Source organism: Humulus lupulus, chromosome 9 (genome assembly GCF_963169125.1).
Source record: "Humulus lupulus chromosome 9, drHumLupu1.1, whole genome shotgun sequence".
NCBI lineage: Eukaryota > Viridiplantae > Streptophyta > Magnoliopsida > Rosales > Cannabaceae > Humulus > Humulus lupulus.
In genome coordinates, this window is record NC_084801.1 from 41,166,897 (window position 1) to 41,238,985 (window position 72,089).

Consider the following 72,089-nt stretch of genomic DNA (forward strand, 5'->3'; position numbering starts at 1 on the left):
AGAAGGCTGTAGAATACTATCCCACATATTTTGGGTAGTTACTCGTTTGTGAATAAAATAAATGGCTTTAAACGCCTATAATCAAATATAAAAGGAAACGTCCCTGAAGACCAGGAAACGCATAACTGACCAAATAATATCCCACGATTCTTGGGGATTTACATTAATAAATGAGGATTACATCTCATATTTATAATACTTGTAGATATTCAAGGTGGTGATCGCGTATCTCTAAGGCTTTAGCATCCCAGGTTCACGTCATCGTGCGAGCTAATGACATCTCCCGAGATCACGTGTCTTTCGAGATCATACGTACATCGAGCTCGAGACCCCTGATCCGAGGTCGTCCCCGAAGATGAGTGTGTTCTCGGGGCTACCTTTCGAGATCGAGATGGTTTCGAGGTCACCATATTCGAGGTCATATATCGTACTTTGCAGGCTTGATATACAATCCTGGAGCATACTCTAATCCTTACGAGACCATTTGTTGCGAATCCAACTTTCGAGGTCACATTTACCATGGCTCGAAATCTGGGTATAACATCTTGCCCCCTCAAAAGTATTTGTTCGAATCCTAAGAGAAGGAAACTTTTGAACTACTTTCTTTGGGGACAGTACCGTCATACACTCTTGAAAATGGACACACGTCAGCTGGGTATTGCTCACTTTAGGTACTTGAGTACCTTGGAAACACGCCCACGATCGTCCGTCTGACAACTTTTCGGCGCCTTCTTGTCATTGATCCCCATCCGTTCGATCTAGTGAGGATTTCATTCGACGCTCCTGATTAATTCCTTTTTACCACCTATATGTACAAAACCCCACTCTTCATCTTCTTCTTCACTTTTACCTTCATTCGCCATAAGCAAGAAAAGAAGAAAAACAAACCCAGAGACCTCTTTGCAAAGTTTCTATTCTGTGCATGTTTTCTCGACCAAAGAAACAAAGGAATCCTGGTCTGTTCGAGTCAGTGAGTTCTTTCCTGCAACCTCTTCTTCAATCGACAATCTCTCTGCAATCGCCATTACTGTGTAAGTATGCCATTTTTGTTTTCCATTTTTCCAGTTTTTATTTAAACTGTTCTTGCTGTGCATACTAGTTCACGTTCTTAGCATAATACGATAGGAGGTTTTGATCCGATAGGCTTTTATGCTTTCTAGATTTTCATTCTGGATCTTCGTCTCTGGTTTATACCAAGTTTTGACGTTTGAGTGTGGTTCCCATTTTCTGGGTTTTGAAATTTTTAGGCAACGTTTCTTGTACACTAAGTTTTCGGGTAAAAACATGGGCCTTGACAAATGCACGAAACCCAAAGACGCCTTTCCTGGTTAACCGCCATTCTTCTTTCCCTTAAATTTTGGGATTTTCAAAAAATTATCCACGCTCCTTTTCTCTTTCGTGGAATACACGCCCCTGACTCTTCAATAAGGGTCTTAGTATTTAGTCTCGTTCCTAAATTTCCGAGCTCATTCCATCGAGCTCGTGATTCTTGCATGCATGGCCCTCACCATTTTTTCTTTCTCGTTAGATGTCACAAAATCTGGAAAGACGGTGGGGGTCATTGTGGGCAATCCCTTACGAGCCAAAATTTCCGAGCCCAGAATCGCTCTTCGCCCGGAACCAACGTCGGATAAGAGAATACGAGCTTGCACGCGAGCAGGAGGACATTCGAGCTCACTACCGCCGCCAGATAGACGAAGTCATAGAAAAGAAGAGAAGAGTTCTTCGGGAGGCCCTCTATCCGGAATCTAATTCAGGCCCTATGCCGATTCCTCTCGATCCTGCTTTAACGGTTACTGTCGCCTATCTTCCAGGGGAGCTCCAGTTTTCATTAATGGGGGAAACTTCATCCTCGCAGCCGAGGAAGGAGATGTTCGAGGCCGAGCTCTACTGGAGCACGGTTACCACAACCAGTCAAATATCTGAAATCCTGGCTTTCCATGGCCTTAGCTCGTCAGACGCCTTTAAGTGTCGAGTTTCGACCAGCCATGAACGGAGCTGTTTCGCCCCTGGCGGCTGCGAAGCCACAGTGAGATACGCGGCATGGAGCCAGGAGCACATGAGGGCAGGAGCTTTGCTGCCCTTGAAGTCTTTTTTCAAAGACTTTACTGATTTCGTTGGGTTGGCACCGTTCCAACTCAACACCAATTCGTACAGGGTGCTGTCTGCCCTGAGGTCCTTGTATCACGAGCTGCAGTGGAAAGGACCCTCACCTCAAGAGATTTTATATCTCTTTTGTTTGAAAAGTAACCCCTCCCGAGCTCGGGGAGGGGATGGTTTTTACTACCTCTCGAGCTACCCCAAGGAGACGAAGGTTTTTAGGGATCTTCCCAACCACCCGCCTGATTTCAAAAGGGCCTTCTTCTGGACAGATGGTCTGTCCCCGTCTCGGCATTATTCATTCAGGCGGATTCGTAAGTATTCTCGTTACTTTTATTCCTGAGCTCGAGACTTTAGTTCTTAAATCCATATTTAGTTGAAATGTGTCTCGCCTTTCAGCTAATTTCCAACGTCCCACCCCCGATGAGGAAATGAAGGGGCACAGAGAAGCCTTGCTCCGACTCCCTTATGGCAGGAGATCTCTCTCGTATCTGTTACACGAGGACAAGCTTCGAGCTTGCGGGTTGTTGGGAGAGGGCCAGTCAACCTCTGACTGGTCCAGTAAAAAATATGAACACTGGGAGGAGGTGCCACTGCCCACGGGTGCCCTTCCTCCGAGGAGAGAAAGGAAGACATCACTCCCAGTTCGCTTGAGAAGTCCGCATTCTAGGAATGAAGCCAACGATGAAGCCTCGAGCTCAGACTCAGATGAAGGTAAAACCCTTCCTACTTCGCGAATGTGGTCCCCCACTTTCCTAAAACACAGGCCCAATAGGTTAGTCTCGTGCCCACAGGATAGATACCACTTCTACATATGGAGTTGGGTAGATGACTGTATCCATAGGTTTGATAGTGGGCTTGGGAAATACGACACCATGTACACCACGGACGAGGTGTGGAATGGGATAGCTGTGCAGTATGGGACCAATGATTATAGGGACCTCTCGAGGTTATCACCTACTTATAGGGAAGGCACTCCCCCCGCCTCCTCTGAAGACGGGGGAATTTCATGGTCCCCAAGCTCAAGCTCGGGGGAGAGTTCCAGTTAGGTTTCTTCTATCATCACTCTATATGTCTGTGATACTGAAATAACTTGATGTACACTTCTCTTTTACTGACTCACTGTGTTGTGACTTGTGCAGGTGAGATGGACTCCGACCTTGACACCCTTATCGACAATGCAGGCGCCAAGAGGAGCAAACGCTCTAGGGCGGGGTCACTGAAGACCGGCCAGCCGGGCAAAGGCTCCAAGAGATCCAAGAAGACACCTCCCCTTGCCCCGCCGGTTTCGAGCTCTGTTGCTGCGTCGACTGTCCAGGCCAGCGCCTCCACGACAATGCCATCCTCGCAGGCCATCGTCTCCATGGTTGCACCGACTTCGCTGGTTGGTGCCCCTGCCATTGTTGAGTCCCAACCTCCTGTGGTGGGTGAAACGTCTTCTGCCCAAATTTCCAGAAGACCTTCTGCTTCTCGAGTTCAGAAGCTAACAATCTCCACCCATATGGACTCATATGTGGTGGACAATGCTGCTGGACCTCACGGATCTACGCTAATCTTGGATGTCATGTCCCGGATCGGCCAGAGCTATGGCAGTTTCGAATCTCCCCAGTGGCAGTGCTTAACCGGCACCCGAGACCGCACTGTTCTTTCCGAGAAGAGTATCGAGCACACTGCTGCGGTAAGTATTCTTCTATATTCCTTTTGCTTACATTCATACTGACCTGAGGCTAATGGTGGTTTTTTCCTTTTTTCAGGCTCTTGCCTTCACTGCCCAGCTCAATTACGAGCTAAACAACGAGATCCATTCGAGCAGGACTCATGCTCAAGAGGCGAAGGACCTCCACCTTAGAGCGAACGATGACCTGAAGGCGGCGAATGCTAAGCTCGAGGCAGTGGTTAAGGAGCGTGAGGACATGGCCAAGGAGCTCGGAAAGCTGAGAGCTGAACTCGAGGAGCAAAAGAAAGATAACACCCAGCTTCGGGAGACCAATAAGAAGCTCGAAGAGGACAAGGCTGCCACCTTCGACATCATAGAGGATGCCAAAACTCGCCTTCTTGCCGAGTACAAAGAAAAGAAGGAAAAGGCGGTTGACTCAACCATGTACCGGATGTGGGCTTATAATGAAGATCTGGACACCAGCTTCTTAGGTCCCCACGAGGCGCCGCTTCTTGAACGATGGAATGCTCGGCTCGAGAAGGAAGAGGCTGAACAGCTTGAGAAGGAGAAGGCTGAGCAGCTCGAGAAGGAAAAGGCTGCTCCGGGCACCGTTTCGGAGGAAGCTCCGGAGGATAGTCATGCTAGTCATCCTGGGGGGTCCGGTGCCACTGATGCTGAGAAGGCCAAGGAGACTCCTCTTCCTTGAATCTGACCTCGGGGAGATCAATTATTGGGGCTGCGTCCCCTTATTTCTGTAATTATTTTAATATATGCCCACGGGGCTGATACAATTTCTTTTACCATTCTTTTATATGCTGTACATTTCTTGGCTCGAAATATTTTGCATATTCTTTATATTGATGAACCGGTTATGTTTATTTATTCATACAAACATAGTTTGGATTTAGGCTCGAAATTCGATGCATTCATGCATAGTTTATTCGAATTATCCGCTTCCGACCTCGTTATTTATCAAGGTCGGATATTACTTTAACCATGAACTCAAAAGTACTTATATGGTATGTAATGTGAATGATCTGGTTATATCTTTTTTTGTTTAGTCACTTTTCCTCATCCTCAGTTTTTTGCTCCGAGGTTAAGAGTTTGAAACTATTTTTCTTTAAGATATTCCAGCCTCGATCTCGACTTATTTCGTGATAGGTTTAGGCTCCTACTTATCATCGATCAATTTTTTGGCTGGTTTGTTCCAGACCTGTTAAGTTTGCACATCTGGTTAACTCCAAATATTTTAGGTTTTTGATGATTCGGTTATGTCCGAACTATCTAAGGTCGTGTACTTGGTTACATCCAAATACTTTATATATATATATATATATTTTAAGCTGATGGTATGTATACCAATGATGCCCCCTTAATATCCTATGAGTGTGACCATAGGTTATTAAATTAAGAGAGATTGAAAAAATAAAAAGAAATTACATGTTGAACAAAATAGACCTTTTATTTGACGAAATTCAAAAACAAACAAAGTAATACAGATAGAAAATCATGGTTACAGGCAACACTTTTCCTACACTATTGATAGTAAGGTCTAAGGTGTTCGCCATTCCATGCTCGCGGTATCAGGCTCCCGTCTAATCTCGCAAGTTTGTATACGCCAGGTCGGATGACTGACTCTATCTGGTATGGTCCTTCCCAGTTCGGCCCGAGCACTCCAGCTACTGGATCTCGGGTTGCTAAGAATACGCGTCTCAAAATCAATTCTCCCACTCCGAACTTTCGATCTCGAATCCTCTTGTTGAAATATCTTGTGGTTCGTTGCTGGTAAGCAGCATTTCTCAGCTGAGCCTCTTCTCTTTTTTCTTCGATCAAGTCTAGGGTTTCTTCGAGCTGAGTATGATTTGAATCCTGATCGTAAATTTGAGTTCGGATCGTCGGGATTTCGACCTCGATGGGCAACATTGCCTCGCAGCCATACGCTAGAGAGAACGGGGTATGTCCTGTTGATGTCCGAGCTGTAGTCCTATATCCCCAAAGGACTTGAGGCAATTCCTCGGGCCATCGTCCCTTTGCCTCCTCCAACTTTTTCTTTAGAGAACTCTTGAGAGTTTTGTTAACGGCTTCGACCTGACCATTCGCTTGAGGGTGAGCCACTGATGAAAAACTCTTTATTATGCCGTTCTTTTCACAAAAGTTGGTGAATAAGTCGCAATCGAACTGGGTTCCGTTATCGGCATACGATGTTCTTTACCACGAAATCAAGGATCTTTTTCGAAGTTATGGTTGCCAATGGTTCAGCCTCCGTCCATTTCGTGAAGTAATCAACGGCGACTACAGCATATTTCACTCCGCCTTTTCCAGTTGGGAGAGAGCCTATGAGGTCGATGCCCCATACTGGGAAAGGCCATGGGGATGTCAACATGGTCAGTTCGGAAGGTGGAGCTCAGGGTATCATTGCGAATCTCTGGCATTTGTCGCACTTTTTCACATACTCGAAAGAATCTGTTTTAATGGTTGGCCAGAAATATCCTTGGCGTATGATCTTCTTGGACAGGCTATGCCCCCCGGTGTGGTCTCCGCAGAACCCTTCATGAATTTCTTCAATGATCTTCTTTGCCTCGGGAGGGGTTACACATCTAAGCAGCGGCATGGAATACCCTCTTCTGTATAGCTTTCCGTCCAGAATGGTGTAACGAGGAAGTTGATACATCAACTTTCGAGCTTGATTTCGATCTTTTGGAAGAATTCCATTTTCGAGATAGTCAACTATTGGAATCATCCAGGTCGGCTCTGTTTCAATCATACACACATCTTCCTCGTCTGGCTCAGTAATGCTGGGTGCTGATAGGTGTTCTACGGGTACAACATTCAGCTCTTCATTTTCGGCGAAAGTGGCGAGTCGAGCTAAGGCATCTGCATTGAGTTTTGTTCTCGGGGAACCTGTTCGATTGCGTAAAATTCGAAATACTCCAATGCGGATTTTGCCTTCTCCAGGTAAGCTGCCATTCTTGTGCCACGAGCCTGGTATTCTCCCAAGATTTGATTAACCATGAGCTGGGAGTCGCTGTAGCAATGTATAGCTTTGGCCTTGAGCTCTTTTGCTATTCGTAGTCCCACGAGTAGAGCCTCGTACTCAGCTTCATTATTAGATGCTTTAAAGCCAAATCTTAAAGTAGAGTGAAATTTGCTCCCTGCAGGAGTGATCAGAATAACTCCTGCCCCCGCTCCATTTTCATTTGACGAGCCGTCGACGTAAAGTTTCCACAGCTCGTGGGCTGTGGTTATTACCTCGTCGTCGGCTATACCAGTGCACTCCACTATAAAGTCTACCAATGCTTGTGCCTTAATGGTCGTTCTTGGATGGTAGGTGATCTCGAACTGTCCGAGCTCAACAGCCCATTTAAGGAGTCGACCTGACGCCTCTGGTTTAGACAGGACTTGCCTAAGTGGTTGATCTGTCAGTACATGGATGGGATGTGCCTGAAAGTAGGGGCGCAGGTTGCGAGATGAGTGGATTAGACTGAGGGCGAGTTTCTCCATCAATGGATATCTTGACTCTGCCCCCAGTAATCTTTTACTGATGTAGTAGACGGGTTTTTGCACTTTCTTTTCTTCTCGAACGAGCACCGCGCTTATCGCGTGTTCGGTAGTTGAGAGGTATAAGTACAATACTTCTCCCGTCTCAGGTTTCGATAGGATGGGCGGTTCAGCTAAGTTCTTTTTGAGCTCCTGAAAGGCCAGCTCGCACTCTTCTGTCCATTCAAACTTCTTACTTCCTCTCAATAAGTTGAAGAATGGAAGGCCACGATCCGTTGACTTCGAGATGAATCTGCTCAGGGCGGCCATCCTGCCAGTCAAGCTTTGGACATCTTTAGGGCCTTTATTTTGTCGGGATTAGCCTCGATCCCACGAGAGTTGACAATAAAGCCCAGAAATTTTCCCAAAGACACCCCAAAAGTGCACTTCTGAGGATTTAGCTTCATGTTGTACTTCCTGAGCACGCCAAAGCACTCTTCGAGGTCATCAACATGGTTCTTGTTAAGTTGAGACTTTACAAGCATGTCATCAACATAAACCTCCATGTTGTTCCCTATTTGCTCTGAAAACATCATGTTTACGAGCCGCTGATATGTAGCTCCAGCATTCTTGAGCCCAAACGGCATAACATTATAGCAGTATAGCCCTTTATCTGTGATGAAGCTCGTATGTTCTTGGTCGGGGGCATGCATGGGAATCTGGTTGTATCCAGAATACGCATCCATGAATGACATCAGGCCATGCCCCGCCGTGGCATCCACGAGCTGATCAATTCTTGGCAGCGGAAAACAGTCTTCTGGGCAAGTTTTGTTGAGATCCGAGTAGTCAATACAGGTTCTCCACGTCCCATTGGGCTTTGGGACCAACACTAGATTGGCTACCCAGTCAGGGTAAAAGGCATCCCTAATGAAATGGTTTGCTTTTAACCTGTCAACTTCCTCCTTTAATGCTTTCTTTCTGTCTTCGTCTAGCTGTCTTCGCTTTTGTTGCTTCGGGGGAAAGCTTTTGTCTATGTTCAATGCGTGGCTCGCTACATTCGGGCTTATCCCCACCATGTCTGAGTGTGACCATGCGAAGACATCCTGGTTTTTCTTCAGAAAGCTAATTAATTGCTATTTTGCTTCGTCTTGGAGGTGTTTTCCGACCTTCACCTTCTTCGAGGGATCAGCTTCCTCGAGCTGAACTTCTTCGAGCTCTTCCAATGGTTCGAGGTCAACTTTCTCCTCAATCCTTGGATCAATTTCCTCGTCAATTTCTAAAACCGTTCCATCTTTATTTTGTATGATAACGAGTGCTTGAGCGCTCGTTTGTTTCTTTCCCCTCAAAGAGATGCTATAGCACTCCCTCCCTGCCAATTGATCTCCTTTTAATGTTCCGACCCCGCTTAGAGTTGGGAACTTAAGGGCCAGATGCCTTAAAGATGAAACTGCCCCCAGCCCGACCAGGGCGGGTCTCCCGAGCAGTACATTCTAGGCAGATGGTAAATCTACTACCACGAACTCCATTATCTTGGTCACCGAGACTGGATAGTCTCCCAAGGTCATAGGGAGTTCAATGGATCCCATACAGGCAGTTCCTTCTCCTGAAAATCCGTACAAAGTAGTTGCACAAGCCTTCAGGTCGCGAAGGGAGAGTCCCATTTTCTCGAGTGTTGCTTTATAAAGAATGTTGACTGAGCTCCCATTATCTATGAGAACTCGGCGCACTCTTTTGTTGGAAAGCTGAAGAGTAATGACCAGCGAATCATGATGAGGGAACTAGACATGGGAGGCGTCTTCCTCGGTGAAGGTTATAGGGAACTAGACATGGGAGGCGTCTGTCCAGTACTCTGGTTTTTGACATACTGCCGGAAATAACCTCTCGAGATCAACCCTTCGATCTCGTCCTTCAGCTGTCGACATTCATCAGTTGTGTGTCTGGTGTCTCTGTGGAACCGGCAATACTTACTGGAATCCCTCTTGGATTTTTGATTTCTCATTGGGTCCGGACGCCTGAAGGGGACCTGGTTTTCATTAGCCAGGTATATGTTTTCCCTGTGGAGCTGCTGGGTCAGCCGAAGTTGAGGCGGAGTTGATGTTTATCGTTGTAGTTTCGGTCTGCGAGGTCGCCTTGAGCGTTGACCTCGCCTCCTCTACATTGACAAACCTCTGCGCTCATCTGTTAAACTTGATTATTGACCTCACCGGTTTCCCTTGCATGTCATCCCAAAGGACACTTCCGGGTAAAACACCAGCTCGGATAGCCATAAGGTGCCCACTGTCATCCACATCTCGAGCTCGGGCGACCTCTAGATTAAATCTTGTCAGGTAGCTTTTCAGTGTTTCGCCCGGCTGTTGTCGGACGTTAGTCAAAGTGGATGCCTCTGGTCTGACTCCCATCATAGCTCGGAACTGCTTCTTGAAGTCTCTAGACAACTGATCCCATGAAGTTATCGAGTGTCTCTTGTACTTTTCGAACCAACTCTTGGCAGGTCCTGCCAATGATGTTGGAAACAACATGCACCTGAGCTCGTAACCCACGTTACTAGCTCTCATAATAGTGTTGAATGTACTCAGGTGACTACATGGGTCGGTTTTTCCTTCAAACGCTGGGACGTGAGGAATCCGGAACCCTTGAGGAAATTGAGTGTTAGAAATATGTGGAGAAAACGGCTCGAGCTCCTCATCAGAGTCCTCATATCGACCATTCCCTCGTTCATTATTTAAAAGCCTAAAGGCTTTTTCGAGTTGATCGATCCTTTCTTGGACTGGGTCCGTAGGAGGTGTTGTCTGGAATTGACAGTCATTAATCATGATTCCAGGCTCGCGTCTCTGTGAGGGATCTCTACGCCCATTTAGGTGATTCCTCAGGTCCGGATTTGTCTGATCTCCCTTCCCCCTACTCTGATTCAGATGATTTCGCAGGTCAGGACGATTCTTGCGGCTTCCAGTATTTTTACGACCTCGGTCGTGTTTACTGACAGACCTGGTCTCTCCGGACTCGTCACTGGTGAAACTCATTGATCGGTCATTTCGTGATGGATTCTTCCCATGTCGCCTCGTCTCCGCAGTACGAGACCGGGACGTCTGACTTTTCTCAGATTGTGCGCCTCTCCGCTCCTGGAAAGTCTCCCTGTGTCCTTGTCTATCCCCCGTACGCCCTTGATCCTGATCTCGAACAGGTTGAACGTTTCTGCGGGGAGGTGAAGGATATCTTATGGGTGACGGAGGGAACCGTATAGGCGACGGTGGCTGCCGTCCTTGCCTCGGCCTAGAGGGTCCAGAATTTGCCCGAGATGGGTCAGTCGCGTTCGATGCACTACCAGGAACCTGAGTCCGAGCCTCGGCAGGAGTTCGGTTATTCTCAGTTCCTGCAGGCACTTCCATAGGTGGATTAGGCGGCACCCGAGCTCGGGTACTCCTCTGGGGCCTAGGAGGAGCAGATGGCTCTGCTGGTGCTGGAGGTTGAGTCGGCCTCCTTGTGGCAGCATCTTTTCGTGGACGTCCACGGGGCCTCCGGGGAGGAACATGCACGTCCCTTGGAGGAGGGACTTGGTTTTCGCGCAGAGGCGGGGGCTGAGCCACCTGCGCCTCTGCGGCCATCCTAGTCAACTCCTCATTCCCTTTGTTGGCCTCTGCCAACAACTGTTTCAGTTGCCGGTTTTCCAGTTCTACGATAGGAACGTAACGCTCAGGATTGTAGTACATATCCTCATCTCTCGGTGGAGGAAGTGGTCCCCGGGAATCAGTGGACCCACTCCTCTCTTCAACATCCAGGTTCTCCATTGGTTGCTTTCCAGGACGTCTTGGGTAATTTTCTTCAGGCGTGTTTTGATTGTTTGTGGCCATGAATCTCTCAGGGATGAATGCTTAAGGCTCTCAATGAAAGCACCAAACTGTTGACGCCGTTTTTCGTCAAACAATAAAAGAAGAGCACGTAAACAATGAATGACAATGGCCAAATGAAATAAAACAAATCAAACACACGATTTTTACGTGGTTCAGCAGTTAAATCTGTCTAGTCCACGAGTCTCTGTTATTAATCTTAAGATTATCTCTGAAAATTCTTTAGCATGAATTCTTCAGAGTTTTCTCTCAAGGATCAGAATTTCGGTCCCTTACAATGGTGCATGGCCTCTCTATTTATAGAGAAGGCTGTAGAATACTATCCCACATATTTTGGGTAGTTACTCGTTTGTGAATAAAATAAATGGCTTTAAACGCCTATAATCAGATATAAAAGGAAACGTCCCTGAAGACCAGGAAACGCATAACTGACCAAATAATATCCCACGATTCTTGGGGATTTACATTAATAAATGAGGATTACATCTCATATTTATAATACTTGTAGATATTCAAGGTGGTGATCGCGTATCTCTAAGGCTTTAGCATCCCAGGTTCACGTCATCGTGCGAGCTAATGACATCTCCCGAGATCACGTGTCTTTCGAGATCATACGTACATCGAGCTCGAGACCCCTGATCCGAGGTCGTCCCCGAAGATGAGTGTGTTCTCGGGGCTACCTTTCGAGATCAAGATGGTTTCGAGGTCACCATATTCGAGGTCATATATCGTACTTCGCAGGCTTGATATACAATCCTGGAGCATACTCTAATCCTTACGAGACCATTTGTTGCGAATCCAACTTTCGAAGTCACATTTACCATGGCTCGAAATCTGGGTATAATAGCAAGATTCATCGCGATCTGGTTATATCCAGAATACGCATCCATGAAGGACATGAGCTCGTGACTTGCCGTGGCATCTACCAACTGATCAATCCTTGGTAGTGGAAAGTAATCCTTGGGACAAGCCTTGTTCAGGTCGGAGAACTCGATGCAGGTCCTCCATTTACCATTTGGCTTTAGGACCAGCACGGGATCAGCGACCCAGATCGGGTATTTTTCTTCACAGATAAACCCACACTTTAGTAGTCGAGCTACTTCTTCCTCAAGAGCCTCAGCTCAGACTGTTCCCAAGCGTCTCCGTTTTTTAGATTTTGCAGGCACGTTCATGTCTAAATTTAAAGTGTGCATGATTACACTCGGGCTTATTCCCACCATATCTTCATGTGACCAGGCGAAAACGTCCAGATTCTCTTGTAAGAAATTGACCAACTCCTTCTTCCTTTTATCATTTAGATTCTTCCCAATCTTTACGACTCTTGAAGCTTCAGTGGTGTCAATGTTTACCTCCTCGAGCTCCTCTATAGCTTGGAGTTCTGACCTGTCTTCGCCTATCCGTGGGTCAATGTCATTGCGTTGGGCGTCATAACTATCCTATTTTTGTTGAGGTTCATTTGTCCCGCAAGTAACTTCTACTTCTCAGGACTCCTCACCTCCGTCATATTTTACCATAGATTTCTAACCGGGTTGTGATTTTCCCTTCGTAGAAATGCAATAGCATTCTCTGGCAGTGAGTTAATCACCTCTGACGGTGCATATTCCCGCAGCTGAGGGGAATTTTATTGCTAGGTGGTTGATAGAGGTTATGGATTCAAATGCCATCAGCGCAGGTCAGCCCAAAATCGCATTGTATGCAACTGGGCAGTCGATTACCACGAACTCAAGTAACTTGGAAACATTTTGTGAGTCATCTCCCAATGTTACCACTAATTCGATCGTCCTGATGGTTGCTGGCCCTTCACCAGAAAACCTGTATAAAGTCATTGAGGTCGCCTTCAATTCAGTTACTGACAAACCCATTTTTTCCAAGGTGGACTTGAAAAGTAGATTCACAGAACTCTTGTTATCTACTAGTGTCCTCCGGACCCTCCGGTTGGCGAGCTGAACAGTTATGACAAAGGGATCGTTAAGTGGGATTGGATGTGGTTAGCATCCTCTTCTGTAAAAATGATTGGTTGTTTTTCCAATCATTTTTGTTTCGATAATCGCTGTTTCGGGACAAACTCCACTCCGTTATGGGATTTCAGTTCATTAATGTACCTCTTCTAGGCCCCGCTGCTCGTGCCTACCAGATGAGGTCCTCCCGAAATGGTGGCTATATCTCCTCCTACTATCGGAGGAGGGTCGTTCTGATTCTCTTGAGATCTAGTTTGACTTACTAGAGCTTCATGGACTGACGGAGGGTTTTCTCCAGCGGGCTAATTAAGGACCTGATTTCGGACATACTGGGCCAAAGGTCCTGCTCTAATGAGAGTTTCGATCTCATCCTTTAGTTGTCGACAGTCATCAGTGTTATGACCGATATCATTATGGAATCGGCAGAACTTTGAATAATCTCTCTTCACCCTCTGGTTCTTCAATGGCTCTGGCTTCTTCCATGGAAGGCAAGTAGAATTTTCCACGAAGATGCGCTCCCTAGTATCTGTTAGGTCGGTGTAAGTGGTGTAAACAGACTTGAATTTCTCCACGGATTTATTTTTCTTCATCCTACTTTGGTTGCCCTCGCCATTTATCTTCCTTTTGTTATTTCCCCCTTGGTTATTCTGGGTAATGGTTTAAGCCGTAGCTGCAACGTCCGTTACCGCTCCAACGGGCTAGACAGGGGTCTGGCTGGTTCCCGTGACGGATGCTCGTGCCTCTTCTAGATTAATCCACTCTTGAGCTCGGGCCAAGAATTCATCCACACTCTTAACTCCTTTCCTTTGGATTTCTTGCCACAGATCGCCCCCGATGAGGATTCCTGTCCTTAGTTCCATGAGCTTGGAGATGTCATCAGCATCCCTAGCTCGTGCAGCAACATTGACAAACCAACTTAGATATGCCTTCAATGTCTCACCAGGTTGCTGCTTTACATTGGCCAATGAATCAGTATCAACCCGAGCTGCCTGTGAATCTTGGAATGCTTTTTTGAACTCGGAGGAAAACTTCTTCCACGAGCTTATGGAATGTCTCTTGTATTGCTTAAACCACTGCCTGGCTACCCCGACCAGATTTGCAGGGAATAAAATATACCTTAGATCAAGTCCGACATTGTGGGCCATCATCATGGTGTTAAACATTCTGAGGTGGTCTGACGGATCTCTATCTCCATCAAATTTTGACAAGTGTGCCCTTCTGAAGCCTAACGGATATGTGGTCGCCGCAATATTTGGAGCGAAAGGCTCGAGCTCATCCTCTGAGTCGCAATCATCTTTCTTTTCTAGATAAAATCATATTCATTTTCTCTTCCATCAGAGCTAGCCTCTCGAGGGTTTGGTCTCTAGTCCCTAGGTTACTTGGGGGCTGTTCGACAGCTCACATCCTATCGTATGCGTTTGATTGGTTTTTGTCCCTCCAAGCTCGAGCTTGGTTTGGTGGGGCATTCCCATTATCACGTACTATGGACGGACCTCCCTCTTGTCGAGTATAACTAACATCTTCATTCCAAGTTGGATTCTTTCTCTGCGAATTCAGGCGATCACACAAATCGGGTTGTGACTCGTACCGAGGGCTTTGTGCTGAACTCTACTGATTTCTTAGGTCGCCCTCAGACCTACCACTACGACGACTCTCAGTCCAGTAACTCCCATTTTCAAAGCTTACAGCTCGCGGTTGGGGCCGAGGATCTAGATTTTCAACACGTGTCCGTGGGATGGAAGTATTGGTAAATGGGGGAGGATTTCTCCTATTGTCTCCATAAGCTGGAATGTCCCGTGTAGGACGAGGTGGCGTCGGATGTCTTATAGGTGACGGGGGATGCCTTATTGGTGAGGCAATCCTTGTTCCATTAGGGCGGACTAAATTAGGTTGCCTATGTTCTACTCCATTGTCTCTAGTTCTCTGCGCCTGACGGTTCAATCGTGATGTAGGAGGGTTTGTTGGAACATTTTGTCTTTGTGAGCCTGTCCCAGTCTCTTCTCGTGGATTGCCAGGGGAATTTCTAGGGACTTGTGAAGGAGGCACCGAACTTGGGGTTGCGGTTCTAACTGACCGATTGACATGCTGATGACCCCTATGAGGGCCACTGGGTTGAGCATTATAGCGATCACACCTTGTAGGTATAGAACTTTGGGTGGCAGTCCTGACTAATCGACTTGGTTTGGATAAATTATTCCTGTGGGACTTGTGAGACCCACTTTGCCTCTTTCTGACATTAACGTCGTTTGCAAAAGGGGGTAACTGAGCCAAAACTTCCTCAATCTGCCTGTTTTCCTTAGCAAGATGGCTTCTAAATTGCATGTTTTCCAATTCAACGGCAATTAGGTAGACTAGATTTTGATTCAGTGGCAATGACGTCGAACTCCCAGTGTTGCCATGACCCGCCGGTTGTTTTCCCAGACGCTGCTGGATCTCAGGGCCATGTTCGTTCGAAACAGTGATATGATGGACCTCCTGCCCACCAGATTGTTCTATCTCATTATCGTGCATTGAGCGAGTGAGCACCATGATGAGAATCAACTGGGATCTTGATGAAGCACTAATTTCGCTCTCAATGAAAGCACCAAACTGTTGACACAGTTTTTCACCAACAGTGTATTAAGAAATAATAAGGTAGATTAGTTCTTAATAAACCGTAATGAATAATAAATGAATTCACTCAAGAACACAGAATTTTTACGTGGTTCAGTGGTTAAAATCCACCTAATCCACGAGTCTATATTATTGTTATTTCGGTATTAAAGAATAATGGTCCTTTACCTTGTCCAATATTCCCAGAATTTATAAGGGAATTTCATGGACTTGTTTGAGTAACCGCGTGAGTCAATCATGCATTTACATAATTATTACATTTAATACAAATAATTCTCATTTATATTGGGATATGATTTGATCACAGGATAACTGTACTCCTAATATCTCGGATATTAAATATGACAACCTAGTCATAAATATACGTATAAAGGGATCCCGAGTCTCTGGGGATCCGTGGGTATGCAATATACTAGAACCACCACGAGCTGGATATCTCCTCCAAGCTCGTGCTTTGACAGCTATTTTAATATTCTGAGCTCGCGCTTCACAGCTTTCGTATCCCTAGCTCGGGTTAAACCCATGATGCCTAACACCACGCGTGACCACATGAAACTCGAGTTGTCCACGCGGATAATAAGCATATATCATTCCCTTGGTTATTTCTTCGTATATTTATTTGCCAGCTGTACCCAAGCTGAGTGAATGAACTTGAGCTAAAATTAGGGTACAACAATATGAAATTCGAAATTTTATATATTTAAATTATTAAATATATTTTCAAAAATTAATAATTAATTCCAAATTAATTATTCAACCTCAATTATCATATAACTTCATACTTAACCCGAAGAATAAAATTCTTCTCAAATTCCCAAATTACAGTTATACCCTTGTATCAACTCTTACATTAATATGGTGTTGATAGAGTCACCCCGGGGAGCTATGGGCCTATAATATCAAGCTCCAATAAATATCACATTATTAATCAAATATCTTTGATTAAATAATAATATTTATTCATCTCATGATTACTCCATTAAAAATATGAGATTGAACTCTTGATAATTACAGACATATATTTACTGAGTACTTTATTAAGAATAAAGTGTCTGTTGATACAATCATTACATATAGATTTAATCCTCTATTAATGGCTCATAATTAAAAGGGAATAAAATTACCATTTTATCCCTTTAGCTATATCTTGTTCCTAGAGTACCATTGGCTTTACTAGTGAAGGTTGTGTCACAACAAGTTTGGGACGTGAGTGCTCATAACCTTTTCAGTTCCGAAAGTCAACCCAATAGGGAGCCATTATTCAATCTATAAGAATGTATAGATTCCATATCTGTTAAACTACATCCCCAGACATATACATCATTGAATCCCCAAACACAATTGTTCTTAGTCTGATCATTTGACAAACCTTTACGCATGAATCAAAGGATCAGATGACATATATAAGAGTTCATAGTAACCTCAGGATTAAGATCATCGTGTATATGATCATCGTTTGATGTGTTTGATTAATACTTTGAAACGGTGTTTAAACAAGTATTAAAAAATCAAATCTGGTCCAGTTCTACATACTCTCAGCATGCAAAGTACCTTCACTAAAATGTCCTACTACACTAGTAACCTGGATCTAGGTCACATGTATTCATAATACTAGTGGACCGTACTAGAAGTAATTAATCTAAAGGTTCTGTAACTTTTGTTTTACTACGAACTATTTAAGTTTATTTTCTTAATCTCGATCCTCCCATACCAATATGAGATTAAGACCACATAGATGTTGACCCTCGATTTGGCCAACGACACGAAGTCAAAATAACGACAAAGAAACAAAGAGGAAATCAAGAATGAAATCAAATGGGAAGAAGGTGACACAAATGATTTATAGTGGTTCGGCCCCAACTGTGTGGTAATAACCTACGTCCACTTATTGTTCTTATTGATGTTGAAGCCCAGTGCTGTGATCAAGGAACTAGGGTTCTTGAGTTTCACAAGCCTTAGGAGAATTACAACTTTCTGTGGATAATCACACTGCGCTCTCTCTCTGAGTATTCAAGTTCAAGGTTCAAAAGTCCCTTCCTTGAGCCCTCTCATTCATATTTATAGGCTCAAGGGGGTTACATGGGCCAATGGGCCTTAATTATCCTTAATATCAGCGTATCAAGGCAATAAAGAGAAAAGATAATAAATGTAGTTATTACAAGATTGTGTATCTTAAAGGAAATAAATCGAAGAATGCGACCAGACTGGTCGCATCTAAACACGAGATCTGATGAAGCAATAGATATCTGGTCGATAGGCGAATAGAACTTCTTCATTTTGACGTTTCCACGTGCCAACCACGTGTAATAAATTCTTGCCACATTATCAGGAGTCATTTTTGGGTAAACATTTTCCCCCCAAGTTTATTTTACTGCAACCAGCATAAAGTAAACTTAAGAGACTGATCCTTCACATACCCCACCAAATCTGTCAGAGTCACCCATGCCTTCTCGAAAAAGGCAACCAATCATGTCTTTTCAGTTCCCCAAAAGTTGTCTGACGGCTATTGCATTTCCCCATGCCTTGAAAAAGTAATTCCATGATTACCTCTTTTACAGTGCTACGATCAATATAAATAACCCATAATTTTCACTTTTTACCTTTTACCAAACCCTTTGCCTTCAAGAACTCTGTAGAATCAAGCACAACTAAACCCAGAAAAGTTTGCTGATCCACGGTGCGCCTGTCCGATTTTCTGAAATCTTCTCAGTCCTTCATCCAAGTAAGTCTTCTAATCGATTCTTTTCTGTCATGTTGTGCCGTGTAATGCTTGTTTTCCCTTCATTTTCGATTTTTGAGTTCTTGAATATCTCTGTTAGTTCTTGCAAAATGATCTTGGGATAAATGGGTACGCTGATCTGTGCTAAATATGGTAGGAAAATAACACCTTGCTGGGGTTAGGAATTAGTTTGGTAGTTAGGATCATGAATTTAGGGCGTAAAATTAAAGTAAAAATTCGATTTTTAAGCTTGTAGAAAACTGGGTTTTTCCCGCCCCTTCAGAGTTGAAAAAGTTTTTTCCTAAAAAACTTTTTACTTCTACTTTTTGATTCATTTTCCAAACTGCTCGTATGAAACATAGTGTTTTTGCTAGAATGTTGCTGGTCGTATAAAAGCTTAACTTTTATACGCGAGCAACGTTATTCCAACTTTTAACACAAGTTTTTAGGCCGTAGATTCTCATCTCCCCTTCTCTGTTCGCAGATTTTCATGCAAGATCTGTGGGGAGGTGAGAGGCCAATTGACAACGACCTACTTGCACAACTGCTCATGGATGAAGAATAGTTGTTGCTACTCATTCCAGAAATCCCTTTTTCTCGAATTCCCCCCAACAGACCTCTTTCCAGTACATCCAAAATGGGTAGAGTAAAATCCACTGCCTAGAAAAAGAAACCATCAAAACCTTCTGAAAATCAGCCTGCTTCTCGGGTTGAGATTCCTTCGACCAGTGGTAGAGCCGAAACCACTGATCCTGAAATCCAAACACAGGCCTGTCTCCGCCATGCCATTCGACCAAATGTCGAATGGTACCTTGCTCCCCTTAGCATGATCACTGCTGGGATGATAAATAATTTCCTCAGAAAGTACGGACTTTCTGGGGTTTCTTTATTCCTTCCTACCACTGACCAACGTGCAAACCTGCCTGGTGGCGCCTTCAGCGCTTGGTCGAGGTATCACATTGAGGCAGGAGAAATCCTGCCTCTTCATCCTTACTTCCAGGGAGTGTCCAATTACTTCGGGGTCGCTCCTTTCCAAATAACCCTGAAGGGGTATAGAATGCTTTCTGCACTCTATATCCTTTACAGCCATAAAAAATGGCATGTCCCTTCGCCTCATGAGATCAACTACCTGTTCGATCTCAAATCCAACCCCAAGCAAGACAGCACGGGGTTGTTTCATCTCTGCCACCAGGAAACGAACCGCACCTTCCTGAGTAAGACTACCTACAAGTCTAATGTCGGAACGTACCACCATGAGTACTTTTTGACTATTGACTTGGTCGCCAACAACCCAAGGAGGTAATGTAACGACCCAAAAATCACTAATATGGCTTAAGGGCCTTGATTAGTGTGCCGGAAGGGCGTAATTGGTTTATGTGTGAATTTATTGATTTAATGCATGATTACATGATAAGCATGCTTGTATGATTATATGAATGTTAATGCTATATTTGTGAGAACCACATTATTATGTGGGTAAGTCTGCAGTGTGCAACTTGAGGCGATCTTAGGGAGCCAGTTAGCGGGGCTTAATATTTGACTTGGGGCAAGTCAAGGGGTATTTCGGGAATTAGATGATTATTTGGGTTATCGGGTTATGGAAATAAATATATGGAGATATATTTGAGGTTAGGAAGCTTAGGCGGGAATATTGGGGAATTTTACCATTTTGCCCTCGGGAACGTTTTTGGCACCCCGAGCGTCAGGATTGATTTAATTAACCAAGGTTAGACTTAACAAAACAGAAACCAGTGGAACAAAAGAGATAAACCGACCCTTTAATAGTTCTTCTCCTCTTCTCTCTTCTCTCTTCTCTCTTCTCTCTCAAGAAAGCTATAGAAAACTAAGGTGAATTTAGCTGGAAATCTTGTGATTTGAGCTGAAGTTTGAGGAATTAGCTCAGCTCTAACCAAGGAGCACTCAACCAAGGCCAAGGTAAGAATTGACTTTTGTTTTTAGGTGTTAGAATTCTAAGTTTTGGCTGAATATTAAGGGTGTTTATGTTTTGAATATTTAAGGACTGAATTGGAGCTGAGAAGCTTGGGTTTTGGCTCAGAAGTTGTTAAGGAGGTGGTTCATCAAAGAAGGTAAAGTTCAATTCATAATTTAGAGGTTAAAATTTGAGTTTGCATGACTGGTTTTTGTGTTTTGAGCTGCTAGGTTTCGGAAATCAAAATGTGATTTTAAAGGGTTTTTAAGCTGGATTTCTGTTGGGTTATGCTGTTAGAATCATGTTCAAAGTCTTGTGATTAATGGGTTTTGGATTTAGGGTGCTTTGGGATGGTTTTGATTAAGTTTAGGATGTTAGAAATGGTGGATTTTCTGGTCATGAAGGGTTGGGCCACGGCTCTGTTCTAGAGCAATGCGACCCTTCGAAGCAAAGGAGCCAGGGAGGCTCTGCCGAAGGGGAGCGCCGTGGCGCCACAGGGCAGGGCCGCGGCTCAAATGGGCGTCAGAGAGGCTTAGCCTCTGTTTTTGGGGGCGAGCTGCGGCGCCAGTTCCTAGGGTCGCGGCTCAAAAGGGAAAATTTGGCTAAATGGAGGTTTTAAGTGCAGGAACCTAACCAAGGGTGCTCGGGATCGATCTCACCACCGTGTTTGGTGGAATTCGATGTCCCGGAAGCTAGAACTTTATCCGGGAACCTTTGTTTGAGTATTAATGGAATCTGTTATCTTGATTGTGACTAGGTGCTAAGCTAGGGCTCGGGGATCGAATCGTGCTTAGGAGGCATCGCTTGTAATCAGTACACTTGAGAACTAAAAGTAAGAAAATTACACCACGTTGTGGGTTTATAATGGGACTAAGGGTTCCCTATCTTGTATGCTCTGAAAGGATGGTATTATGCCATGAAAATAGTAAACCAATGGCCTAAGAGTGCTGAAGTTTACACTAGCGCACAGAGCGCGGCTAGGCCACTGGTAGCTGAGGACAGCTTATTATGCACTGAGCTCGGTTTAAGCAGGCCGGAGTTAGTGGGGTAAACATAGGGTGCGACCTAAGGTGTCGACCCAAGTTATTGTGTGATTTGTTGTTATATTGTGTAGCTGAGTGATGATTAGTTGTTGCCTTGACTGAGACTTTATGCTCTGTGATTATTGTGATATGATAAGTATATGATCATGCTTAAAGGGGTGTCCAAGTGTTATTATTGTTTGTTATGTAGTGTGATATGTTTTCTTGCTGGGCCTTGGCTCACGCATGCTGCGTGGTGCAGGTAAAGGCAAGGGAAAATTGATCAGCTCTGACTTGGAGAGCTCTGTGAGCTGAATGTACATGACCAACTGCTCAACTGCCACGGTTGAGGGAAGGATAGGAACAGGGGAAACCAGAAATGCTTGTTTTGCCTTAAAATGGCTAATGATTGTTTAAACTTTGGAAATGTTGTAAACTGATTTTCGATCGCTATTCCTTTTTGGGATCCCATGTGTAAAATGTTTCGTTATATAAGATGTACACTTTTGAGACCAAAACCTTTTAACCCTAGTTCATTAGTGGGTTCAGTATCACGTTTTAACTAAATGACTTGATTAGCAAGTCCTGCACCTTTATAAGTACACAGTGTAGCGGTCTTGACTATCTAGGGCATTACAGGTAACTTCTTCGTTTTTCTGGTCGTTTATTTTCCTTGTATTTTATATGCATTCCCCTTAGAAAATTATCATATTTTAGGTCCATGGCTGCGACTGGCTCCTACTCCAGAAATGGAGGTCCGAGCAGCACTACTAGCCAGCATGACTGACGTAGAAAAAAGCGTCAAACAGCTGGTTACTGAAGCCAACCTAAGGCTGGTCGGGCTTCTGGCACCTCACCAGGATGTGAGGGAATCAACAGCGGGGAGTGCCACTGGTGGAGAAATTCCCGAGCAGCACCCAGATGTGTCGCAACCTCCAAGAAGGAGACCAACTGGAGTGACAATTAGGGAACCCTCCAGCACCTCACGAGCAGCTGCTCCCCCTGCCCCTTTGGGAAAGGGAAAAAAGAAAGCTTTCGAACCCTCTGCACCTATCGACGAGTCTTCAGATGAGAACGGTACCGTCTTCTCATTCTTAGACAGGTTGCCCATTCCCTGTCATTTATTTGATGGGGACGACAACTTAAAGTATACTCTCAATTTAAATTCAGATTTCTTCCAGGCAGTGAGTGAGTGTAGCAGTAGTTCAGTAAATAATATAGCGACCAGTAGTTATAGCATGGGTACTTCACTTATAATTTCATTGTCTTTACTTTCAGTTCCATCTATGCTTATTGTCTAACTGCTCGCGATGCTTCCTTGCAGGTATGTCGTCTGGAGATATGTTCGATCACTACATCGTCGCTGCTACTCCCTCGAGCAGGAAGAAAGACAGCAAAAGGGTCCGTGGAGAAAGCAGCAAAGCTGCTTCAAAGAAGGCCCAGACTGATGGACCTTCAGCAGCTGCTCCTTCGAAGGAAACCACGCCACCTCCCACAAAGGAAACAACGCCACCTCCTTCTCCACTTGACCAGCCATCTCCAACTGCACCGGTTGACCAGCACTCTACTCCTCCAGTGCCTACTGACCAGCCACACCACACTCAACCCGAAGACACCCTAACCAGCACCGTGGTCAGTTCGGCCAGGGAGAGAATATACAAACTCTCCAAGCACAAATGTATCCAAGAGGCCATCGTTGGCACCAGCTTTATGGAGGCCGACCAAATAATAAACTGAGGGCTGAACGAGATAGCTAGTGTAAGTTGTTTTCTATTGCTGAGTCATTTTACTTTGTTAATTTCTGCCATCATCTTACCTCTTTTATTTGATTGCAGGGATTGCTGACTATCACTGCTGGTTGGCGCCGCACGGGGACTTTGGTCACCCAGATCAAAGACTTTGACACCAGGCACACTAAGGCGGTGAAGGTGCTCAAGGGGAAGAATTCTGAACTGCTCAAGAAAAATGCAAAACTGACCAACCAGAACAATGAACTACGCGAGCAGAAAGCTCAGCTGACTGAAGAGTTGTTGGAGTGTCGGGCTGCCCTGACCAAATCTAAAGAAGACAAAGAAAAGTTCACGGAGAGTGCCAAACTCAACTACCAAGAAGGCGAACAGCTTGAGCTCGATCTGATTGCGAGCAGAAAGGAGATGGAGGGGCGCGTTAAGGAGCTTGAAGAGACTAATGCCAAAAATTTTGAGAAGTATAGGGAAGCCACCCACCTTTGCTTCTACGAGTTTTGGAAGCATAATCACGAGGCCGACTTCAACTATCTATCCGAGCGCTTAAGACGGACTCAAATAACCCAGTGCACTATTCGCCTGGAGGAAGAAGAAATAGCCAAAATTCCTGCTTCCCCAGAAATTTCCTTAGCAACGGGGATTGACAGCGCAGACAATGAAGCTGGCACTACTGTCACCAGGACACTCCTCAAGATCCTCTAGCCCTGTAGTCTTTTATTTTTCTCTTTATTTTATTATCCTTTAACTACGCGGCCTACGGGTCGTGATGTAAAGACAATTTCTTTTTTAATTTTTATTGCTGCATGGGTAGCTTTTTTCCTTTTAATCAACCAATTACATCTGAGCAGTACTGCTCGCGGTGTAAAGGAATTCTTTTTTCTTTTTTGATATTATAATACTTGCATTTATTATAACATCTGTTCACATGATCGAACTTAGCATAGTACTTTGGATTGATTTAACAAAATAACAAAATTTTGAAAAATACTCTAAGTACCCTAGCATGCTTTCACTTATTTTGCTCATGTGTTTACATACCTTTCGATATGCTTTGCTTACTAGATACCTTATATGCCCCCCAAGTGATTGAGGAGCTTTAGGTCCTCGATCACTTGCCTTGACTAAGACCTGTTCGAACATTTCTGGTCATAGGATAAATTTTAAAATGAGAATATAGCAAAACAACACACGTAATGAGCAAATACTTGTAATAAATACAATAGTTGGCAAGATTGACTAGCTGCGCACAGTCCCTTTTATTTCTCATAATAAATTGACAAAACGTGTCTGTACGAGTGGTCATCAAAATGATCTTACACTTATAAGAGATCAGTCTCATAAAATGACCAACCCTTTTTCATAACTTGTAAAAAGTAAAATTAATACAAACCAATTCTTTAAGAAGAATTGTTTATTGATAGTACTTGCGCAGGTTGTAACGCCCTACCACCTTAGAGCCGTTACTAAGTGAGTTTAAAGACTAAAAATGTGCAACTAACTCGCTAGACGAGGTTTTTAAGACCAAAAGTGTGACTAAACAAACATTAAGGCTGTAATCTTTGAAAATGTTTAGTTTCATTGAAAACTTCAAGTATCAACATCTGGGATCCCAAAAATAAGGTTTACAAAATATTTACAAATCAAAAAAATAGATTTACAATCGATTATCCATCAAAAGAACTGGTTAATACAGCCATTTTTCAAAATGCCCCCAACCAAAGCAGTCGGGTAGGCCAAACATGTACGCGCCGCCCCCACGCTCTCCATACTCATGGCTGGTTGACTTTATCTTTGCCCTTACCTGCAACACAGAGCACCTGTGAGCCGAAGCCCAGCAAGAAAACTCAAACAGTATATAACACGTGCATATTATATAGTTAACATATCAGATAATCCACAGATAATCAAGTAGTCCATCAGGCTAAACAAACACGGCCATGCCGCCCCAGAAGCATTACCAAAGCCTGGGGTCTCGATCCTCGCCGTAAGGATATTCCATATGTCCATTTGGGTCCCACCCTAACTATAAGCACTCCATGTGCTAAATGTTACTTTCGGCCCCGCTGCCGTTCTCGGCCTTCGCCGTTCTCGGCCCTTTGCCGTTCTCGGATCCCTTGCTGTTCCTTCTAATATAAACACATATAGTACAACTTGAAATAACACTCAAACATATAATAATTCAATTAAGTTATCTAGGGTCGTGCCCTGCAATAACATTATGGGCCCATGCCCTGTCCTACGGGTGCTACAGTTTCTTACCTGTATCCCGAGCCTCACAGTGCACCAAAGACTCGAGCACGGTCCTCTAACTTGAGCCTCGCCGAAACCCTAGTCACAACACAAATAAAACACTCTTTAATACTAACCAATCCAAAACCACTTTCCGGGACCAATCCCGCACTCTTGGGACCTCCAAATTCCTAAAACAATGCATCGGAAACATCCCCGAGCCCCCGGAACAAATGCCCAAAAATGAAAATTTTCCCATCCTGAAAATAGCCCAGCGCCGCGGCGCTACCCATGAGGGCCGCGGCGCCCGGAAAAGTCAGAAAGCTCCCCCCCCCCCCTGAATTAGCCTCGCGCCGCGGCGCCGAAGAATAGGGTCGTGGTGCCCCTATGCGAAACTAGAATTCTGGGTTTTTCTTCTGCAATTTCCTGAACCAAAACACCTCTAAACCAACCCAAACACACACCTAGACCCCAACACCAATTTGAAACTTCAAATGAACCATCTAACAACCTATAAACACTAGTATCAAGATCAAAAACACAATCACACCCAAAAATCCACACCTTTGATTTCAACTTCAGAAAATTTAAACCCATAGCTCAAAACTTAAACCATGCTTCAATTCCTTAAACCAAAACAGAAACAAACCTTAAAATTGCATAAAATCCTTACCTCAAGTGGAGAATTCAACCTTAAGCTTCTTTGATTCTCCTCCTAAATTCCCACTTCAGCTTCTTCTACTCTTCTTCTTCTTACCCTAGATTTCCCTCTAGCTTTTCTTCTCTCAATTTTTAATAAAACCCATAATATGACTAAGTGTCTAAACCGAGTACCCCTATATCCCAGCTGAATTTTGTCTAAACCCCCTGCCAAATGACCATTCTACCCCTTCATAGTAATCCTTTCCTAACTAAACCTCAAGGGCACTCTTGTCATTTCACCTATATTACAATTTTACCAATTTCCATCTAAACTTGTTACCCTCAGCAGTAACTAATGGTTACTCAGGTTACTCAAACACCAATAACCATAACCACTCATTCTCAACTCAACTTATAAGATTCCCAAAGTACCCCTAGGCTCCTCCCGAGCTGGGTACAAAATCCCGTTGTGACTTTTAGACTAATTAGCTCACTAGGACCGTCTCGACGCGTGCATCACAGTAAAAACACCACACTCACGTGGTACAAATCACATAATACAATTATCACATTTATGCCCTCAACGGGCTAAAATTACCAGTTTACCCCTAACATACAAACGGGGCCCACATGCATCTATATACCACCTAAACATGCATTACTAATCACATAATCATTCAAATTCATATATTATCATGTTAATTCATTTATTGCCCTCCAGGCACACTAAACAAGGTCTTAAACCTTATTAGCAACTTGGGGTGTTACACAGGTGTTCTCCATTACAATAGCGAGGAATGAGATCTCCATTCAAGCGAGCAAGTTTGTAAGTGTCTGGGTGGAGGACTTCTTCAATTTGGTACGGTCCTTCCCAGTTAGGTCCGAGTACTCTAGCGACCTGGTCGCGGGTGTTGAGGAAAACCCTTCTAAGTACTAGATCTCTTGCATTGAATTTCCTCTCATGTACTTTAGAATTGAAATACCGAGCGACCTTTTGCTGGTAAGCCGCTACTTGGAGTTGGGCTTGCTCGCGCTTTTCATCAACCAAATCTAGAGATTCCATCAATAGCTGTCTATTACAGCCTTGATCGTACATCATTCTTCGATGCGATGGCAGATATAACTCGACAGAAAGCATAGCCTCATACCCATAAGACAAGAAAAATGGAGTATGGCCTATTGTCGTGTGATGGGACGTTCTGTACGACTAGAGGACTTCAGGAAATTGCTTTGGCCATGCCCCCTTCACTTCTTCAAGTCTTTTCTTCAGAGTATCTTTTAGTGTCTTATTGACTGCCTCGACCTGTCCGTTTGCCTGAGGGTGAGCAACTGAAGAAAAGCTCTTGATAATTCCATGCTGTTCGCAGAAATCTGTAAACAGATCACTATCGAATTGTGTGTCGTTGTCTGAGACAATTTTTCTTGGCAATCCATAGCGACACACAATGTTTTTAACCACGAAATCCAGCACTTTCTTGGTCGTTATGGTTGCAAATGGCTCAGCTTCGGCCCATTTTGTGAAGTAATCGACGACCACCACGGCGTACTTGACGCGGCCCTTTCTTGTGGGAAAAGATCTGATTAGGTCTATACCCCAGACTACGAATGGCCACGGACTTTGCATCTGTTTTAGTTCATTAGGGGCCGCTCGCGGAATTTTGGAGAACCTCTGGCACTTGTCGCACCTCTGCACAAATTCCACCGAGTCTTCATTCATTTTTGGCCATAAGTATCCTTGCCTTAGGATCTTTTTCAATAAGCTCTGCCCCCCAGCATGGTCTCCACAAAAGCCTTCGTGGACCTCTTTCATCAATTCTTTGGCCTTCTCCCTTGAAATACACCTAAGGAGTGGCATTGAGTATCCCCTATGGTACAAGATTCCATCGACCAAGATATACCTAGCAGCCTGCCACGGAAGGGTCCTGGCTTTGTTTATGTCCGTTGGTAACACACCCTTCGTCAGGTACTCCATGTAAGGTGCCATCCATGTATCCGCCGCTTGAATCACCAAAGAGGCCTCTTCTGCTTGGATGCTTGGCGCAGATAATCGCTCAACCGGCACTATGTATAGGGCTTCAGCATCCTTGGCACTTGCCAACTTGGCCAAAGCATCAGCGTTTGAATTTTGGTCGCGAGGTACTTGCTGGAGAGTGTACTTATCAAACTGCACCAATTGATCCCTCGCTTTATTCAAGTAAGCAACCATTTTTAAACCTCGGGCCTGTTATTCTCCAATGATTTGATTGACCACTAACTGAGAGTCACTGTAGATATCAAATGAATTTATGTGCATGTCTCTGGCTAGTCGTAATCCTGCGAGCAGCGCTTCATATTCAGCTTCGTTGTTTGAAGCGGTGAAGTCGAATCTAATCGCGTAGTGAAATCGATGCCCTTCAGGCGCTATCAAAATCACTCCGGCTCCAGTGTGATACTCATGAGAAGAACCATCTGTAAACAACTTCCATGAGGGAGTTTGGCTTTGAGGTCCAGTCTCTCTAGGCTCTTCTGACTGCTCGCTATCTGGAAGTCCAGTGAATTCTGCGACAAAGTCGGCCAGACCTTGTCCTTTTATTGATGCTCATGGTGAATAAGAGATATTAAACTGCCTAAGTTCAACAACCCATTTCAACAATCAGTCTGTGGCTTCTGGTTTCTGCAGAACTTGCCATAGAGGTTGGTCGGTCAAAACTGTGATTGGGTGAGCTTGGAAGTATGGCCGAAGTTTTCAGGAGGCTAAGATCAGACAATAGGCTAATTTTTCAATAGGTGGATATCGCAGTTCTATTCCTATTAGCCTTTTGCTTACATAATATACGCCCTTCTGCACCCCCTCTTCCTCTCTTATTAGAACAGCACTAGCAGCGTATTCCGTGATTGCTAAGTAGATGAACAAAGTTTCTTTATCAACTAGTTTTGATAGAATCGGTGGTTGCGACATGTGAGTCTTTAAAGCTTGAAAAGCCTGTTCACACTCCTCCGTCCATTCAAATTTCTTGTTGCCTCTGAGTAGATTTAAGCTTTGAACATCTTTGATTTTTGTTGGCGATTTCATATCGACCAGGGCTTTGATCTTCTTGGGATTGGCCTCAATTCCTCTTGAGTTTACTATAAATCCCACGAATTTCCCTGATCCAACTCCAAAGGAACACTTTGGGGGATTCAGCTTCATCTGATATTTGTTCAAGATGTTGAAGCACTCTTGCAAGTCCCCTATATTTTCTTCTGCCTTCTTCGACTTAACTAGCATGTCGTCGACGTATACCTCCATGTTTGTTCCGATCAGCTCCTTGAACATGTGATTGACTAGTCGCTGGTAAGTTGCACCAGCATTTTTCAAACCGAAGGGCATTACTTTGTAATAGTAAAGCCTTGTATCGGTCCGAATGCTAGTGTGATCCTCGTCAGGGGGATGCATACTGATCTGATTGTGCCCGGAGTACGCATCCATGAATGACAGGATCTCATGCCCCACAGTGGCATCGACCAGCTGGTCGATTCTAAGGAGTGGAAAGCAATTTTTAGGGCAGGCTTTATTAAGGTCTATGAAATCCATGCATGTTCTCCACTTGCCATTTGGCTTTGGAACCAATACGGGCTTAGAGACCCTAGATGGATAAAACGCTACATGGATGAATCCATTCTCTTTTAGCTTCTCGACTTCTTCCTTCAATGTTTTTGATCTGTCTTTCTCGAGCAACCTCATTTTCTGTTGTACTGGTGGAAAACTCTTGTCTATGTTCAGGACATGGCTAATGACCGAAGGGTCTATCCCGACCATGTCTTTATGCGACCAGGCAAAGACTTCCTGGTTTTTCCTCAAAAATTCCACCAGTACTTGTTTCGTTGTTGTCTCTAAGTTTTATCGACTTTCACAACCCTGGTCGGATCTGCTTCATCAAGTTGGACCTCTTTAAGGTCCTCGATGGGTCCTATCTCTTCATCAAAATCGCCAAAGCAAGGATCCAAATCCTTCTCCTCACTTTGGGCAACGCCCTATTTGGTGACACAATCACTTGATTGGGTTTGCATATCACTGGCCATGTGCAACTCTTTCCCGGCAGCTTCCCTCGACACACCTTTCTTCGCTTTAGATATTGAGGCGTTGTAGCACTCCCTCACTTCCCACTGGTTTCCCAACACGCATCCTATCACTGCGTCAGTTGGGAATTTCATGGCAAGGTGCCATATCGAGGTAACGGCTCGCAGGTCGACAAAAATTGGCTTTCCAATTACAACATTATACGCTGAAGGACAATCAGCTACTATGAAAGTAGTGAGTAATGTCCTGTTTGCAGGTGCAATTACGGCTGTAACTGGGTGCTTAATCGATCCTGTCGAGGTGAGCCCTTCGCTAGAAAAACCATATATGGTTTGGTTGCATGGCTCCAGGTCCTTGATGGACAACTTCATCCTTTCCAGTGAAGACTTGTACAGGATGTTGACTGAGCTTCCCGTGTCAACCAACACCCTTTTAACCATCATGTTGGCGATTTCGACGTCAACGACCAGCGGATCGGAGTGTTGGAATTGGACGTGCTGAGCATCGTCTTCAGAGAAGGTTATCAACTCCTCCTCTGTTCGAGCTTTCTTTGGTGCTCGATCCTCCACACTCATCATCTTGATGTCCTGGTCATGGCATAAAGTCTGAGCGTATCGCTCCCTTGTTGGAATAGCTTATACAGGATCTTTATTTATTTTCATGTATATCTAATATTAAACAAATTAATACAAGATAGCCTAAAATATGTTTCTAAAATTGAATTCAAAGAGAAACAAATAATATAATACTTACAGTATACCCAGCAGAATTAAGAGTCCTTCCTTCAGTTTCTCTAACTCGTGTATCCTTTCTGTCGCAGAGTATTATCAAGAAACTGAACCGATCTTCTATTTTCTTCACGATCTTCCAATGTATCCTTAGAACCACCTAGATTAGTGTGGGCAATTCTCAACACATGAGATAGATATAGAGAGAAGAAGAGAAAATACAAAGAGGCTTAGAAAAGGACTTGTGTTTAGAGAGAATATAAAACTATCAGAAAATCTGACTTATCAAACACCATGTTTTGACTTCTCTATAAGCACTCCTTTTATAGACTCAATTAGGCCATTTAATTTAATTAAAAAATCAATAAAATAACAGCCATTTTGAAGCCCTAGGTCGAAATTATCATGGGCTATAGGCCCGTGAAATTTCCCATTTGATTATAAGCCCATTGGGCTTAAAATCAAGGCATGTATTATTTTCTATTGATTTAATTAATTAAATATTTATTTAAATCCTTTATCAAATTAATTATTTATAATTTGAACCTTGATTTAAACTTATTTATTAATTTAGATACCAATTTATCTTAATTAATAAATCTGCCATAATTTCTCTTTTCTTCTCAAAATTACACAACTCTGTGAAACTATCCAAAATTGACCTGGTCAACTTTGATAATTCTAATTGATGATTAAATCAATTAATTGAGACTATCTAGATGATTTTATCCAAGGTACAATGGGGACCATGGGCCTATGAAATCAAGCTCCAATAAGTTATCATAAATTTAACAAATAAATTTACTAACTTATTAATTCCTCGTGACTCCACTATAGACTTGGAATTGCACTCTTGAATTCATAGAACGCTCTATAACAAATATAGATATGCTATTAATTATCCATTGTTACAACCATAATTGTTACTCAATCCTCTATAGATGGTCTACAGTGAGATAGGACTAAAATACCGTTTTACCCCTCATTGTATTTTATCCTTAAAACACTTAGTTCCTTGTAAATGATATTTCAGTAAACTAATTTAATTACTGAAATGAGATCTCTATCATTTAACACCTTGAACCAAACTAAAAGGAAACCATCGTTTCACTTCTTCATCAGAAGCTATAGATGTTCATATCTATGATTAACACTCCCACTCAATTATACTACCGAGTTCCCAAGATGTAAGTATGGGCTAATCCGTAGGGTAAGCTGGTAACGAACAAGTCAAAGAACTCAAATAATACAATCAGTTAGAATACTAACCACTCAGAATTGAGATTGAATTGACCTATGGTCAACTATATGATATGACTAGAATAGATAATAACGGTATGTTTACTTATCTTATCAACTGTCAATATCGGTCCTCTCCGATGTAACAAATACATCCGATCTTATCTACTTTGCTAATGTTCTAGAAAGAACATAACACTGTAATGTGTAAGTAGATCATATCGTAGATTGGAAAGTCAGTGTAAATCCGGTGCACTGACTAATCTTAGGACTAACTTATTTTGAACATATAATCATATTTATATTCCACTGTGATTACGTCACTATAAATAAGATTAGCTATATGCTCGGGATTTAATAGAAGTTTATATTAAACAAATAATCATGAAAATAAAACATGTGAGCAAAGTGATTGACCAAGTCAAAAAATGATTTCTATTCTTTTATTGATAATAAAATGAGATTACAAAGAATTTGGGTTTTAATTAGGGCATAAAACCCCAACAAACTCCCACTTGCACTAATTGAAACTAATGCCCTAATTCTACTAATCCCATCTCCTTGATATGCTTATCAAATGTAGCTTCTGGTAGTGTCTTTGTAAACGGATCCGCAAGATTGTCTTCAGTTGCAATCTTCATAACCATCACATCTCCCCTGGCCACATATTCTCGAATAATGTGATACTTCCTTTCTATATGCTTACTCCTCTTGTGACTTCGAGGTTCTTTCGAATTGGCTATCGCTCCTGTATTGTCACAAAACAACACAAGCGGTTTATCCATTTCTGGAATAACACCAAGATCCGAATAGAACTTCTTTAGCCAGACTATTTCCTTAGCTGCTTCTGACGCAGCTATGTACTCAGCCTCCATGGTGGAATCTCCAAATCACAGCTCCACCCCCAAGAGTAAACACCATTCCAGAAGTAGACTTCCTGTCATCAACATCAGTCTGAAAATCTGAATCGGTGTAGCCTACAGGGTTCAGAACACCACCCTTGTAGACTAACATATAATCCCTAGTCCGTCTCAAATACTTCAGGATATGCTTAACTGCTATCCAATGTTCCGGTCCTGGGTTTGACTGATACCTGCTCACTACTCCCACTGCATAGCAGATATCTGGTCTAGTACACAACATGGCATACATCAGACTTCCAACTGCAGATGCGTAAGGAACTTTTCTCATTGCATCTTCCTCTTCAGGAGTCTGGGGATACTGCTTCTTTGAAAGATGAATTCCATGGCGGGACGGTAGACGCCCTTTCTTGGAATTTGTCATTGAGAAACGTTCAAGCACTTTATCTTTGTAAGCTGCTTGAGATAGAGCTAAGAGTATGTTCTTTCTATCCCTGATGATCTGGATACCTAGAACATAACTTGCTTCACCCAAATCCTTCATCTGGAATTGAGTGCTCAGCCAATTCTTCACATCTGATAATTTCTTAACATTTTTTCCAATGAGTAAGATATCATCTACATAAAGAACCAGGAATACCACTATTTGATTTGCCTTCAGTCGGTAAACACAGGGCTCATCAATATTTTGTTCAAAGCCATAGGTTTTGATTATTTCATCAAACCTAAGATTCCAGGAACGAGAAGCTTGCTTAAGTCCATAGATGGACCTATTTAACTTACAAACTTTTCCTTCTTGTCCAGATACTTTAAATCCTTCCGGCTGATCCATATAAATGACCTCATCAAGCTTTCCATTAAGAAAATCTGTCTTGACGTCCATTTGCCAAATCTCATAGTCGAGAGCGGCTGCTATGGATAGGAGGATGCGAATGGATTTGAGCATGGCTACCGGACTAAAAGTTTCCTCATAGTCCACGCCTTCTCTTTGGGTATAACCCTTTGCCACTAATCGAGTTTTATAAGTCTCGATATTTCCATCAACACCTCGTTTCTTCTTGTAGATCCACTTGCACCCAATGGCCCTAAAGTCACTAGGTGCTTCCACAAGATCCCAGACGGAATTAGAGTACATGGACTCCATTTCCTGTTTCATGGCTTCGAGCCATAGTTCCTTTTCAGGGCTAGCCATTGCCTGTTTGAAAGACAATGGATCATCATCACTAGTGTCACCAACAACCATATTGGTTTCACCATCCAAACCATAGCGAACTGGGTTTCTAGAAACCCTCCCACTACGACGAGGCTCCGTGACTGTTTGCTCAGGAACAGTGGTACTTTCTTCATTTAAATCGACTTGCGTCGGTTGTACATGAAGAGTGGGAATTTCATCATCAACACGCGTTGATGACGATGGAACATTGGTTGGAGTCAATTCTTTAACCATCTCCTCTAATACTACTTTGCTGCGAGGTTTAAAGTTCTGGACATAGTCATTTTCCAGAAAAGTAGCATTTGTAGAAGTAAACACTTTCTTTTCTGAATGACTGTAGAAAAGTCCACCCCGAGTACCTTTAGGATAGCCAACAAACATGCAAACTTTAGTTCGCGGTTCTAGCTTTCCCTCCTTTTTCCTCAGGACGTGAGCGGGACACCCCCAGATTCTATAATGGCGTAAACTAGGTTCACGACCATTCCAGCGTTCTAAAGGTGTTTTGGGGATTGATTTTGACGGCACGACATTGAGAATGTCATTTGCGGTTTCAATTGCATGTCCCCAGAACGAAGTTGGTAGAGTTGAGTAACTAAGCATGCATCTAACCATTTCCAATAAAGTTCTGTTTTGGCGTTCCGCTACACCATTTTGTTGCGGAGTACCTGGGGCAGTAAGTTGTGATAAAATCCCAAGTTCAGTTAAATGATCTTGGAGCTGCATATCCAAATATTCTTCACCCCTATCAGATCGCAAGATCTTTAACCTTTTACCTAATTGGTTCTGAGCCATTGCTAGGAATTCCTGAAACTTTGAAAATGTTTCTGATTTCCTATGCATTAGGTAAAGACATGAGTATCTAGAGTAATCATCAATGAAAGTGACGAAATACTCAAAACCACCCCTGGCTTGTATATTCAAAGGTCCACAAACATCTGAATGCACAAGACCAAGTGGTTCTTTGGCCCTATCACCCTTTGCAGAGAATGGACGCTTGGTCAGTTTGCCTTCTAGACAAGATTCACAGACAGGTAATTCACCTAAGGTGAGTTCCCTCAAAGGTCCGTCCTTTGTAAGTATTTGAATCCTATCATAGCCAATGTGACCTAGTCTCAAGTGCCATAAATACGTCATATTATTGTTATCGGTCTTTTGACGTTTATTGGTCCTAGGTTTAGCTACTTTGAATAAATCATTATTAAGAGCGAGGGGTTCGTTAGGTCGCAGAATATAAAGCCCGTTTTCCAAATATGCAATACACAATTGTGATCCATTGAAAGAAATAGATATATTAAAACTTGTGAAAGTCATAACATATCGTTCTAATTGCAACATGGAAACTGAAATTAAATTTCTACTAAAATCCGGAATAAAAAATACATCTTTTAAAATTAAAAATTTATTTCCGAACTTAAGACGAGCTCTTCCTCTAACTTGGACCGCAATGAACGCTCCGTTCCCAACTCTAAGCTTTAAGCCGCCTTCGTTCACTTCCTCCCACGATTCAAGAAGCTGTAAAGAGTTACAAACATGGTTAGTAGATCCAGAATCAATAATCCAAACAGAGTTATCATTCTCTAAAACACATGTTTCTAAGATAAATGAACTATAATCATTACCTTTGTTTTTATCTGCTAGAAACTTGGGGCAATCTTGTTTCCAATGCCCCTTTTCTTTGCAGTGAAAACATTTACCTTTACCTTTCTTGTTTTTCTTGTTTTTCCCCTTAGGCGTCTGTGCACTTGGTTGTGCACTCGCCTTTGCAGCTTTTGCAGGCTTGGGGTTATTGTTTTGCCCACCTTTCCTTTTGTTTCCAGCTTTTGAAGATGAAGCGTGGTTAGCTTCAGCCTTAGCTGGATCAGCAGCAGTAGTAGTAGTTGTCTTCTTTTCTCCTCCCTTACTAGGTCCACCCATAATAGACTCAAAAGTCTGAAGCTCATTCATGAGCTGCGTCAGACCATAGTTGAGTTTATTCAACACATAGTTGGTGGTGAATGGAAGGAAAGCTGGAGAAAGACTGTTGAGGATTAAGCCAACTTGAGTTTCCTCATCTATTATGGCTCCGTGCAGTTCAGCTTCCTGAAAGTAGTTTGTCATCTTGATCAGGTGATCACGAACATGTTGAGAAGGTGCCATTCGAGCATTGGCATATTTCTTGGTGGCCTCAAAACGAGTCTGCGCTGACTTGGCACCAAACATGTCTTGGAACTGATCCATGATTTCGTAGGCTGTCTCGACATTCTCCATCTTAGTCTTGAGAGTGTCGACCATACTAGTCAACATGTAGTACCGCGCCTTGTTGTTAGCCGCCTGCCAACGCTCATACTTGTCCCTCACAGACTTGGTAGCTCCTTCAGCTGGAACTTCTAGGGATTCCTCAGTCATGACGAACTTGGAGTTGTCACCTATCAACACAATGTTGATGTTTTGCTTCCATTTAAGGAAGTTTTCTCCAGTGAATTTCTCCATCGAAAGTTGAGAAAGGATGGGAGTAGACACAGCCATAACTCAAAACTACAAAGTACCAATAAAATAGAAATCAATCACATTTGCTCAATAAAACTTCTATTCACACAAATTTCAAGAAATAGCACAACATATACCAAAAATATGTAAGCTATGGGAAAAAATACCAAAAACAATCATATCTCTATTTCTTTAGGTTTTTAACTAATCTATGATATCCTTGTCCCGGTTGGCGAGAGTCAAAAATACCACTAGTTAAATAGAGTTGTAAACTCATTTAATAATGGACACCACTATTAACAACCTACTATTCGATCAAAATAAGAAAATAAAATCTCTTATTTTATGAGCTAGACCCACGGTTTCAATAATCATAGATTTAGTCCTAGTAGTCACCGTAGGGGTGAGTCTAGTAGAATTTGACCTATAATTATCTATCTTTTGAGATCTAACCTTGTCAAAATAACTAATGAACACCTTCCGTAGGGGGACGAATCAAAGCGCCTCGAGGGCCCATTAAGCTATTGACTATGTTAAACTAACGGTGGAGATCGAATAAAATTCTTAAAATAAGCTCATTATAAAATTAAAAATAGTATTTTTATTATTTATTTTTAGAAAATTAATGACTATGGTTTTCCAAAAAAAATTAAACAAATTAAAATTTTTAAAACCAAAGTCCTATAATTTCTTATTCATTCTAAAGTGTCACATTGAAACAAATTCAATTAATTTAGAATTAATTTGTTGCTAATCAATATTTAGGTTTAACTAATATAATGAACCTATACAATTAAGTCCAACTTAGGTAAATGGGCCTTAACAATTGGGCTTGTATGGAGGAGGGCTGGGTCCAGTATGTCGTTCCCACTACAATGGCCCCCTATCTTCCATACAAGGTCCAAAAGACAGGAATTTAAACCTTCGTTTTATTAATTGTTATTAATTGATTAGGCCCACTATAGTCATGCAAAGCAAATGGGCCTTCACAAGTGGAATCACCCACAAGAGAGGAATTTAAACTTTACATTTTCTAATGGGCCCAAATAAAACTTATCATTTTATGAATATTTTATTTGGCAAAACACCATATATCTAACAAACATATGGGCCACTATATGCATCTAAGCCCAATTGCAAAAATACCACATATAGTGCAAACAGACATGTTATAATTGGATGGGCCTAATCATGTTACTATATGAGCAATTCTATGAATTTATGCAAAAATACCACAATTTATTTCATTTGCAAAAATACCATAATTAATTATCTAGAATTTATCAAAAAAAATTCAAATTAATTAAATTTTTACAAAAAATAAGTCAATTTAAATGAAATTTATCAACAATTAACAATAGTTAATTTAAATTTCATTTATCAACAATCAACTTGGTTTTAGGTTAATTTGAAAAAAAATATTAATTTAATTTAAATGGGATTTATCAACAATTAACCAAAGTTAATTTAAATCCCATTAAAAAAAATTATTAATTGGCTGAATAAAAAATAATATTTTTCAAAATTTAACCAATTTTAAATTTTAAAATCAATATCTTAACTATTTTCCAAAATATCTTGTGTTGTTATAACTATTAGCTAATATCTTGTGTTGTTATAACTGGCTCTGATACCAGTTGTTGGAATAGCTTATACAGGATCTTTATTTATTTTCATGTATATCTAATATTAAACAAATTAATACAAGATAGCCTAAAATATGTTTCTAAAATTGAATTCAAAGAGAAACAAATAATATAATACTTACAGTATACGCAGCGGAATTAAGAGTCCTTCCTTCAGTTTCTCTAACTCTTGTATCCTTTCTGTTGCAGAGTATTATCAAGAAACTGAACCGATCTTCTATTTTCTTCACGATCTTCCAATGTATCCTTAGAACCACCTAGACTAGTGTGGGCAATTTTCAACACATGAGATAGATATAGAGAGAAGAAGAGAAAATACAAAGAGGCTTAGAAAAGGACTTGTGTTTAGAGAGAATATAAAACTATCAGAAAATCTGACTTATCAAAAACCATGTTTTGACTTCTCTATAAGCACTCCTTTTATAGACTCAATTAGGCCATTTAATTTAATTAAAAAATCAATTAAATAACAGCCATTTTGAAGCCCTAGGTCGAAATTATCATGGGCTATAGGCCCGTGAAATTTCCCATTTGATTATAAGCCCATTGGACTTAAAATCAAGGCCTGTATTATTTTCTATTGATTTAATTAATTAAATATTTATTTAAATCCTTTATCAAATTAATTATTTATAATTTGAACCTTGATTTAAACTTATTTATTAATTTAGATACCAATTTATCTTAATTAATAAATCTGCCATAATTGCTCTTTTCTTCTCAAAATTACACAACTCTGTGAAACTATCCAAAATTGACCTGGTCAACTTTGATAATTCTAATTGATGATTAAATCAATTAATTGAGACTATCTAGATGATTTTATCCAAGGTACAATGGGGACCATGGGCCTATGAAATCAAGCTCCAATAAGTTATCATAAATTTAACAAATAAATTTACTAACTTATTAATTCCTCGTGACTCCACTATAGACTTAGAATTGCACTCTTGAATTCATAGAACGCTCTATAACAAATATAGATACACTATTAATTATCCATTGTTACAACCATAATTGTCACTCAATCCTCTATAGATGGTCTACAATGAGATAGGACTAAAATACTGTTTTACCCCTCATTGTATTTTATCCTTAAAACACTTAGTTCCTTGTAAATGATATTTCAGTAAACTAATTTAATTACTGAAATGAGATCTCTATCATTTAACACCTTGAACCAAACTAAAAGGAAACCATCGTTTCACTTCTTCATCAGAAGCTATAGATGTTCATATCTATGATTAACACTCCCACTCAATTATACTACCGAGTTCCCAAGATGTAAGTATGGGCTAGTCCGTAGGGTAAGCTGGTAACGAACAAGTCAAAGAACTCAAATAATACAATCAGTTAGAATACTAACCACTCAGAATTGAGATTGAATTGACCTATTGTCAACTATATGATATGACTAGAATAGATAATAACGGTATGTTTACTTATCTTATCAACTGTCAATATCGGTCATGTCCGATGTAACAAATACATCCGATCTTATCTACTTTGCTAATGTTCTGGAAAGAACATAACACTGTAATGTGTAAGTAGATCATATCGTAGATTGGCAAGTCAGTGTAAATCCGGTGCACTGACTAATCTTAGGACTAACTTATTTTGAACATATAATCATATTTATATTCCACTGTGATTACGTCACTATAAATAAGATTAGCTATATGCTCGGGATTTAATAGAAGTTTATATTAAACAAATAATCATGAAAATAAAACATGTGAGCAAAGTGATTGACCAAGTCAAAAAATGATTTCTATTCTTTTATTGATAATAAAATGAGATTACAAAGAATTTGGGTTTTAATTAGGGCATAAAACCCCAACATCCCTTGCTTTCCCACTATCCCCTGCAATGTGTGGGCTGCCACAGATGGTGAGTAACGTTCCTGCCACAGGAGCTGGCTGTAAAGGAGGCGAGCGTTGGCGTGCATGCGCCTGCTCGTTGCCACCTGGAGCCTCTCGTTGAGAACTTCCTGCATCTCATACGTATCTCCCTAGGTGTCCTTGCCTAATCAAGAACTCAATCTCGTCCTTCAACTGGCTACACTCATTGGTGTCATGTCAATAGTCATTGTGAAAATGACAGAATTTTGTCGTATCTCTCTTGGAGATATCCTTCCTTATAGGCGTTGGTCGCTTATAAGGGATATTAGAGCTGGTCGCCTGGTAGACCTCTGCTCTACTTTCGACAAGGGTCGTATAGTTGGTGAATCTTTGATCACATCTATTGCCTTTGGGGCGTTTATTTTCAGATGTTGATGGCTCATTGCCCGCCCTTTTTCCACCATTTCTGCCATTTCCGCTCTTGTTGCCTTTGTCGTTGCCATTGGGTTTATCTGACCCATTGGCGGCCTTGGCGGGATCTTCCTTCAGCCCTTATCTTTCGTGGGAGACTTCCCCTCATTGGCGGCCACATCTTCGAGCTTGATGTATCGATCAGCTCGATCTAGGAATTCCTTGGTACTCCTTACCCCATTCTTTCTCCAGCTACTCCAGAGGGGAGAATGGCGTCTAACCCCAGCAGTTAGGGCCATCATCTTTCCCTCATCGCCCACTGTTTTGGCTCTAGTTGCTGCTCGCATAAAGCGCTAGACATACTCCTTTAAGGGCTCTCCCTCTTTTTGGTGTATCTCAACCAGCTGGTTGGCCTCAGTGGGGTGTACGCGACCCGCGCAGAATTTTCCGTAAAATTCCTTCATGAACATTTCCTAGGATACTATACTAGTAGGAGGGAACTTAAAGAACCACTCCTGGGCGATGTCAGATAGGGTGGCGGGGAAGATCCTACAGCGGACATCGTCCGAGACCTTCTGAATATCCATTTGTATCTCAAACTTGTTCACATGAGATACCGGGTCCCCGTACCCATCAAAGTTCGGCAGTACTGGCATTTTGAACTTGTTGGGGGTTTCTGCCACAGCAATCCTCTGCACATACGGAGAGCCTCTCCTCCGGTCGTACTCTATGTGGGATGTCCGGCTCCCGACCAGCTGCTGTACTGCCTGGTTCAAAGCATCAATTTGAGCGTGAACCGCGTCTAGGATTGCCGGGGCGACTGGTACTAGAGGAGCGTACTCACCGTGCCTCTCATGCCTGTCGTTGAGTAAGTCTCTCAAGTCATCATCCCTGCGCCTTTGCTCGCTAACTCCTAGCCTATCAAAGGCGTTATGTTGTCTGGGTTGCCCCCCAGCGTTATGGCTTACAGGCCTATTGTCTCTTGGTGGGGGGTTCCTGTCTCCACCTCTTTCTTCTTGCCTTCGACCAGCAATCCCCCTACCGAAATCAGCCTCATTATAGTCATGGTCGTCTCTAAATTGCGGCCGACTTTGGCGTGACCGACTGGTCACGATGTTTCCTCCTCTGGCTGGCATTTCCCAAGCATCAAGGGGAGGCCTGTGCTGGTCGGTGGGTCCCTGTGCATTATTATGTCGTGGGGGGCCCCTGACCGCAGAGCCTGACTCGTTATGCATTATGTGGGTAGAAGGACATTGCCCCCTGCTCGATGGATTTGGCTCATTGTCCTCTGGGCACCTAGGGCTACGGGGTGGCTGCCCGGCCCTATTCTTCCTCTGGCGCTGGGGATTTCCGCGACCAGCTTGAGAAGGTGGTTGTTGCTCGGGATCCCGAATTGGGACATCATCCTGAGCAATAGGTGGATGCTCTGGCCTTTGTGGGCTTGTTGGCTGGATCGAAGGACACAGATTAGGGGCCCATTGTGGTGGTGCACTTTGTGGCTGATCCAGTTGAGAGGCCGGCACAGCATGCCCTCTGGCCAAGTGAATGGCTGCTTCAAGAGCGGCTGTGGCATCTCTCTACCGACGGTTGCAGCTCATTTAACTCCTAGCGCTGATGCTCAATCTCCCTTTGTTGCAGTGCCAAGGTCTCTGTCTCATTTTCCTGATTGGCCCTTAGACTGGCCAACTCATCCTGCAACACGCCTAGTGTTGCCCTCAGCGTCTCGGAATCTATTTCCTCCTCTTCAAAATCCAAGTGTGGTTCATGTTCAGCCACATTTGAAGGAGGAGGTTGAGACGGCGTAGCGCTAGCAGCCTGTCCAGCTTTCTTGGATGTCTTCACCATTTGATTTTCTTTAAGCTTTTTGACTAAGCTCTCAATGAAAGCACCAGAATGTTGACCCTCGATTTGGCCAACGACACGCAGTCAAAATAACGACAAAGAAACAAAAAGTAAATCAAGAATGAAATCAAATGGGAAGAAGGTGACACAAATGATTTATAGTGGTTCGGCCCCAACTGTGTGGTAATAACCTACATCCACTTAGAGTTCTTATTGATGTTGAAGCCCAGTGTCGTGATCAAAGAACTAGGGTTCTTTAGTTTCACAAGCCTTAGGAGAATTACAACTTTCTGTGGATAATCACACTACGCTCTCTCTCTGAGTATTCAAGTTCAAGGTTCAAAAGTCCCTTCCTTGAGCCCTATCATTCATATTTATAGGCTCAAGGGGGTTACATGGGCCAATGAGCCTTAATTATCCTTAATATAAACGTATCAAGGCAATAAAGAGAAAAGATAATAAATGTAGTTATTAAAAGATTGTGTATCTTAAAGGAAATAAATTGAAGCATGCGACCAGACTGGTCGCATCTAAACACGAGATCTGATGAAGCAATAGATATCTGGTCAATAGGCGAACAACACTCCTTCATTTTGACGTTGCCACGTGCCAACCACGTGTAATAAATTCTTGCCACGTTATCAGGAGTCATTTTTGGGTAAACAATTGATAAACTTTAGAATTTTATGATATTCACTTAATATTATCATATAATATCGGACATAGTCTATATATAATAATTCAATTCAATTATTTATTTCATTTAAATCATTTGTCAACTACAATTGCTTTAAGGGAACTATTCCCAACATGTGACGTTGGGGTTCCACTCCGAGGCCTGTCATCACGAAGATACTCTGCTAAGGCCTTGAACTCTTTGTCCCTTTCTTCTCGGTGGTGATTGAAGTACTCCACGACCAGCCTGTGCCTCTCAAGCTCTTCTCTTTCGTAATGCTCGGGGAAGATCACAAGCCGCGGTGTTATGCCTAGAGGATAGCCAGATGCATCGAGGGACGAGATATCCTTTCCTGAGCCTAAAGTCCCCTCATTGAGGACAGGAGACCCCTCGCAGAGTTCGATGACTTCCTCTATTCCCACCGGCCTCGAGAGAGTAGCTGGGGGAATGGTTTCCAGAGATCCTGGGACCACTGGAGCTGCGGAACCATCTGCCGGAGCCATGGGCACAACGGGCGGTGCGACAGAGACCTGGATTTGAGAGGGCCCTATAACCCTCTGGTATTTGGTCCGGATGGAGTCAGCCAAACCCATGCGACCTGGAAAGAATAAAAGTGAGTAAAATGCATGAAAAGGAAAGTTCTAGTCCGAAGCATGTGAGCTCCTCGGGAGGCCCACCACTCTATGGCTCCTCAGGGTGTAGGATAGAATGGGACAATACCCTCATGAATCTTCCCATCTCTTGAGTGGCGTTCTTCTTGTTTTTATAGAGTCACCTCACGTGCATAGACGTCACCTCGTCCAATGGTACAAAACCCTGGGGGTTTAGCCTTCTCTTCAGATGGTGGAGGAATGCGTCAATTAAATCTTGGTAGTCTTGGAACTCCTCTGTAGTCTAATGATGGCCTGAGATATGTCCACTCCAGAGAAGCGAAGGCGAGGCGCACACAGGCTCAGGGATTACCCCTTCTCCTACTTTCCTATCATAATACAAGATTATGGGGGATTTACCTTGGTCATGCAACGAGGACTCCACCCCTGCCTGGAGCTCCTAGTCCTCCTGAGCCTCTGCATCGGCTCGGATGGCAAAAATGTTCGCGACATGTTCTTCTCGTATCCTTTGGTTGTATAGGAGGAGCGCATGACCGTCCACGTACTCCATGTGGAGGGCAGCTACTTCTCAGGACTTCTTCAAGTTTTGGAACAAAGAAAGCTCCACGAAGCCTAATTGTTGACCCTCTTGGAGAATGCCAAACCGATGGAGGTGAGCTTCCGTAACGAGGAAGTTGAGCTCCATCTCCGCGTCCGGAAGACGCTTTATCTTCTGAAGTCGGTCATTGTATGCCTTCATGAACAGAGTACAACGAAAAGGACCTATCAAGAAAATATTTCTAAGTATGGAGTGACTATCGTCAGAGAACTAAATTAGAGAAAAGGTTTGAGACACTTACCAACCCTGGCGAATTCCAGGAGAAGGATAAGGTTAGTCTGCATGGGAAAACCACTTGTGAAGAAGAAGTGGTCTTTGTAGTCCCGCGTGTGACTCTCGTTGTGGCAAGGAGCCTTCTACACCAACCTCGGATAGGTGTACTTAATACCCATCAAACCTCATTCTTTCGAGGACAAGCCCAAAAACTATAGACGTACATTATTTCGTCCGGAGAAGGCACGGGCCAGTTTTGTCTCTGGTGCAGCACGTACAATCCAGCGAACACCAGGTACCCGTTCGGGGACAACTAGAAGGGAGCTATGCCGACGTATTTAAGGAAGTCGACATAGTACTAATGCAGAGGCAAGGCTGCCCCTGCTTGCAGGTGCAAAGCTCTATAAGCCCCGAGGCTGTTCCCAATCTGGTGCACCATTTCTGAGTCCTGGGGTAGGCGCACAAGGATGTCACTTTTGACTTCGTAATGAAAGAGGATTTTGTTCAGCACCCCTCAATGCCTCAGCTTTTCGGGGAGATGCTTCGCCTTGAAGCCATCCGCTTCGTAACATATGTCCTCGTATATGGGACCCATGTTTACCTCCTCCTCTGAGGCACCACGTCGGATTGATCTTTCTTCTGTCAGAGGCCCTCTCTAACCACTAGTGCCTGACTCTGCTCCGGGGCAGGCAACCTCCTCTCCTCAGGATCTGTCCCGCTTCTCGGGCCATGTCAATAATCTCACGATCGAAGTTAATAAAAGCCTTGCTGGTGAGGTGGTGTAACTCCTCGCACATCTGAAACAAGCAAAACCAAGCAGATAGCGTCTTGAACAAAAGAAAGATAGGTCAAAACACGAGAACCCCTAAGACAACTGCTCGGGAAACAAAGGAGAAAGGAGAGCCTAAAGACTGAGGTGCCCTCAAAACCAAGAATCAGGTGTCGGAGGACACCACCAAAGTTCATGAACTTCATCGGAATCTAGAAAATTTCCAAATTCTAGTGGAATGCCCAGAAATGCGAAAAAACGCAGCAAGGCCCAAACGACCCATTTTGGCTAATGTTAATGCCAAAACAGACCTAAAAGGACCAAAGAAGTCAAAATGACCTATAAATCCCAGAAACCATGACAGCCTAAGCATGCAACTACATTCATCCGAATAACCCAAATAGAAAAGGGATAGAAAGAAGGACTTACTCGAAATGAACCTTCGATGAGTGTTGTGACGTGTCCAGTCTCGAAAGTATTTCACGTCGTTGCCCAGAAAAAGCTCGATTCTCTCCAGTCGTCCTGGTCTCCGGGAAGGGGACTCTTGTGAGGTTTTTGATTAGGGAAGGATGGAGGGAATTGGAGAGCTTAGGTATCTAAGAAAGTTTCAAATGCTAAAAGTGATGAAATGGGAGGCAAAATTCGAGCCTTATACTCAAGAACTTATGGAGGAAGAAATTTCTCCCTAACCGTTGATCACCTACGGAGTAGGCACTCAAGCATGATCCAACGGTCATAGATATCAAGGCACGAATTGCGATCCAACAGTCATTGGAAAAGGACACCTCAGGTACAAGGCAAAAGGACATCTCGTATACGAATTAGATGTCTTGGGCGTGGAATGGACGCCTCATTAATTGCATCAATTGACAGGCCTAACAATGGGGAGTTGACACGTGGCGTCATCTTTTATGAAATGTGATGCCTCGATAAGCCAAACGTCACCCCGGAGTACGTCTATCAAAATTACTCCTCTCAGACTAAGTCTCCACTGTTTGAGGACAAGTGAAGACTTGGGGGGCAAATGTTGTCTGTATTTTTTCCAATTGACATGTGGCAATCATTAGAGAAGTAATTAAGCTCCATGGGAGCTAATAAAGCCCATAGCTCGCCTAGAGCTTCTCGGAAGGTAAGCCCTTCCCAAAATGTTGTGATCCACCTCCAGAGATGAATGTCTTCAAGTGTGCTCTTTTCTTGAGGACCATTGTCAAAGTCCTCCCAATCTCATGTTCATCTAGCCCTCCAGGCTTGGACGAGTTGTCCTCGAGGCTTGGAGGGAAACGCCAGGTGTCATGCACAGCGCCCTTGGACCACAAGCAACCATCTGACAAAGTTACTGTTCCTTCAAGTTGTGGTGTCGAGTCCATACAGGCAACAAGGAGCATGTCCCAATGTGCCACCTGACGTGGGAAAACGTACAGCAATCCCCTAACACTATCAAGGGTGTATCTCCCCAAAAGTTTGTGGGCTGCAAACTTAGAAATGGGCCCTGTGTGAGATGCACAGGCCCACCACTACTTTTATTACGAGAATGTCTATTAACTAGCATTTAGATCCCCAATTAATTGGGAATGTTTTGTAATAAATCTCTAGTAAGTGAATTAATGGTCCTCATCCACTATAAATAGGGCTAGGGCACTGCTAAGAGCTGCCTGAACCCCATAGAAGTTTGAAACATTCAAGCTTCCCCAAATCCAAATACAATAGACTCGTGGACTAAGGTTAATTAATAACTTGAACCACGTAAAATCTGTCTTCTTACTGTATTTTCTTCAAGTTCTTTTAATTAGTTGATAGCGAAAATGACAGTCAACAAAATTTAAAAGATATTCTTGGAAAAGATAGGGTCCCCTAGTTTTTCCCAAAAAAATTTAGGGTAAATATTTTTTTGGTGTCTTGTGTTTAATCAAAATGCAGACTTGATACTATGTTTCCTAGAATGCTCGTCACGGCCTTGTAATTTGAAATCATACATGACAAAATTTGGTACTCTATAATGAAACAATTTTGCTCGTAGGAACAAGAAGCAGATTTATTCTACACCCGATAAGTACCAAGACGCAATGGTTGGACGTTGATCGCATTTTATCTGAGTAACTGTCTCTTTATTTGTTCATCATTCAAAGGACCCATTTGTTCGAATTTTTTTTTTTTTTTTTTTATAATATGAACTAAACTTATTCAATCTATGCTATGTATAAAAGATGTTATGCTCCCGCCTTTTTTCGAATCTCTCTCTCGGTGAGGTCACCAACGGCCATGGCTAAAGGAGCTAAGATTTCGGGGAAAGCTAAGGGGAAGAGGAATAATAAGAAGAAAGGTCCTTCATCTTCGGATCGTGTAATCAAAACAAGATCCATGGATGCTATTCTAGGGATCTCTGAATTGGAAGTGCAAGAAGAGAAAAAGAAAGAGGATCAGTTTTTTGGGATAGAGTATACGGTTCAGGAATCGGAGGCGATACTTAGGAAACAGAGTGAAGTTCGTAAGAATTTCTCAGATTGGTTGAGTATTGCAAACCAGGCTGATATTGAGGAAGAAGTGAATTACTGGAAACCTTCAATAGTGGGGTATGTTGCTGGTGCTAACCCTCCTCTGAACGTGCTCGATGGATTTGTGAGAAGAATGTGGAAAGATGAAGTGGTTAAGGTAGGAATGCTCTCACATGGAATATTCATTATACGGTTTCAGAATCTAGAACAGAGAGACAAAGTTTTGAATGGGGGTTTCATTTTCTTTGACAAGAAACCTTTCATCATGAAGCCATGGAATTCGATTGAAGATTTTACCAAAGAGAATGTGGATACAGTCCCTCGTGGATTCAAGTGAGGGGCCTTGATATTAAATATTGGGGAGAGGCATCACTTTTTAAGATAGTTGGCCAAATTGGAAAACCGATTCAGGTTAATGATATCACCAAGCATAGAGACAGATTACTGTATCCGCGAATTTTGATTGAGGTGAGTATTGTTCAAGATTTTCCCCCTAAAATCTCCTTTACAGATGAATTTGATCATGATATTGAATTGGATGTGAAGTATGAATGGATCCCGCTTATATGCAAGAACTGTTCGGGCATGGGGCATGGTTCTAACGTGTGCAGGAACAAAGTTCAGACAAAGAAGACCTGGGTTCCAAAAGAAAAAGCAGAGGTTAAACCGGTGGAACCAGTAATTGATGAAGATGGTTTTCAGATGGTGGGAAATGGCAAGAAAGTGCAGCAACCGGCGGTGATAGAAACAAAGGTGAACAATCAATTTGCCATTTTAGATTTTCAAGTGGAGATGAATGAGCAAGAGAATGGCAACACTGGAGAGGGGGGAGAACCCTCTACTTCAAATGGATAGAATTCTTGTTTGGAATGTTCGAGGGATTAACAGCCAGCACAAGCATAAGGAAATCAGGCAGCTGATTTACTCAAAAAAGGTTGGTCTGGTTAGTCTACTTGAAACTAAAGTTAAGAATAAAAGTATGGGTGATCTCTATATGAATTTGTTTCCTGGTTGGTGCTTTACTAATAATAATCCTTGGTTAGATAAAGGGAGGATAATAGTCGCTTGGAACCCTTCTATATATTCTTTAGATATTATGAGGTGTACAAGTCAACTGATACATTGTATTGCTCAAACATGCCAGAACTTAGAGAAGTTTCACATAACTTTTGTTTATGGGTTCAATGAAGTAGGAGGTAGAGAAGTTTTGTGGCAAGATTTAAAAGACCTCAAGTCTAATATTGATGGTCGTGGATGATTGTAGGAGATTTTAATGAGATTTTGAACTATGATGAAAGAGCTGGTAGCATGAATCATAAGAAGCCTTCTGACAGTTTCAAGGAGTGTGTGATTTATTGTCAAATGGAGGACCTTAAATTTTCAGGGTGCTTCTTCACTTGGAATAACAAACAGAAGCCTGAAGAGAGAATTTTCTCTAAAATAGATCGTGCTTTGGTGAATCTGAAATGGACAGACTCTTTTTTGAATTCCGAAGTTGTCTTCCTTCCGGAAGGGGAATTTGATCACTGTCCTATTTTGATCTCATTCTATCAAGATGTTAGTACTGGGAAGAAGCCTTTTAGATACTTCAACATGTGGAAAACAGCTAAGAATTATAAGGAAGAGGTTCGGCAAAGCTAGCAGACACCCATTACAGGTACTCCTATGTATCAGTTGGTGGGAAGATTGAAGAGGCTTAAGAGTGTGTTTCGAACTATTAACATGGAGGGATTTAATGAGCTTCACAAGGCAGTAATGCAAGCTAAGCAAGAGATGTTATCTACTCAAGAAGCCCTGAATATGGATCTAAGGAATACTGTTTTAATGGAACAAGAGCAACGGGCCAGAGATAAATACTCTTATTACCAAAAAGCTCATAATTATTTTTTAGCTCAAAAGGCTAAAATTGATTGGGTTCAAAATGGTGATGAGAATACAGCTATTTTCCATGCTTTTTTGAAAGCCCGGAGAGCTAATAATAGAATAAATTGTATCCAGAATGAGAGTGGTATTTGGGTTGATAAACCAGGGGATATTCAACAAGCATTTCTGAGTTATTATCATAATTTATTAGGGACCTCAATGAGGAACAGAAGGAAGGTTTTTCATTCAGTGGTGGCTGCTGGTCCATTACTTTCCGAGGAGCACAATCGTATTCTTCAGAAATCCTTCTCCATTCAAGAGGTTAGAGATGCCATGTTTGCCATACCAGGGAAGAAGGCTCCTGGCCCGGATGGATTTGGGAGTTCTTTCTTCCAGGATAACTGGGATCTGGTGGGAAATGAGGTAGGTGCTGCTGTGATTAACTTTTTAAACACTGGCTTGCTTCTTAAAGAGATAAATACAACAACCATTACACTCATTCCTAAAGTCAAATGTCCAAATAGTGTCCAAGACTTCAGGCCTATTTCTTGTTGTAACGTGATATATAAGGTAGCTACCAAAATTATTTGCTCGCGGTTAAGGCAAATTCTCCCTGAGTTAATAGCTAAAAATCAAGGTGGTTTTGTTCATGGGAGATATATAGCTTATAATATTATGGTCTGTCAAGATATTGTTAGGCATTATGGAAGGAAGAATTGCAAACCGAGTTGTATGATTAAAATCGATTTGAGGAAAGCTTATGATACTATTGAATGGGGATTTATTGAAGAAATGCTTGTTGCTTTTCATTTTCCTCGGAAGTTCATTGCTCTCATTATGGTGTGTATCAAAACCCCAAGATTTCCATTATTACTTAATGGTGAAATGCATGGCTTTTTTGAGTCCAAGAGGGGTTTGAGACAAGGTGATCCGATGTCCCCACTCCTATTTGTTCTTGGCATGGAGTATTTGTCTAGATTAATGAGAGATGTGGGTGCTCGGCAAGGTTTTAAATACCATGACAGATGTGCTTCGTTAAAATTGAATCATATGTGTTTTGCGGATGATTTGTTGTTATTCTGTCATGGAGATTTCCTTTCTATCCTTCTGTTATTCAAGGGCCTGAATCTCTTTTCCTTGACTTCTAGTTTGCTGCCTAATAATGAAAAGTCGGTTGTTTATTGTAGCGGCATGCAGGAGGCAGAGGTTTCCCGAGTGCTTGAAATGTCAGGATTTAATAGAGCTCATCTCCCTTTCAGGTATCTTGGCATCCCTGTTTGCTCAAAAAAAAAATTCAGCAGCTGAGTGTAATGGTATTCTTGAGAAAATGGTTGCTAGGATCAAAGTTTGGAGCACGAGGAACTTGTCCTATATGGGAAGAGTTACTTTAATCAATTCTGTTTTGATTGCTATCCACTCTTATTGGGCTCAAATAATGATACTTCCTAAAAGATTATTAAGGGATGTTGAAGCTATTTGCAGGGCTTTTCTTTGGAAGGGTATGGCTGACAGAAATAGCCCGGGTTTAGTAGCTTGGCATCACGTTTGTTTGCCTAAGACAGCTGGGGGTTTAGGCTTTAGGAAGGTTATTGATTGGAATATGGCTGCAATGGGGAAGTACGTTTGGGCAATTGCCACCAAAAAGGATAACTTGTTTGTGAAATGGATTAATAGTGTCTACTTGATGGACAGAAACTGGTGGGATTACCAGGCGCCAATGGATTGTAGCTGGTACTGGAAGCGGTTAGTTGCTGTCAAAGATGCTTTCAAAGCAAAAGCTGATCTGTCTAAATTTGCAGCTTTGAGGTATAGCATTAAAGCTGGCCATGACCGTCTGTTTGAGCAACCTCTTGCTGTTAGCTGGAGCAAAATTGTTTGGGATAGACTGAGCATTTCGAAGCATAGATTTGTGCTTTGGCTGGTCATGTTGCAGAGGCTTCGCACTAGAGATCGGTTGCACCAGTTTCAGCCTTTAATGGATCAATCTTGTTTGCTTTGTGGAGGAGATATTGAGAGCATTGGACATCTCTTTTTTCACTGTCATTATAGCAGTGTTTGTTTGCAGAAGCTTAAGCAGGGTTTGGGTTGGAATTCAGCCTTGGATCCATAAAGCTAAGAGGGTGAGTACTGTTCGGAAGAGCATTATATATGCTGCTCTTGTAGCTCTTGTATTTCACATTTGGAGAGTTCGAAATGATGTGTTATGGAGCAACAAATTATGGCTTGTAGATAATACTGTACAAAGAGTTGATAGGGAGATTCAGGATAGGATTTCTCTTGTAATGCCTAAAAAGACCAAAGCTATAGATAGGGAATGGGTCACTAAGATCAGTAAATTCTAGTTTTGTCTGAGGTTGGTTTGGTTGGTTTGTAATTGGTTGAGTTGTAACTTTTGGCTGTTGAGTAATACATTGATTCTTATTCATCAAAAAAAAAAAAAAGATGTTATGCTCATTTGGTAATATGAGCCCAAATTTAGTCAACAAATTTTATTAATATGATCAAACTAACAAATTTTATTAATATAATCAACCTACCATCATTTATACGTAATTAAGTTATTAAATTTGAATTTAAAACTCATACTATTGAGTACAGTTTGATGATATTGATAAATTTGAATCCAATGTATCAAAGTATGAGCATTATTAAAAACATGGAGTGTCAAGTCTAATTTCATTAAAGCATATATATACCCAATTTTTTTTATTGATTTGGAACATTTCAAAAATAACTTTTCATTAAAAAAAAATCTTTAGATAAAAAAAAGTAAAAATAAAAGCTTCCCCAAACGAAATCATAATGTGTTTTAGAAGTTTTTTTTCTTAATTATGTTTTGGGTAAAGAAATATGGGAATTATTTCCCATAGAAACGCTTAAATAAGTAGCTTATTTCATTAAAAAAATGCTAAATAAGTTTTTATTCTTATATGCCCATACATATAAGAAACAGTGTTCAAAATTGCCATTTTTTTTTGTAAATTTCACTAAATTTACTATAAATTACACCTTGGCACAAAATCCAAGTTTTGCTGCTATTAATTTGTTTTGTTCATATTCTATTGGTACTACGAACAAATTTGAAATTGAAAAATACTATCTAAATTTAGTTATCTGTATATATGAATAAAAAAAATGTAGATATACTGGAATACATAATATTCTCAAAGATCAAAAGTAGTGTGAATCTAGATTCGTACGAACTGAAAAAAACTTACTCTTTTGTATCCTATATAATCGTCTCTTCAATAATAATACTTCAACCAAATTTACACCACCAAATAGTAACACCCTATATGTAATATAATCAATACGAGTCTATGACCCCAACTCCCACCACCCTATCCACACAAAATCATCATTTGGCTTATTTATATACGCCGCAGAGATGCCAACCTTTTCTCCAGTTCGTCTACGTCTGGAGATGCAGAACTGCATATATTACAAATAAAGTTTTTAGAACAAACACACTGCAAAGCTTAAATGACAGTGTTTTTTAAACAACTTTAAACAAATGCATTCTCAGCTGGTATACCTGGTATTCTCAGCTGGGGCAGCAGCATTCTTGGTTGGGGCAGCATTTTCAGCGTTCCTGGATGCGATCCTGCCTTTTGGAGCCGAAGATAACTGTTAAGAACAAGAACCAAGAACCAAGAACCGCACAATTAGAGAATGAAAATACAATTTTTTTTGTTTGTGTGTGTGTGTGTGTTTGGGTGGGGGGATTAAGGAATGAGCCAAAACCAACCTGAGATGCAATGTCAACACCAATCTCATCCAACACCTGCAAAAATGAAAGGCTCGGTTAAAGATGTAAGATATTAATTAACCTGTAAGTTAAAACAAAAATTAGGCTTTTGGTATTTCACCTGGTTAGTGAGCTCTTCTGTTTCCTCCTCCGCTTCATCTTTGTCTAAAGTCTCATCAATAGCCTCTGACATCATCTCAATCTGAACATAGAGCAATGGGGTATACACACACAATCAAACAGATAGTCAATCATTTTGTTAAAGGACAGAGAAACTCTAGGTATTGCACCAATTGCATTGGCAGGACACTTGAAACTAAGTCATGTCTACAACTTCATCAGGTAACACTATCAACATCATCGTCGGGATATACAGACAAATACAATACGAAACTGAGTAAATAGCAAAAGAGCCACAATAATTACCGTCATGTCCAGCTGTGCAGACTGCTTCTGGAAATCTCTTATCACTTTAACTTGTTTTGCAGGTGCCATTTGCTGAAAATAAAACGCCCAAAGAAACCTTCAGTTAGTCATCTTTCAACATATATGTCCCAGAGGCCAGATGATAATAATAACAACTAGAAAACTTGTGGTAAACGAGCTCATAAATGAAAGGCTGCTTTGACAAGCCAAGCGGAAAGAGAGTAAAAAAAGTCACGTCTGACTTCTCATCATCTCTACCTAAACGGTTATATCTGCATGCTATATCTCTACCTAAAAAAGTCACGTCTGACTTCTCATCATCTCTACCTAAACAGCTATATCTGCATGCTACTCCAGTAACAAGCAAGTTGTTTGCATTATAATATTACCCCCCACTAATGATATAGAACTCTGAATAATTTCAGTAAAGACAAAGGACTTTAAAACGCATACCCTGTTCATTGCCACAAACGAGTGCATTCTCATCATCTCTATCTAAACAGCTACACATACATGCCACTACTCCAGTAACAAACAAGTTGTGTGCATTCTCATCATCTTTATTTAAACAGCTACACATACATGCTACTAGTCCAGTAACAAACAAGTTGTGTGCTCATCATCTCTATCTAAACAGCTACACATACATGCTACTACTCCCAGTAACAAACAAGTTGTGAGCTCATCATCTCTATCTAAACAGCTACACATACATGCTACTACTCCCAGTAACAAACAAGTTGTGAGCTCATCATCTCTATCTAAACAGCTACACATACATGCTACTACTCCAGTAACAAACAAGTTGTGTGCATTCTCATCATCTTTATTTAAACAGCTACACATACATGCTACTAGTCCAGTAACAAACAAGTTGTGTGCTCATCATCTCTATCTAAACAGCAACACATACATGCTACTACTCCCAGTAACAAACAAGTTGTGAGCATTATTATAATACTCCCAAGCCTCTACTATCTAAACAGCTACACATACATGCTACTACTCCCAGTAACAAACAAGTTGTCAGCATTATTATAATACTCCCAAGCCTCCATTATCTAAACAGCTACACATACATGCTACTACTCCCAGTAACAAACAAGTTGTGAGCATTATTATAATACTCCCAAGCCTCCACTATCTAAACAGCTACACATACATGCTACTACACAAACAAGTTGTGAGCATTATTATAATACTCCCCAGCCTCCACTATCTAACAGCTACACATACATGCTACTACTCCAGTAACAAACAAGTTGTGTACATTCTCATCATCTCTATCTAAACAGCTACACATACATGCTACTACTCCCAGTAACAAACAAGTTGTGTGCATGTTAAAATACTCCCAAGCCTCCACTAATGATATAGAACTCCTAATAATTCCAGGAAAGAATACAGACATTAAAATGCATACCTTGTTCATTGCCACAAACAAGGTGCATGCATTCTCATCCATCTCTAATAGCTACACATACATGCTACTACTCCAGTAACAAACAAGTTGTGTATTATGGTATAGAACTCTAAAGACCGACTTTAAAATGCGCACCCTTGTTCCCCCACTAATGATCTACTAGAACTAGTAATAATTCCAGTAAAGACTAAGGATTTCAAAATTCATACCTTGTTCATTGCCACCATTGCTTTAGTTGCACCTTTCATCCCTGTAGAAATTGATGTGCTGGCATATAGTGCCTGGGAACACATAAGAACTAAAAGGTTAGGAAGATGTTACAGATAGGCCTTATTTTTAATCTTGTATGTATAAATTTTCAAATAAACAGCCTGACCTGTGTGTGAGTTGCCACCCCTCTGATTTGGGCACGACTCCCCTGCAAATTAGTTATTTGTTGACGTAGTCGAACAAGTTGACGAGCTAATATTTTGGTGGCAGCCTATAAAAGAACATACAGGTTCTTAATAATTTAAATAAATTGACAGAAGTGAGAAAATAAGTTTTACCATACTAGAAAAGAGACGAAGGTCACATGTCCATGAGTGGCCTCATAAGTTTTACCATATTAGAGCTATGATTTTATACACGATGTTATGGCTTAGAAGTGAGAGAATATTGGTGTAAATGCATATCACAATTGGGACAGACAGATTTACCTCATTTCCAGTTTTAGCTGTTTTCTTGATCTCAGCCACTAATCTTTTCTCCTGAAGAACAAAATTAAGGCAAAAGATTCAAAAGAAGTAATCTCAAATATGAAAATTAAAAAGCATGGTAGGAAACGTATACCTCTAACTGAAGTGATGCAATCTCACGTTCAATACCTGAAAGAAGATTAGTGCAATGCCATCAGTACGATGTGCAGTTAGATAGTGCTAAGTAGAGAGCAATAAGAAGCAACATGATTACAACTGAAGTAAGTAGGCAAAAAGACTAGGACCATTGAATAAGTGTTTATCAACACGAATGATTACACAAGTTATTTGTGCATTGATTTGCAGAGCACATATTATATTAATTCACCAAAGTTAACCTGTAAAGTACTTTATTCATTCAAGCTAGTTTCAGTGTAAAATTTCTCTGAATATAATTTTTTATGATCACAAAGAAGCAACACTAAGCATCCACAACTAAAGAAATGTTTTCTGAGACTTGGCTTGTTTAAGACTGACAATCTGGATTGCGCACTTAACAAAATGCCTATAATCTACATCTGCTAAATGCTAACTGAATCCAGCTAAATCATAGCTACTTGTTTATACCAAAAAGAGCTAAGAACCCATCAGGTAAAACTTCAAGTCTAAAAAGATGCTGGTCAAGCAAAATTGAGTTTCCCTTGAAATTTTCAACCTACTTTTGACAAGACTATTCGAAAAAGAAGAGAAAAATGTAAGTAAAAAACGAGTCCAGATTGTGAAAATACCTCTAGTGGCAACGCCCATTTCTCTCTTGCTTGTCCGAAGAGCTTCTGTTGATTTCAAATACAAGGTATAATGCGATCAAAATCAAAACTTGCAACCAACCAAAAAAAAAAAAATTGAGACGATAAACAAAAAGAAGAAGAAAAAAAAAGTGCATGCTTGGTTCCACCGAAAACTCTCAATAAAATTTCGAGCAAAAAAGAGAAAAAGACATAAGAAAATCAAGTTAAAGGGAAAATGCAGGTACTGTAAACTCTAATAGTAGGAGGAAACCCTAAAGAGAGATAGGAGTGAGAATGGACCTTTGGGTGAAGTCTTCTTCTTGAAGATGTTGATGGCGTTCATGGCGTCCTGAATTCCCGGTATGGTAGGGAAAAGGGTTCGAGATTGATGCTGATGGTGTGGGTGTGAGCGTAATGTAAGAGAGATTGAGAACTGAGAGGAGAAGGTTTTGGGTTTTTTTTCCTTTTGGAGAGGAAGAAGTATACTCCTACTCTCTCTCACTCTGCTCTTTGGGGAGCGTGCAATTAGCCACCACGTAGGACCAACGGTAGTATTCCAACTAGCCGTTATGATTCGTCATTTCCCATTTGCTCACCCATTTCTCTTTACGTAAATACTCGTTATACTTATGCTATAGTGTCTTTTATCGAAATACACGTACTCATGTTTATAATAATGTCATCTGTGTCATATTTTAAATATGACCATTGGTCCTCTTTTAAATAAAATATTTAATGTTTTTTGTTTTTGTTATTTTAAAATAATTCAAAAAATATTTTTTAAATTAATAAAATAAAAATCAATTTATAAAATACATCAATTAAATGTAAATTTTTAAATATAAATTAATTTTAAAATAAAAATATTTGATAAAATTATTTTAATTAATTAAATAAACATAAATATGTTTAATTCGAAATATAAATTAAAAAAAACTAAAATCAATAATTTTAAATTAATTAAAGTAAACTAAAAACCTAATAATTTTTTTAAGTTTTAATTAAACTATTTTTGTTTGAATTTATTTTAAATTTTGGCTTTTAAGTTTAAGGTGTTGATTTTAATTTTTTGGTTTAAGTTTAGTAGTTAGATTTAATTTATTATTTTTGTTTATTTAAATTATTTCAAAGTTTTAATTGTACATTTTTTTTGTTTTATTAATTCAGAAAATATTTTTAAACCATTTTAAAATAACAAAAGTAAAAAGATTATCAAATAAATCATTAAAAAGATTGACAATATGGTCATAATTGAAATATGAGTTGATTAGATTGCAGCAGAAGGTACTGAACTGGTACGAATTGCAAATAAAGGGTACTGAATGATCATTATTATAAATATAAGGTACCAAATGTGTATTCCGATAAAACATAGGGTATTAAATGAATATTTACCCTTCTTTATAATTATTTTATATTTCCCTAATTTTCTTTGGAAAATTTCACACTATATGCATCATAGTGTGGTGTAGTGTAATTAAAATATATGAAAAAATTTGCATATATCCCCAAACTATGTTATTTTGTAAAAAGTGGACCCTGTTGCCCCTCTCGTTATTAAGTCTTAAACTCTCTCTTTAAGGCGATACCACCACCCACCATCCACCACCCACCAGGACCTTCTCACAATGAAATAACACCACATCTCAATGTCGCCGCCACATCTACCACCATGGAAGCACTCCATCCAAGCTCTCTTCATTTTTTTTAAGTTTTAATGATAAAAAATCCAATCCAAAACTTAAACCCAATAAAAGATTGACATAAGACACTAATTTATAGATTTCAAACACTTATGTATAAGATTTTTTTGTTTTGTTTGTGTTTTTTTTTAAGATCTAGAACACTAAAAAATTGTAGAAAAATGACGTCTAACGATGCCAAACTATGCAGTTGCGATGGTCCATTGAAAACTTGGTTTTTGGCAACAACAAAAAAAAAACGATGTCGATGCTATGGACCCTTGAAAACACGAATTTTTTAGGCAAAAAAAACAATTCCTAACGATGCTGATGCGATGCCAGTGCGATAGTGCATTGAAAACATAGTTTTTGACCAAAAAACAATGGCTAACAATGGCAATGTGATGCTATTGCAATGGTGCATTGAAAACATGGTTTTTGACCAAAACACGATGGCTAACGATGTTGATGCGATGCCAGAAAAAAAATGTCTGATGATGTTGATGCAATGCTAGTGCGAGGGTGTATTGAAAACATAGTTTTTGACCCCAAAAATGATGTCTAATGATGCCGATGCGATGCTATTGTCATGCAGTGCCAAAAAAAATCATGCTTAACGATGATGATTCGATGTTATTGTGATGCCTGACGATGCAAATGCGATGCATTCATGAAATCTTCATTTTTTGCAACAAAAAAAAAAAAGCGATGCAAATGCAATGAATTCATGAAATCTTGATTTTTGGCAAACAAAACGATGCGTATGCGATGCATTCATGAAATCTTGATTTTTTGCCAAAAATAATATGTTTGGAGATGCATAAGTTTTCACTCAAATGTCTGTTTCAAGTGATATCTTTTTTAGTTTTCGTATTTTTTTGAAATCTACAAGTTTAGATCGCATAAAGCTTTAGATTTTGGATGTAGAACATACAATTTTGATGAGTCTTTCAATGAGTGCTTCAATGGGGGTGTTAATGGGGGTAGGTGCTTCAATCCAAAAGATGGTTGTGGGTAGAGATTCGAAAGAGAAAGGATATAGATAAACAATTTTTGAGAAAGAGCTTCAATGGTGAGGTAGTGGTGGTGGTGGTGGTGGTGTCGCCATAGTAGAGATGGAGAGTGTGAGAGGTAGGTTGAGAGAGAGATAGAAGATTTAATGAGAGAGGGGCATTATAGTAAACATATTCAAAAAAACTTATTTTTAGGATGATTTTAGAATTAGTGTGTATTATCATGCATAAAGCATGAAATTTCCCTTTTCTTTTTCAATTATACATTAGTCTTTTAGTTTTTATTATTTCTTTTTCTTCATAGTTCAATTCCAACACACAGTTTGCCTATGTTTGTTTAAGTTTATGTTTTGCTTATAGTTAAAAGTAGAAAATAAGTAAAATTTTTGGATTATTTTTTCTATAACTATTATATAAATATTTTTTTAATAAAAGTTTCTTTTCAAAAAGTTTGAATATTAATAAATAGAAATTTTTTATAAGTAAATCATTCTAACTAACAAAACAACTTCTCAAAAGTGTTTATAGGAAAAGCTAGAAGCTTCTCCAAAAATATCATTTGAATTAAAAAAATTATATTTTACCTAAATATCCCCAAAAAAAAATTATTTGAATCCTAGAAACTAAAAAAGAGATTAAATGAGCTCAGCCACACAGACCTTTCTTTTAATTAATAAACGAAATAAAATTTATATTTTGCTTTGAAGTTAAGATAGAAGAGGAGTTTCTATAGGAAATTATGAAGAAAATTGGTAATTTTATTTCCATTTTGTTATTCAAAAGAAATTAAATATGTTGTACTTTTTTTCTTTAAAAAATCCTAAGGAATAGTAAACAATAAGACTGATTTTCACAAGCTAAGTCATGATCGAGCGTTTTTTTGACCTTATTTAAGCCAGATTTATAAACCCAATAGATATTAAAAGTTAATTTTTGATGAATTAATAATCTAAAACTTAGGGTAATGCTTTTTCTAGCATGTAAAACAATAGGATCATACCATAACAAAAAAAAAAAAAAGAATTAGATCATTTTTATATTGTAATTTTGGTATAAAATTAGAGATTGTTATCCTCGTTTCTTCCTACATGTACGAGTCCACACTGTGAGTCCAAGGCTCAATTTCCTGGGAGTTAAGGCCCAGACCAAGCCCATTAGGCGAGGGGAAAACGGGTATTGGCAACCCAAGTCACAGCAAGGCCCAAAGGGCTACTCGGAGAGTAAGTCAGGACCATTGTCAGGGCAGGTTGTATAAACCCGAGACTACGTACCGAGATGTTCCCCAAGGTACAATAAAGGAGGTCGCAGCTACCAAATCCAAGATTGGGTGGATGAACCCGGGTTCTGGTAAATGAAACAGGGCCCTGGTAAACGGAGGGGGACCTTGGTAAACTGACCGGGATGGGTTGTTCGAGTTTGGCGAGATAAAGTGTCCAAGATACTGACATCATCCCATGAAGCATGGGGTGTAGTCCCCACGCTTCACCTGCAGAAGAGACTACCTCGAGATTATACGCCATTGGTTCAGAACTGCGCTGCCACTACTCTGACCGATCTTGTCCCCCAAATCTTCCTCGTAGCCCATAACACCCAGATTGAAACACCTGTCTATCGCATGTCTTAGAATAAGATATTATTTGGGCTGGACCAATGGGCTTTGATTAATGTATGTTTCATATTTCAATCCTTTGTATTGGGCTCCCATTAGAGAAGTCAATGGTATTTACACCCTTATTGGGCCCGGACTAGCCCGGCTCAAGCCCAGTGTACCCATGTGCCTATAAATACGAATAGTGGTGCACTATGGAAAGGGGGGAGATTTTGATTGTAAGCAGTTACTCTGCTCAAACTTGTAGAAAACTCCATTGTCAAAAAGTTCTCTAAGCTCTAATATGACTGTCTCGTGGACTAAGGCTCGTTAATGCCCCAACCACGTAAAAACCTTGTTTACTTTTATTAAATCCTTTCTTTTACGCTCTCTAATCTTTCATAATTCTGGTTTCCGAAAAACTCGGTAAACAGAGATGATATTAAGAAAAAAAATTTAATCCAACAATCTAAATAACCCCCTGGTTTAGGATAACTTAATTCCATTGAAAAACTTTGAATAATTTTATCATATCCAATCCTCATTTATATGTATTTTCGTAGTAAGAAAAAAGAATTGTCAATTTGCATCTAACTTGTTTTCTTCTAATTTGTTGTTGGAAAATGATCAACACATTCATTCTAATATGATTTTCTCTAATATTTTTAATATAATTCAATCTCATTATCCAAATGTGACCAATGAGTAGTGTCAGTTGGTATTACTGTCTAAGTAACTGGGATGGTGGCCCTAGGGGCTCCCCCGGGAGCACTTGACACTTGGATGTCGCTTGTTGGAAAATGGGAAGTTAGGTTGTTCATCATTGGTGTGTCAACTACTGAGAGAAGGGTAGTGTTCTAGCTTAATCCTCCCTGGTTTGACCTTCTGACTAGTGTGCATGCTAGTGTTGGTTGTTCTATTATCGACTACTAGCCTACGACTTGACTAGTCATCCCTCTTTGATTCTCCCTCATTCGAGTTTTCAATGTAGCAAGTTGAGCCTAGACATCAATCTTTCCTTACTAGATTCATTGCCATGATCATGATAATGCGCTCTTTGCTCATTGTTCAGCTTGTCAGGGCCTCATGATGGGTACATAATTGTGAAAGGTGAAATTTATAATCATAGATATTATCATTTGTGGGCATTGACAACCTGTAGAACAAGAAAACAAGATTGTGAAAGCGTTAGGACATTGGGGAGATGCCGACTAAAGGAATTATGATGGTCAAGTCAGTAAGTAATTTCATACAATAAAATAAAAGACAATAAGAAAATATCGTTTATATTTGTTGTATAGTGGTGTCGAGAGGTTAGTTTAGTTAGCCGAAATGTAAATATTAAGTGAACTTGAATTAGAAAGAACAAAGCTATGGCTTAAGAGAGTGTGTGAATCGATGCCTCGTATAGTGACCTAAGGTTGGGTATTTATAAGCCTTTGAAGTGTCGTTACCCAGCCTCTGGCGAAGAGGCTAGCAACGTGGTCTTCTTCATATTCTTTAGTCTTCAGCTCATGGGGCTTGATCTACATGTTTATTGGTCATGGAAGAGGTCAAACCCACTTTCGAGTTAGCAAATGAGCTGACATGCTGATTGACTTTTGTCTTTTGTGGACCTATATGGTATTTGGGGCTGTTGATTGATACGTAAAAGTCTGCCATGTAGTTAAGCCTAAGTCCAATTTTCGGTCACTATGATAGTTGTAGGTACCTAGTCGTTTACTCCTATTCAAGCACCTATGTGACAACATTTGATTAGTCCATATCAATTGAAAGTTAGTTAACTACGGATACTCATTTACCCATTTAATTTATCAAACAATAATCAGATTTGGTTCAAGTTTAAGTGCAAGAAAAATATAAAATAATACAATCATTTTTACATGGTTTAGCCATGATTTCTCACAACCTACTCCATGGGACCTAGTCTAGAGGTGAAGCAAATCCACTAAAATAATCAAAGTTATTACAAGTACACACAACTACAAAACAAATTAAAACTCCTTTCTAATATGCTTTACAAACAAGTAATCAACTCCTTATTTTGTGAAAATCTTCAAGCAACCAGCCTCCCACTGGCTTTGAAATTCGCTAGAATCCCTCCAGCTACTGCTCAAGCTCCCCTTGAGACTTAGCTTGAACTCCCTTCAAGCTTTGCACCAAAAATCATAAGAAGAATGGTGAAGAATCACCAAAATGCCATGGGTCATGAACAATGAAGCACTAAATGCTTCAGACCTTTTGCAAAGAATGTTTCTTGGAGAAGACACTTTTTAGCTGCTAAAAAAGGTAGGGAAAACACGGACAAAATGAATATATATGCTAGGGCACAAAATAGGAAAGCCAGCTAAGCAAGTCATGTGCTGAAATAGAAATCATGTGCAATTGGGCTTTCAGTGTTATAACATGAAAACAATGTTTAAACATGAAAAATAATTCATGAAAAAAATAACACTTACAAACTCCCCATTTGTCATGCATATGAACAATGAACTTGTTTTATAATTTTAGCACACAAAGCTGACAAAAATAGTAACAAACAGATTTAATAATAGCAGCTAACTATATTAGATTAAGTGTCATATCAATGATACCAATAACAAATCCACATGCTCAAAATACAAGCAGATATCAACAAAGAATATTCAAAAGCAGCAGGTAGTAAGATTAGTTCAAACACAACTAAAAAGAAGACAGACAAAATAGATAAGAAAAAGGTGGTCTAAAGAACCCCCCCCCCCCCCCCCCCCAATGTTCAAAGGGCATGCCAAAGCTGAACCACAACCACTTGGAGGAAGAAGGCTGCTTCTTCTTCTTGCGACGATTCAAGGTGCGCAGAGGTGGGTGTCCAAGTTGTTTCATCCAAAGAAGTGGAAAGCGAGATGGAGTTTTGTTTTTTACTGTGCTAAGAAACTAGGTTGTTCCCCAAATAAAAACAGCCACCTGAAGTGCTTTTTTCTATCATCAAGATCGCCTTCCCAATTAGAGTCACTAAAGCCAACCAAGGAAATATTAGTATCACAAGAGTACCAAAGACCAAAGTCAGTGGTACCAGCCAGGTATTTTAGAATTCTTTTCACAGCAGTAAGATGAAATTCAGTGGGGGTAGATTGATATCTTGCACAAACCCCAACACTGAAACAAATATCAGGACGACTTGCAGTAATGTAAAGTAAACTTCCTATCATACTTCTATGCGGTGTTGCATCAACCTTTTTACATGTCTCATCTCTGATCAGTTGGGCAGTGGTGCCCATACGTGTGCATGCATGTTTTGCATTTTCTAAACCAAACTTTTTGAACATGTGTTTTGGCATATTTTGATTGAGACAAGAAAATGCCATCGTCAAGTTGTTTAATTTGCAAACCAATAAAGTAACTTAGTTCACCAACCATGCTCATTTCAAATTCCCTAGTCATTAGTTTAACAAAGGAGTGAGTGTGTGCATCACAAGTGGATCCAAATACTATGTCATCTACATAGATTTGGGCACAAACAATACCGGAATTCAGAGGTGTAATAAACAGAGTTTGATCAGCATTACCTCTAGTATACTCATTTTCAAGCAAGTAGGTGGTGAGACGATCATACCATGCTCGAGGAGCTTGCTTAAGCCCATACAATGCCTTGTTTAGTTTGTAGACATGGTCTCCGTGATGAGGGTCCTCAAATCCAGGAGGTTGCGACACATAAGCCTCTTCCACAAGGATGGCATTCAAGAAAGCACTATTGACATCCATTTGGTACAACTTGAACTTCATGTAACATGCCACAACCAACAAAAGTCTTATAGATTCCAATCTAGCCACCGGAGCAAATGTTTCCTCAAAGTCCACTCCCTCAATCTGAGTATACCCTTGAGCAACTAATCTTGCCTTGCTGCACACCATATTTCCCACTTCATTAGTCTTATTTCTTAATATCCACTTAGTACCAATTATGTTGGCACCCAAAGGACGAGGAACGAGAGTCCACACTTCATTTCTCTCAAATTGTTGAAGCTCATCTTGCATGGCAGATATCCAATTTGGTTCATCTGTAGTTTGTGATGCGACATGTAGAATGGATAAGTCAACAAGATTGTGGATCTCTTCTTCTTCTGAGTAACTAGCAAAGTCTTCTAAGTCACTAAACACAACATTGATGGATTCCATAACAGCCTGGGTTCTCATGTTGTATATTCTGTAGTACGGTTGTTGGTAGATGTTGACTGGTTTTTTAGCCAACTGATGCAGAGTCAAATAATTAATTAAAGAGCTTTCAATTAGACAATCAATGAACCATAAATGAGCCCAGAACCTGATAATAATGAGCAATAAATAATAAAGAACACTGAGATTTATAGAGGTTCGACCCCAAGAATTGGTAATGACCTACTTCCTCTTAGATTTGTATTGATCTTAGGGGTTTACATAAGATAACCAGTGAATACAAGTAGAATTGTAAGTGTACAAAACAATACAGAATGGAAGAATCGCTACTAGGTACCAAGCTAGGGTGCTCGGTATGTTTCTGGTGTTGGTAGGTAGGAAATTTTCGTGAACCCCCCCCCCCCCCAAACTGTGGTGGAGGGTTTGTATTTATACTGAACTCTCACCCAGAGGTTGCACTCTAGCATAGCTGATGGGAAAAAATCCCTATATTCTCATAGGTGGTTGCTTCCCTATCCTTTAAGAGCTTTGACCGAGCTTTATGTGCTATTAGACGCTCTTTGTGAGTCGTGGGGAAATTCTTGCAAAGAGCTAATTGGAGAGTGTAACTACTTTCATCCGAGCAGGTATGTCTGTTCGTCATACCGACCAACTGTCTCCTGGCAAGCGTACCGAGCAGTGACTATTATACTGACCAACAAGTTTTTTGGGGGTCCTGTCGATTAGTCGAGTCTCTAGAGATAGTATGTCGAGCAGTAACTTGTCGTATACCTTGCAGGTGTACACCGACCAACCTAACAGGGGTCTGTCCTGTCTACTTCACGTGTCCAAGTTGGTGCCACGTCAAATATACCATTTTTTGGGATAACATTTGCCCCCCCAAGTTTGCAATGGTGTAAAAGCAGCATGGAAACTTTTCTTCTGGGAACCATACCATGCAGCCTGGTCAGAGGTGCATGCGCCTTTCTACGTGGCATAACACCTGATGTAGTTAATGTCTTTAGTATTTCCAAGAAATGACCTTTCAGTTTTTCCCGCCTCTTTTTGGAACCGCAAAGCCATAACATTCCTCCACTAATTGTACCGTGCAATTACCAAAAAGTGGCTGACGTGCCTGGTAGTTGAGGCGAAGTGATTGAAAGGACATGCTGACATGTCTGGGGAGGCGTGCCTGCAACAATTGAAGGACAGCTCATCAATGTCGTGAGAGGAGAGAAGGTGTTGCATCTGGCTTACAAATAGCCTTCTCCTTCCCTAATATCATTATGCATTCTCCCTCTTCTAGACATTACCAGTACTTGGAGTTCTTCGAACCTCAAACTCCCACCCCGACCATTGCTCAGTCATGCTCTATCGAGGCTCTTCACACCACACTCGCTCCAGTCGCTTGCTGCCAGTAAGTCTTTGATTTTTCCTTTTGTTATTTCCTGCAACACATGCTAAATGCTTTATTTTTTCATTGTGACTGTGGGCAATATTCTTGATAAATCCATATATTTCTTGAATGCATGTTGTTTGAATTTGTAAATAGATGAATATTTTGAGCAACCCTCGGCCTGGGTAACCTATTTGAACCTCTGATTTTGTAAAAAATGGGTTTTAACGTCCCTTTTTTGTTGATTTATGCTCGATGTTCTTGAAGAATACCAAGAACAACACTCGAAAAACCTCTTTGGGGAAAACCCTCCACTTTCTTGGGTTTTCTTATTTTTGATCTAATCAGCTTGCTGTTTGGTATGTTGTACCGTGTTTGTTCTGGGCTGGTCGGTATAACCTATGACATCCCTATCGAGCAGTGTTGTTTGGTGCTCTCACCTCACCTTTCCCCTTTTTCTTGTGTGCCAAAAGGGAAGGTGATCACCAAACCAACTTGTAACTCATCATTTGGAATAATCAGTGGCCCGCATCAAACAAACTAACCGTGGTGTGGAGGAGGAAGACCCCCAAGTGGCACATCGTGCCACCGCCAGGGATGCGTAGAAGGTCCCACCCCCTGAGGAAGAGTCAAGCACCTCAGGGAAGGAAGGGGAAACCGAAATGGACTACGCCACAGAGATCTACACCGAGGCCATTCTCATCCCCGCATTAGAGACAGAGGATGCTCCTTTGTACGTAGCTCCTACCAGCACCATTTCTGACAAATAGTTGTAGAACATCAAAGAACATTTCAATGTTGAAGATGTTTCCATCCTCAAACCTACTGCTGTACAGACTGCCAAGCATCTTGGAGCCCAATTTTATGCCTGGAGCATATTTCATATTAACGATGGTGCCACTTTTCCACTTCTGCCATACTTTCGCAGTGTGGCAGACTACTTTGGGCTTTGCCCCACCCAAATCAGTCCTAAGGGCATCCGATTCCTCTTGAACCTCTATGTATTGTACAAATCCTTAAACTGGCCAGTGCAGACTGCACACGAAATAAATTATCCCTTTGACCTCAAGTTCAGCCATCGACAAGGCAAGTTGGCGTATTTTTACTTTAGCCACTGAGACTCCAACATTTACTTAGCGTATACAGAAGGTATCTCCAAGGTTGTGGAGTATGCCAGCCAATACTTCGTCACAGTAGACATTGCTGCTAATCACCTGTCCTTCCGTCGCAATGGCCCCTTTAGCTAGTCGGCCCCCACTAGAGAGATGGAGAGAAGGGCCAAGAACTAGCTTCCATGGACCCTTATCTAGTGGCTTTGACCACCGCAGAAAGACTTGCATTTGCTGGGTTCTACCTTGATCCCAAGACGAGGGCCAAGGGTGCCATCCTTACTAGGCAATCGCATAGGAAACTCAGTCCAACACTAGTTTGCCCAGGCCACCACCTAGCAATAAGCAAACCAAGTCATCAATTCCTCCGTCCAGACCTTGCGTAGCCCATTGACCAAGAAGCTCAGCCGAAGTCGCTATCAAGGAGCCTGCTGAGCAAGGTGCTCCCAAAAATTGCGTTGTACCCCAGCTTGGAAAGGGCAAGCAGGCTGTAGTAGAGCATGTAGATTCAGACTCATCAAGCAGTGATGGGGATCTTTTACTCGAGGCAGCCGACTGCTCGGGGGGAGCCGAAGAGGGTGATCTAACTCTCTTTTCACAACTTGCTTTTATTTTTGCTTAATTATGACTTCTTGCTTGCTCTGACCCTGCTCAACACCTTTACTAATCTTTTGCTTTTATTTTGCATATATGTCGTCCATATTTTTCAAGAAGTTTTCCCAGAAGCATACGAAGGGTCCTAGTAACGAGGTTCCCCCAACCAAGCGTCAGAAAGATAACTCACCTGCTGAAACTACCGAGCGGGTCGAGAAGACCCCTGACAAGACTCTCTCTCGAAAAAAGGCGCATACACTGTCATAAAAATTTGGAAAAAGCAAAGGACTTTCTGCCTAGGAGGTTACCCGTACGGCCACTGCACTAGAGGTGGCTACCCCGAGCAGAGCCCCAGAAGGCACTGTTGAGGACCCTACTGAGGAGGTCCATGGGCCTTTGAAGAAAGCCCTAGCCATCCAGCAAGGACATATAAAAAGGGTGCCTACCTCCCAAGCTGAATTCATGGATACCCTCAGTACCAAATCCTTGGATTACATCCCTAGCGCCGATCTTCAGGATGTTGCTAGGGTAAATAATCAATATGCTCGGTGTTAAACTAATCTCTCTCTTTTGTTACTTGTCCCAAATTTCTTCATTTCATATTGCAAGGTATGCTGGCTCTCAGTTATGCTCATTACTGAGCCAAGGGGGTGAGCAAACATGTGGTTGGCTTGGTGAAACAGTATGAGGACAAAGCCTTTCAAGTTGTCCAGCTGACCGAGCATGTCCGAAATCTTCAGCAAACCACCAAGCAGATTTCCAAAGAAAACAAGAGGCTCAAGGCTGGTAGCTCCCGTGATCTGCAGGAGGAAAGACCAGGTAAAAGCTGTGCAATCCCACATCGCATGTGGAAGGTCAAGTGTGATGATTCTAAGACTGTGTAGGTATGAGACTACACAGTTGAAGAGGGCTTAAATGGATTGATGGGTACTACCTATGCCAACAAGATGCATCTTCTTTTCAGTAGCCCATCACTTGAGAACTCCAAATTTAAGTGTGCTTGATCTGGAGTAGTCTCATGATAGGTGACTTCCTGGGAAGTTTTCCCAGAAAGCGTGCGAGTGAGGACAAAGCACGTTGGAAATACTCGTGTTGGTTTGCAGGGCAAGTCTTCATTTCAGGAAGCAGCCAATGTGACGTGGGGTGTTACAATTGGTATCAGAGCCTTGACCCAGCCGAAAGTGTGGCCGACGGGAACATCGAAATCATAAGGGGGTGATTGTGACAGTCAGAATCCCATGATCTACAAAGGAAAGATCGGGTAAAAGTTATGCAATCCCACATCACCTGGGGAAGGTCAAGTGTGATGATTCTAAGACTGTGTACGTATGGGACTACACAGTTGAAGATTACTTAAATGGAATGATGGTTACTACCTATGCCAACAAGATGCATCTTCTTTTTAGTAGCCCATCACTTGAGAACTCCAAAGTTAAGCGTGCTTGACCTGAAGTAGTCTCATGATGGGTGACCTCCTGGGAAGTTTTCCCAGGAAGCGTGTGAGTGAGGACAAAGCACGCTGGAAAGACTCGTGTTGGTTTACAGGACAAGTCATCATTCCAGGAACCCTCCACCTCGAGGTGGTTGGTTGTCCGGGATATCCTGCCCTTATGGGACAAACGGTCCTTCGGGCTAGTTACCTCTCTGACCTTGATTATTCTGTTGGTGAACTTAGCTTGCGGCCTCATCATGGCCATACCCATCAGCATAATGGGGCATGTATGCGCTACTAACCTCCAGCTCATCTCTCTGGGACCTTGGTCGGTATTCTTGATGTTGCCTGTACTGACCAGGTTGCTGCTGGTAGTTTTGGGGTTAACCACTCCTATTTGGTGTTGGAGCTCGGGGGTTGCCATCTCGTCCTGCAGCACCAAGATTCTTATCACGACCACTACCCTGAGATCTTGGCCGAAAATTTCCTACTTGGTCCTGTCCCATGCCACGCCTTGGCAAGACCTGTTCATCAACTAGTAAGGGTCATCTATTGTTGTTGGCTTGAGCGCCCCGATCAGATTTATGACTCCTAGTTGGACCCTAATTCCCATTCTGAGGTTGAGTCTCTGGTCCATGCACGACACCCTCACCAAAACCAAAAATGGGAGGACATTGTTGGTTTTGGGTGGTAGCTTTAGCTACAGTTCCCATACCTTGGGTTTGTTACCATTGCATATAATTGCAGATGGATTCAGCAGCTTCCCGAGTCCGGCATTCCATGTCCTTGTGTCGGGCTTGCACCTCCCGGATATGTCGACCCATCCATTCTTGGAAATCTCTCCTTTGTTTTTTGAAAGCCTCATTAAGGGCCTCCTGAGCAGTAGCTCGCCCCTGGTTCATAGTGGCAAGCTAATCTTGCATCTGCCCCACGACTTCCCTTATCTGATCAATTTCAGAGTCAAGTCCTTCAATATCTACATGGGGCTCATACCGTCCAGGACCTCCAGCTCTGAGTACTAGCTAGTCGGCACCCCGTGCAACAACTCCACCTGATGTTCTTGCATGGGTGATTCCAGCAGAGGAAACAGCTCCGCATCCTGGTGCAGTGGGCCTAGCCATTTTCCCCCCGACACCAGATGGATTCCTAGGCGACAAATCACTTCGTTGCCCATTGAAATTGCTCATTGATGGGACTTGGTGAGAGACTTCAGCCTTGGGCTCTAGAGGCTCTTGGCTTGACCTTCTGGTTGAGACTACCATCCTTGCAGCAATAGAATCTTAATGTGATTGTCTTAGGCTTTCAATGAAAGCACCAAAATGTTGACTGGTTTTTTAGCCAACTGACGCGAAGTCAAATAATTAATTAGAGAGCTTTTAATTAGACAATCAATGAACCATAAATGAGACCATAACCTGATAATAATGAGTAATAAATAATAAAGAACACCATGATTTATAGAGGTTCGACCCCAAGAATTGGTAATGACCTACTTCCTCTTAGATTTGTATTGATCTTAGGGGTTTACACAAGATAATCAGTGAATACATGTATATTTGTAAGTGTTGCGATAATATTCAATCAAATATGTGTAAGTGTACACGATCAGCAAACAAGTAATACAATGATAAGTAAATTAAGATCATCTCCACAGGGATTGCAAATTAAAACTAAATGCGTCAATTAATTACCAAAAAATTACACAAGAGTAACCAAATTAAATTGTTTTGATTTTTGTAAGCTAACACTACTTGGAATCAATTAAAAATTCTAAAAAATAAACTGCAATGCTAATATGAAAGTGAGATAAAATCAATTGGTTAATATAGGCTTGAATTATTAAATCCCTCTATGTCAATTGACCTGTATGTTTTGCTACAACAAAATCTCAGCAAACTACCCAAAGTTAACAAGAATTCAAAACACGTTCATGAAACTTTTCCAAGACCCATGATATTAATTCTTCCACCTAATTTAACATATTCTTATGTCAATCAAGTTAAAGAACCCAAAATGAAGCATCAATTTATCATTGTTACACAAAGCAAATAACACATTCTTATGCTATCCATAAACATAATCTAACAAGATTATCCACTTGTGTCATTCAAATCTATCCATTATATTCAAACTTTCCAGCACAAATATAACTCAATGTCTTATAATTGGTGATCAAGCAATAACAGGAATTCATCATTAAGCACAATTGAATGAACCATGGGTAGATTACTAAAATAAAGTGCTGGAAATTTATAATTAAGACATAGAGTTCATCAACAATTCATGCCACAAAAGATTAGTTCATGGCTAATTTAAAGAGCATAAATCCACTTTCAATTTTTCCCATGAGTATCAAAATTCACAAATCAAAAGAGGCAATACAAATCTAGAGAGAGAGAGAGTCAGAACAAAATTTCTTCAATGGTGATGTAAGATTTCTCTTCTTTTCTCTTCTTGGACTTCTTGTATTTCTCCTTCCTCCTCTCTCTTTGTACTTGCAGCTCTCCCAATCTCTCCAAAAGAATGGATGCCTCTCCCTCTTTCACATGATGCTCCCTTTTTACCCTAAGATACAATTCCCTTCCAAAATTAGTAAGCCTAATCCACTACTTTTACCCATTTAGGCCCACTTTTCTTT

The 72,089-nt window shown here is 41.2% G+C and overlaps 2 protein-coding genes across 2 annotated transcripts; one reads left to right on the forward strand and one right to left on the reverse strand.

The window, feature by feature from the left end:
* Window positions 1-22,647: 22,647 nt before the first annotated feature.
* On the forward strand, window positions 22,648-47,167 carry LOC133799642 (uncharacterized). Its single transcript, XM_062237640.1, has 3 exons — window positions 22,648-22,953; window positions 23,157-23,527; window positions 47,107-47,167. The coding sequence occupies exons 1-3, from the start codon at window positions 22,648-22,650 to the stop codon at window positions 47,165-47,167; spliced, it is 738 nt and encodes a 245-aa protein (XP_062093624.1).
* A 5,363-nt stretch (window positions 47,168-52,530) lies between these two features.
* On the reverse strand, window positions 52,531-57,042 carry LOC133801414 (vacuolar protein sorting-associated protein 2 homolog 2). Its single transcript, XM_062239617.1, has 11 exons — window positions 56,807-57,042; window positions 56,507-56,551; window positions 55,873-55,907; window positions 55,740-55,790; window positions 55,418-55,522; window positions 55,251-55,322; window positions 53,619-53,690; window positions 53,314-53,394; window positions 53,193-53,228; window positions 52,980-53,071; window positions 52,531-52,876 (listed from the first exon to the last, which is right to left on the reverse strand). The coding sequence occupies exons 1-11, from the start codon at window positions 56,847-56,849 to the stop codon at window positions 52,816-52,818; spliced, it is 693 nt and encodes a 230-aa protein (XP_062095601.1). The 5' UTR covers window positions 56,850-57,042; the 3' UTR covers window positions 52,531-52,815.
* Between the last annotated feature and the right edge of the window lie 15,047 nt (window positions 57,043-72,089).

Excerpts from the sequence above, each read along its gene's own strand:
- LOC133801414 (XM_062239617.1), bottom strand. The coding sequence starts at position 56,849 with ATGAACGCCATCAACATCTTCAAGAAGAAGACTTCACCCAAAG. Across the intron at positions 53,691-55,250 it reads CAATGGTGGCAATGAACAAG|CAAATGGCACCTGCAAAACA; the intron begins GTATGAATTTTG and ends TTTTATTTTCAG. Across the intron at positions 53,229-53,313 it reads CAGAAGAGCTCACTAACCAG|GTGTTGGATGAGATTGGTGT; the intron begins GTGAAATACCAA and ends TCATTTTTGCAG.
- LOC133799642 (XM_062237640.1), top strand. The coding sequence starts at position 22,648 with ATGTCGTCTGGAGATATGTTCGATCACTACATCGTCGCTGCTACTCCC. Across the intron at positions 22,954-23,156 it reads ACACCCTAACCAGCACCGTG|GGATTGCTGACTATCACTGC; the intron begins GTCAGTTCGGCC and ends ATTTGATTGCAG. Across the intron at positions 23,528-47,106 it reads AATGCCAAAAATTTTGAGAA|GAACAAGAAGCAGATTTATT; the intron begins GTATAGGGAAGC and ends TTTTGCTCGTAG.